General features: G+C 51.4%; 1 protein-coding gene across 1 annotated transcript; it reads left to right on the top strand.

Annotated features, from left to right (window-relative positions):
• The first annotated feature begins 16,962 nt into the window (after nt 1–16,962).
• LOC144955611 (uncharacterized) lies at nt 16,963–46,163 on the top strand. The gene is made up of 5 exons (XM_078885787.1): nt 16,963–17,299; nt 36,988–37,110; nt 38,336–38,387; nt 40,391–40,794; nt 42,027–46,163. The coding sequence occupies exons 1-5, from the start codon at nt 17,264–17,266 to the stop codon at nt 42,102–42,104; spliced, it is 693 nt and encodes a 230-aa protein (XP_078741913.1). The 5' UTR covers nt 16,963–17,263; the 3' UTR covers nt 42,105–46,163.
• The last annotated feature ends 4,549 nt before the right edge of the window (nt 46,164–50,712 follow it).

Raw genomic sequence — 50,712 nt, 5'->3', positions numbered from 1 at the left:
AGCCAGCCACCCACCCACCCACCCACCCACCCACTCACCCACCCACCCACTCAGCCACCCACTCACCCACCCACCCACTCAGCCACCGACCCACTCACCCACCCACTCACCCACCCACTCACCCACCCACCCACCCACTCACCCACCCACTCACCCACCCACTCACTCACCCACCCACTCACTCACCCACCCACTCACTCAAGTACTCACTCGGTCACCTACTCACCCACTAATTCAATGATTCACCGACTCATTCACTCGCTCACCCACCCACTCACCCATCCACTCACCCATCCATTCACCCACCTACTAACTTACCCACCTACTAACTCACCCACCCGCGTATCCACCCACTTACCCACCCAATCGCCCACTTACTAACTCACCCATCCACTCACCCACCCGCCCACGCACGCACCCACTCACCCACCCACCCAATCACCTCCCCATTCACCCACCACTCATTCACCCACTCATTTACCCACTCACCCATCCAACCACTCACTCAAATAACCACTAATTTACCCATTCACTCATCCAACCACTCAATTATCCCCTCACACACAGACTCACGAACTCACCCAATCACTCATTCAAAAATCCACTCACCCACGTTCTCATTCCCCGCTCGCTCAATTCCCCACTGACCCACCCAAGCACCAAATCATGTATCCACCTCCCCATTCATTTAATTACCCATTCAACCACTCATTCATTTAAACTAACTCACTGACCCGCCCACGCACTCATCCACCCACCCACTCAGCCACCCACTCACCCACCCACTCACCCACCCACTCACCCACCCACTCACCCACCCACTCACCCACCCACTCACCCACCCACTCACCCACCCACCCACTCAGCCACCCACTCACCCACCCACTCACCCACCCACTCAGCCACCCACTCAGCCACCCACTCAGCCACCCACTCACCCACCCACCCACTCAGCCACCGACCCACTCACCCACTCACCCACCCACTCACTCACCCACCCACTCACCCACCCACTCACTCACCCACCCACCCACCCAGCCACCCACTCACTCACCCACTCAGCCACCCACTCGAAACTCCGCTGTTTTGCTGCCCCTCCGCTATGTGGGGTATACTCGCGCCCCCGTCATAGAAATGTGGAATGGCCACTACGATTGGGTCGCGTCACGCTCATTTGCCTCTGCGACGCTCACTTGAGTGGGGGGAAATCACTTTCATTTTGCATGATGCTGTGATGATGATGATGAGTGCATTGTGATGATGATGACGAGTGCATTGTGACGATGATGGTTAGTGTGATGCTGATGATGATGAGTTAATTGTGATGATGATGTGATGATGATGATGTGCTTGTGATGATGATGATGATGTGCTTGTGATGATGATGATGATGTGCTTGTGATGATGATGAGTTAATTGTGATGATGATGATGCTGTGATGATGATGATGATGTGCTTGTGATGATGAGGAGTTAATTGTGATGATGATGATGATGCTGTGATGATGAGTGCATTGATGATGATGATGTGCTTGTGATGATGAGTTAATTGCGATGATGATGCTAAAATGTTAATTGTCATGGTGATGCTGATATGTTAGTTGTCATGGTGATGCTGATATGTTAGTTGTCATGGTGATGCTGATATGTTAGTTGTCATGGTGATGCTGATATGTTAGTTGTCATGGTGATGCTGATATGTTAGTTGTCATGGTGATGCTGAAATGTTGGAGTGCCCGGCCGTCTTTGTATCTCTCCCGCACCCTCCCTCCCCCTTATTAAAGTGCCTCCTGCTTTTGGGTCATGTGTTCAGCTGTGGGTGGGTGAGTGGGTGGGTGTATGTGTGAGTGGGTGGGTGGATGTGTGAGTGGGTGGGTGAGTGGGTGGATATGTGAGTGAGTGAGTGGGTGGATGCGTGAGTGGGTGGGTGGGTGGATGTGTGAGTGGGTGGGAGGGAGGTGAGTGGGTGGGTGGATGTGTGAGTGGGTGGGTGGATGTGTGAGTGGGTGGGTGGATGAGTGAGTGGGTGGGTGGGTGGATGTGTGAGTGGGTGGGTGGATGTGTGAGTGGGTGGGTGGATAGATGTGTGAGTGGGTGGGTGGATGTGTGAGTGGGTGGGTGGGTGGATGTGTGAGTGGGTGGGAGGGAGGTGAGTGGGTGGGTGGATGTGTGAGTGGGTGGGTGGATGTGTGAGTGGGTGGGTGGATGTGTGAGTGGGTGGGAGGGAGGTGAGTGGGTGGGTGGATGTGTGAGTGGGTGGGTGGATGTGTGAGTGGGTGGGTGGATGTGTGAGTGGGTGGGTGGATGTGTGAGTGAGTGGGTGGATGTGTGAGTGGGTGGGTGTATGTGTGAGTGGGTGGATGGATGTGTGAGTGGGTGGGTGAGTGGGTGGATATGTGAGTGAGTGGGTGCGTGCGTGCGTGCGTGCGTGGGTGAGTGGATATGTGGGTGGGTGAGTGGGTGGATGTGTGAGTGGGTGGATGTGTGAGTGGGTGGATATGTGAGTGAGTGGGTGGGTATGTGAGTGAGTGGGTGCGTGGGTGGGTGGGTAAAAGAGTGAGTGGAAGGGTGGGTAGATGTGGGTGGGTGGTTGTATGTGTGAGTGGGTGGGTGGATGTGAGTGGGTGGGTGGATGGATGTGTGAGTGGGTGGGTGGATGCGTGAGTGGGTGGGTGGGTGGATGTGTGAGTGGGTGGGAGGGAGGTGAGTGGGTGGGTGGATGTGTGAGTGGGTGGGTGGATGCGTGAGTGGGTGAGTGGGTGGGAGGGAGGTGAGTGGGTGGGTGGATGTGTGAGTGGGTGGGTGGATGTGTGAGTGGGTGGGTGGATGTGTGAGTGGGTGGGTGGATGTGTGAGTGGGTGGGTGGGTGGATGTGTGAGTGGGTGGGTGGATGTGTGGGTGGGTGGATGTGTGGGTGGGTGGATGTGTGAGTGGGTGGGAGGGAGGTGAGTGGATGTGTGAGTGGGTGAGTGTGTGAGTGGTGAGTGGGTGGATATGAGTGAGTGGAAGGGTGGGCGGATGTGTGAGTGGGTAGGTGGATGTGTGAGTGGGTAGGTGGATGTGTGAGTGGGTGGGTGGATGTGTGAGTGGGTGGGTGGGTAGATGTGTGAGTGGGTGGGTGAGTGGATGTGTGAGTGGGTGGGAGGGAGGTGAGTGGGTGGGTGGATGTGTGAGTGGGTGGGTGGATGTGTGAGTGGGTGGGTGGATGTGTGAGTGGGTGGGTGGATGTGTGAGTGGGTGGGTGGATGTGTGAGTGAGTGGGTAGATGTGTGAGTGGGTGGGTGGATGTGTGAGTGGGTGGGTGGGTGGATGTGTGAGTGGGTGGGTGGATGTGTGAGTGGGTGGGTGGATGTGTGAGTGGGTGGGTGTATGTGTGAGTGGGTGGGTGGATGTGTGAGTGGGTGGGTGGATGTGTGAGTGGGTGGGTGGATGTGTGAGTGGGTGGGTGGGTGGATGTGTGAGTGGGTGGGAGGGAGGTGAGTGGGTGGGTGGATGTGTGAGTGGGTGGGTGGATGTGTGAGTGGGTGGGTGGATGTGTGAGTGGGTGGGTGGATGTGTGAGTGGGTGGGTGGATGTGTGAGTGAGTGGGTGGATGTGTGAGTGGGTGGGTGAGTGGGTGGATATGTGAGTGAGTGAGTGGGTGCGTGCGTGCGTGGGTGGGTGAGTGGGTGGGTGGATATGTGGGTGGGTGGGTGGGTGAGTGGGTGGATGTGTGAGTGGGTGGGTATGTGAGTGAGTGGGTGGGTGCGTGGGTGGGTGGGTAAAAGAGTGAGTGGAAGGGTGGGTAGATGTGGGTGGGTGGTTGTATGTGTGAGTGGGTGGGTGGATGTGAGTGGGTGGGTGGATGGATGTGTGAGTGGGTGGGTGGATGCGTGAGTGGGTGGGTGGGTGGATGTGTGAGTGGGTGGGAGGGAGGTGAGTGGGTGGGTGGATGTGTGAGTGGGTGGGTGGATGCGTGAGTGGGTGAGTGGGTGGGAGGGAGGTGAGTGGGTGGGTGGATGTGTGAGTGGGTGGGTGGGTGGATGTGTGAGTGGGTGGGTGGATGTGTGGGTGGGTGGATGCGTGAGTGGGTGGGTGGATGTGTGAGTGGGTGGGAGGGAGGTGAGTGGATGTGTGAGTGGGTGAGTGTGTGAGTGGTGAGTGGGTGGATAAGAGTGAGTGGAAGGGTGGGCGGATGTGTGAGTGGGTAGGTGGATGTGTGAGTGGGTAGGTGGATGTGTGAGTGGGTGGGTGGATGCGTGAGTGGGTGGGTGGGTGGATGTTTGAGTGAGTGGGTGGGTGGATGTGTGAGTGGGTAGGTGGATGTGTGAGTGGGTGGGTGGATGTGTGAGTGGGTGGGTGGATGTGTGAGTGAGTGGGTGGGTGGATGTGTGAGTGGGTGGGTGGATGTGTGAGTGGGTAGGTGGATGTGTGAGTGAGTGGGTGGATGTGTGAGTGGGTGGGTGGATGTGTGAGTGGGTGGGTGGGTGGATGTGTGAGTGGGTGGGTGGGTGGATGTGTGAGTGGGTGGGTGGGTGGATGTGTGAGTGGGTGGGTGGATGTGTGAGTGGGTGGGTGGATGTGTGAGTGAGTGGGTGGGTGGATGTGTGAGTGAGTGGGTGGGTGGATGTGTGAGTGAGTGGGTGGGTGGATGTGTGAGTGAGTGGGTGGATGTGTGAGTGGGTGGGTGGGCGGATGTGTGAGTGGGTGGGTGGGTGGATGTGTGAGTGGATGTGTGAGTGGGTGGGTGGGCGGATGTGTGAGTGGGTGGGTGGGCGGATGTGTGAGTGGGTGGGTGGGTGGATGTGTGAGTGGGTGGGTGGGTGGATGGATGTGTGAGTGGGTGGATGTGTGAGTGGGTGGGTGGGTGGGCGGATGTGTGAGTGGTTGGGTGGGTGGATGTGTGAGTGGGTGGGTGGGTGGATGTGTGAGTGGATGTGTGAGTGGGTGGATGGGTGGATGTGTGAGTGGGTGGGTGGATGTGTGAGTGGGTGGGTGGGTGGATGTGTGAGTGGGTGGGTGGGTGGATGTGTGAGTGGGTGGGTGAGTGGGTGGATGTGTGAGTGAGTGGATGTGTGAGTGGGTGAGTGGGTGGATGTGTGAGTGGGTGGGTAGGCGGGTGGGTGGATGTGTGAGTGGGTGGGTAAAGAGTGAGTGGGTGGGTGGGTGGATGTGTGGGTGGGTGGGTGGATATGTGAGTGGGTGGGTGGGTGGGTGGATGTGTGAGTGGGTGGGTGGATATGTGAGTGGGTGGGTGGGTGGATGTGTGAGTGGGTGGGTGGATGTGTGGGTGGGTGGATGTGTGAGTGGGTGGGTGGGTGGGTGGATGTGTGAGTGGGTGGGTGGGAGGGAGGTGAGTGGGTGGTTGGATGTGTGAGTGAGTGTGTGGGTGGATGGGTGGATGTGTGGGTGGGTGTGTGAGTGGGTGGGTGGGTGTGTGAGTGGGTGGGTGGATATGTGAGTGGATGGGTGGATGTGTGAGTGGGTGAGTGTGTGAGTGGATAAGAGTGAGTGGAAGGGTGGGCGGATGTGTGAGTGGGTTGGTGGGTGGTTGGATGTGTGAGTGAGTGTGTGGGTGGATGGGTGGATGTGTGGGTGGATGTGTGAGTGGGTGGGTGGGTGGATGTGTGAGTGGGTGGGTGGATGTGTGAGTGGGTGGATGTGTGGGTGGGTGGATGTGTGGGTGGGTGGGTGGATGTGTGAGTGGGTGGGTGGGTGTGTGAGTGGGTGGGTGGGTGTGTGTGAGTGAGTGGGTGGGCGAATGAGTGGGAGGGAGGGTGAGAGGGAGGGTGGGTGGAAGGGTGAACGAGTGAGTGGATGTGTGAGTGGGTGGGTGGGAGGGAGGTGAGTGGGTGGGCGAACGAGTGAGTGGGTGGGTGGGTTGGTGAGTGGGAGGGAGGTGAGTGGGTGGGCGAATGAGTGAGTGGGTGGGAGGGTGAACGAGTGAGTGGGTGGATAAGTGAGTGGATGAGTGGGTGGATGAGTGGATGGGTGAGTGAGTGAGTGGGTGGATGAGTGGATGGGTGAGTGGTGTGAACGAGTGAGTGGGTGGATAAGTGAGTGGATGAGTGGGTGGATGAGTGGATGGGTGAGTGGGTGAACGAGTGAGTGGGTGGATAAGTGAGTGGATGAGTGGGTGGATGAGTGGATGGGTGAGTGAGTGGATGGGTGAGTGAGTGGATGAGTGTGTGAGTGGATGGGTGACTGGGTGAACGAGTGAGTGGGTGGATAAGTGGGTGGATGAGTGGATGGGTGAGTGAGTGAGTGAGTGGATGAGTGGGTGGGTGGGTGAGTGGGTGGATGGGTGAGTGGGTGGATGAGTGGATGGGTGAGTGAGTGAGTGGATGAGTGGGTGGGTGGGTGGGTGGATGAGTGGTTGGGCGAGTATGTGGGTGAGTGGGCGAATGAGTGAGCATGACTGAGCGAGTGAATGATTTAATGAATTATTGTGTGAATGAGTGAACGAACGATTTTTGGATCGATAGAGACGAGTTATGGATCGAAATTGATGGAAGTGGATCGATAGAGACAATTTTGGATCGATGGCGTGCGATATACGGATCGAAAAGACGATTTGTGGATCGATAGACACGATTTGTGGAACGAAAGTGACAATTTGTGGATCGTAATCGATGATTTGTGGATCTATGTAGACGATTTATGGATCGAAAAATACTTTGTGAAATCGAAAGACTATTTTTGGGTGGATGTGTGGGTGGGTGGGTGGATGTGTGAGTGGGTGGGTGGGTGTGTGAGTGGGTGGGTGGGTGTGTGAGTGGGTGTGTGTGTGTGAGTGAGTGGGTGGGCGAATGAGTGGGAGGGAGGGTGAGAGGGAGGGTGGGTGGAAGGGTGAACGAGTGAGTGGATGTGTGAGTGGGTGGGTGGGAGGGAGGTGAGTGGGTGGGCGAATGAGTGAGTGGGTGGGAGGGTGAACGAGTGAGTGGGTGGATAAGTGAGTGGATGAGTGGGTGGATGAGTGGATGGGTGAGTGAGTGAGTGGGTGGATGAGTGGATGGGTGAGTGGGTGAACGAGTGAGTGGGTGGATAAGTGAGTGGATGAGTGGGTGGATGAGTGGATGGGTGAGTGAGTGAGTGGGTGGATGAGTGGATGGGTGAGTGGGTGAACGAGTGAGTGGGTGGATAAGTGAGTGGATGAGTGGGTGGATGAGTGGATGGGTGAGTGAGTGGATGGGTGAGTGAGTGGATGAGTGTGTGAGTGGATGGGTGACTGGGTGAACGAGTGAGTGGGTGGATAAGTGGGTGGATGAGTGGATGGGTGAGTGAGTGAGTGAGTGGATGAGTGGGTGGGTGGGTGAGTGGGTGGATGGGTGAGTGGGTGGATGAGTGGATGGGTGAGTGAGTGAGTGGATGAGTGGGTGGGTGGGTGGTGGATGAGTGGTTGGGCGAGTATGTGGGTGAGTGGGCGAATGAGTGAGCATGACTGAGCGAGTGAATGATTTAATGAATTATTGTGTGAATGAGTGAACGAACGATTTTTGGATCGATAGAGACGAGTTATGGATCGAAATTGATGGAAGTGGATCGATAGAGACAATTTTGGATCGATGGCGTGCGATATACGGATCGAAAAGACGATTTGTGGATCGATAGACACGATTTGTGGAACGAAAGTGACAATTTGTGGATCGTAATCGATGATTTGTGGATCTATGTAGACGATTTATGGATCGAAAAATACTTTGTGAAATCGAAAGACTATTTTTGGGTGGATGTGTGGGTGGGTGGGTGGATGTGTGAGTGGGTGGGTGGGTGTGTGAGTGGGTGGGTGGGTGTGTGAGTGGGTGTGTGTGTGTGAGTGAGTGGGTGGGCGAATGAGTGGGAGGGAGGGTGAGAGGGAGGGTGGGTGGAAGGGTGAACGAGTGAGTGGATGTGTGAGTGGGTGGGTGGGAGGGAGGTGAGTGGGTGGGCGAATGAGTGAGTGGGTGGGAGGGTGAACGAGTGAGTGGGTGGATAAGTGAGTGGATGAGTGGGTGGATGAGTGGATGGGTGAGTGAGTGAGTGGGTGGATGAGTGGATGGGTGAGTGGGTGAACGAGTGAGTGGGTGGATAAGTGAGTGGATGAGTGGGTGGATGAGTGGATGGGTGAGTGAGTGAGTGGGTGGATGAGTGGATGGGTGAGTGGGTGAACGAGTGAGTGGGTGGATAAGTGAGTGGATGAGTGGGTGGATGAGTGGATGGGTGAGTGAGTGGATGGGTGAGTGAGTGGATGAGTGTGTGAGTGGATGGGTGACTGGGTGAACGAGTGAGTGGGTGGATAAGTGGGTGGATGAGTGGATGGGTGAGTGAGTGGGTGAGTGCGTGAGTGAGTGGATGAGTGGGTGGGTGGGTGAGTGGGTGGATGGGTGAGTGAGTGGATGAGTGGGTGGGTGGGTGAGTGGGTGGATGGGTGGTTGGGCGAGTATGTGGGTGAGTGGGCGAATGAGTGAGCATGACTGAGCGAGTGAATGATTTAGGGAATTATTGTGTGAATGAGTGAACGAACGATTTTTGGATCGATAGAGACGAGTTATGGATCGAAATTGATGGAAGTGGATCGATAGAGACAATTTTGGATCGATGGCGTGCGATATACGGATCGAAAAGACGATTTGTGGATCGATAGACACGATTTGTGGAACGAAAGTGACAATTTGTGGATCTATGTAGACGATTTATGGATCGAAAAATACTTTGTGAAATCGAAAGAGACTATTTTTGGATCGATGGAGTCGATTTCTGGATCGATCGAGACGATTTGTGGATCGAATTAATTTTTTACTTAAATTCATATATTCCGTGGTTTGTGTTGCGATCGAAACGTCGTGATATTTTGTTATTTTTTAATCACTTTATTTTTTGAATTTTATTATTTTAATATTTTGCAATCACTTTATTATTTATTATTTAATATTTTATGATTTTAAAAATAACTTTATTTTTATTACTTTATTATTATTTACTTATATTTTTCTATCTCCGTGACTTTACCGGAAGAACCACAGAATCCAGATCGAAAAATGTTATTTCTGACCCCATTGTTAGGCCACCCCTCAACGCTGATTGGCTACTCGAGTAATTAACATAATTTATGCTTTCACGATTTTCATTGTTAGGCAACTCATTAACATAATTTATTCTTACCCGGACAGCATTATCAGGACGTCCGTGACGTCATTTATGGACGGCACCCCCCCCCCCCCCCCAAGGCAAATCTGAAACACGGTAGGATCAATACCTCGGCCGTGGCTGATTATTGACTCGTAATCGTCTTAGAGGCAACACGGTGTGTATTGTCTTTTCTCGACGAGAACAAATTATGTTAATGTTGAGGCGGTAAGCCAATCAGCGTCGAGGGACGGACGGATAATGATGTCTACGACAGAATAAATTATGTTAATGATTAGGGCAGCCAATCAGCGTCAAGGGGCGGATGGATAATGATGTCTACGACAGAATAAATTATGTTAATGAGGCGGTAAGCCAATCAGCGTCAAGGGACGGACTGATGCCGTCCGGGACAGAATAAATTATGTTAATGAGGCGGTAAGCCAATCAGCGTCAAGGGGCGGATGGATAATGATGTCTACGACAGAATAAATTATGTTAATGAGGCGGTAAGCCAATCAGCATCAAGGGGCGGCCTGATGCCGTCCGGGACAGAATAAATTATGTTAATGAGGCGGTAAGCCAATCAGCGTCAAGGGGCGGATGGATAATGATGTCTACGACAGAATAAATTATGTTAATGAGGCGGTAAGCCAATCAGCGTCAAGGGGCGGCCTGATGCCGTCCGGGACAGAATAAATTATGTTAATGAGGCGGTAAGCCAATCAGCGTCAAGGGGCGGATAGATAATGATGTCCGGGACAGAATAAATTATGTTAATGAGGCGGTAAGCCAATCAACGTCGTATAAATGCATCGTCTTTGAAACTGATTGGTCCACACCAGAGACAGCTTTCTTTTGAGCCTCGTCTCGAACAGCGTTAGACCCCAGAGGACACCAAAAGGCGTTACACAGCCCAGAGACAACGCCACCATCGGAGGAATCAGAGCGCGGAGCGGGCAGATACGTCATGGATCTCTGTTCGATGTAAAGCTTTCGTGACTGCAGGGATTCATCTTCTTGGTTCTTTCGGTAAAGTCATCACGTAGAAGGGAAATAATAAAATAATAAAATAAAACATAATAAAAAAATATAATGAAATAATATTATGTAATGAAATAAAATAATATTATCGTATTAAATATTTAACTAATGTTGTTTTTCGATTTAAAGCTTTCGTGACTGCAGGGATTCATCTTCTTGGTGCTTTCGGTAAAGTCATCGCGTAGAAGGGAAATAATAAAATAATAAAATAAAACATAATAAAAAAATATAATAAAATAATATTATGTAATAAAATAATCGTATTAAATAATAAAATAATATTGCCTTTTCGATTTAAAGCTTTCGTGACTGCAGGGATTCATCTTCTTGGTTCTTTCGGTAAAGTCGTCACGTAGAATGGAAATAATAAAATAATAAAAATAAAACATAATAAAATACAATTCTCACGACGTTTCGGCCACAACGCAAGCAGCCGTCCTCAGGTGGAGAACAGGTGTGTCGGAAAGACAGCGTCATTCACATCAACATCATCATCATCAACATCATCATTAACATCATCAACATCATCATCATTAACATCATCAACATAAAACATCATCATCTACTTCATCAACATCATCATCTACATCATCATCTTTTATTTTTCGATTTAAAGCTTTCGTGACTGCAGGGATTCATCTTCTTGGTTCTTTCAGTAAAGTCACGTAGAAGGAAAATAATCAAATAAAAAATATATAAAATAATGAAATAATTCTCACGACGTTTCGGCCACAACGCAAGCAGCCGTCTTCAGGTGAAGAACAGGTCTGAAGAGTCTGCCTTCCCGACAGACCTGTTCTCCACCTGAAGACGGCTGCTTGCGTTGTGGCCGAAACGTCGTGAGAATTGTATTTTATTATGTTTTATTTTTATTATTTTATCATTCTTCTTCTACGTGACTTTACCGAAAGAACCAAGAAGATCATGGATCTCCTTTGCCAGTTCAAGTTTCAAGCTTCATTGATTAGGTGTAGCCCTGTGAGCCATTCGGCTCTTGAATCGGGTGCAACCGCAACAAACAAAAAAAACTAAAACATGAACAAGAAAACCTCTCTTAAAGTGAATATGTGACTTTGTGCAAACAGAAAATCCAATTAAACACGGCTAAATATTGCAGAAAAATCACCGTACACCAACGCTGTGTGCAAAAATCCCAGTGGGATGCAAGTCAAACAACAACAACAACCACAACCACAAGACAACTTGGATTAAGGCCACCAGTCTATGTACTACAACAACACAAACATGGCCAAACCAAAAAAACTTTTGAAAATCACCAAAATAAAGCCATAAAAGTCAAACAACAACACCAACAACCACAAGACAACTTAAATTAAGGCCATCAGTCTCTGTACTACAACAACACAAACATGGCCAAACCAAAAAAACTTTTGAAAATCACCAAAATAAAGCCATAAAAGTCAAACAACAACACCAACCACAAGACAACTTAGATTAAGGCCATCAGTCTCTGTACTACAACAACACAAACATGGCCAAACCAAAAAAACTTTTGAAAATCACCAAAATAAAGCCATAAAAGTCAAACAACACCAACCACAAGACAACTTAGATTAAGGCCATCAGTCTATGTACTACAACAACACAAACATGGCCAAATCAAAAAAACTTTTGAAAATCACCAAAATAAAGCCATAAAAGTCAAACAACAACACCAACAACCACAAGACAACTTAGATTAAGGCCATCAGTCTCTGTACTACAACAACACAAACATGGCCAAACCAAAAAAACTTTTGAAAATCACCAAAATAAAGCCATAAAAGTCAAACAACAACACCAACCACAAGACAACTTAGATTAAGGCCATCAGTCTATGTACTACAACAACACAAACATGGCCAAATCAAAAAAACTTTTGAAAATCACCAAAATAAAGCCATAAAAGTCAAACAACAACACCAACAACCACAAGACAACTTAGATTAAGGCCATCAGTCTCTGTACTACAACAACACAAACATGGCCAAACCAAAAAAACTTTTGAAAATCACCAAAATAAAGCCATAAAAGTCAAACAACAACACCAACCACAAGACAACTTAGATTAAGGCCATCAGTCTATGTACTACAACAACACAAACATGGCCAAATCAAAAAAACTTTTGAAAATCACCAAAATAAAGCCATAAAAGTCAAACAACAACAACCACAAGACAACTTGGATTAATGCCACCAGTCTAACTCTGTACTACAACAACACAAACATGGCCAAACCAATACACTTTTCGAAAATCACCAAAATAAAGCCATGAAAGCAATGAAACAGTGATCATAGGAACTGTGACGGAATTTTCACAATAACGACGTGAACAACATGTACCACCAAAACTCTGCAGCCATAGCTGGCCGCATGAGTCACTCCACAGCAGCAGGAGCATCGGTCGGAGTATTATAATTTTAGAAATGCACCTTTAAGATCAGCACACCAAATCAAAACGCAGCTCATACTTTTACAGCGATCATCCCGATCATTTTGGAGCTTTCGTGACTGCAGGAATGACTCTTTGCTTCTTTCGGTAAAGTCACGTATAAAGATAAAATAATAAATTAAATACTAGCATACTACGACGTTTCGATTGCAACACAAGCAATCGTCATCAGGTATAAAAGAAATAGCAACACAAATCTCACCAGAAAACTACAGACAGACATACAAGCAGACAGATATCACAAAGATACACAGAGAGAGAGTAACACACATCAGCACACAGAGAGAGAGAGAACGTCTCTGTGAAGAGGCCTTAAATAGAGAGAGGGGGGGTGGGGGCAGAGAGAGGGAGGGCTTAGGGCCACGCCACTGGCTTGCCCTGGTCGGTCCTTAGAAGGACGGCAATCCAGGGGAGTCCCAGAGCCTATCTAGCCGGTCTTCACTCTTCGCTGGTTAAGCTGAACACTGAACCCTGAGCCCACCGGCTCACCGCCTTATATAGCAACTCCACCCCCCGAGGGGTGGGGCGTGGGGGATCAGAGCGCCCACCCCCAGCCCCCCAGGGCTAACGGATGCGGACCTGGATGTGAGCACCCTTACGTGTTGCGGGCGTAAACACCCCTTGTGTTTCGATGTAAAGCTTTCGTGACTGCAGCAGGGATTCATCTTCTTGGTTCTTTCGGTAAAGTCACGTAGAAGGGAATAAAAGAATAAAAATAAAACATAATAAAATAATATTACAATACAAGAAAATAATATTATGAAATAAAATAATATTATCGTATTCTATATTTAACTAATGTTGTTTTTCGATTTAAAGCTTCTTTCGTGACTGCAGGGATTCATCTTCTTGGTTCTTTCGGTAAAGTCATCACGTAGAAGGGAAATGATAAAAAATAAAAAAAATAAAACATAATAAAATAATAATTTGCCCTCCTGTGACACCCCCTACATAGGTATGTCAAGCAGATGACGACACGATATTCTATCATAACGAAAATGTGCTGTACCTGACAGCATAAATTATGTTGATGTTGAGGAGGGGCTGGGTGGGGAGGGTGGGGCTGGGTAGGGCTGGGTGGGGAGGGTGGGGCTGGGTGGGGGGTGGGAGGGGTGGGAAGGGGAGGGTGGGGAGGGGCTGGGTGGGGAGGGGCTGTGTGGGGAGGGTGGGGCTGGGTGGGGAGTGGGAGGGGTGGGGAGGGTGGGGAAGGTGGGGAGGGGCTGGGTGGGGAGGGGCTGGGTGGGGAGGGTGGGGCTGGGTGGGGAGTGGGAGGGGTGGGGAGGGTGGGGAAGGTGGGGAGGGGCTGGGTGGGGAGGTGCGGTGGGGCTGGGTGGGGAGGGGCTGGGTGGGGCTGGGTGGGGAGGGTGGGGAGGGGCTGGGTGGGGAGGGGGGTGGGGCTGGGTGGGGAGGGTTGGGCTGGATGGGGAGGGTGGGGAGGGGCTGGGTGGGGCTGGGTGGGGAGGGGTGGGGCTGGGTGGGGAGGGGAGGGTGGGGCTGGATGGAAAGGGTGGGGAGGGGCTGGGTGGGGAGGAGGGTGGGGCTGGGTGGGGAGGGGAGGGTGGGGCTGGGTGGGGAGGGGAGGGTGTGGAGGGGCTGGGTGGGGAGGGTGGGGCTCGATGGGGAGGGTGGGGAGGGGCTGGGTGGGGCTGGGTGGGGAGGGTGGGGAGGGGCTGGGTGGGGAGGGGGGGTGGGGCTGGGTGGGGAGGGTTGGGCTGGATGGGGAGGGTGGGGAGGGGCTGGGTGGGGCTGGGTGGGGAGGGGTGGGGCTGGGTGGGGAGGGGAGGGTGGGGCTGGATGGAAAGGGTGGGGAGGGGCTGGGTGGGGAGGAGGGTGGGGCTGGGTGGGGAGGGGAGGGTGGGGCTGGGTGGGGAGGGGAGGGTGTGGAGGGGCTGGGTGGGGAGGGTGGTGAGGGGCTGGGTGGGGAGGGGAGGGTGTGGAGGGGCTGGGTGGGGAGGGTGGGGCTCGATGGGGAGGGTGGGGAGGGGCTGGGTGGGGCTGGGTGGGGAGGGGCTGGTCACCCCGTGGTGCCCTTATAAAACTCAACGTTTAACCTACTCACGCCGGCTTGTGCCCGCCCTCACAGTCGGCCATATTTGCGGAATACACCACGCCGCCGTTGTTGACCCTGCAGGCCATTGACCGAGCAACCCAACGTGTTCCTACCAGCTCCCTCCGCAGGACAATGTGTTTATAAAGTAAACAATTATTTCAAGTAAGCGTTGATGTGTTGGTAGCAGGAGCCGCTAGTTAAACCGAAGTTGTGAATAAATCCGTTGTTTAAAAAAAAAAACTTTTTTAAAGGAGTTTTTTTTGTTCATTTTATTTTCTTCCGACTCATTTACGCGACTTTAGCGAAAGATTCAAGTCGAGATTTAATTTATTCCGTTGCTACAAATTATGTTAATGTTTCATCATTAACATAATTTATTCTGTTGTGACAGGCTTATCAGGCCATCCCTGGACGCTGATTGGCTTACCTCAGCATTAACATAATTTATTCTGTCCCAGACAGCATCAGACAGCCCCTCGACGCTGATTGGCTGCCCTCATCATTAACATAATTTATTCTCTCCCAGACAGCATCAGACAGCCCCTCGACGCTGATTGGCTTACCTCATCATTAACATAATTTATTCTCTCCCAGACAGCATCAGACAGCCCCTCGACGCTGATTGGCTTACCTCAGCATTAACATAATTTATTCTGTCCCAGACAACATTATCAGGTCGCCCCTCGATGCTGATTGGCTGCCCCTCAACATTAACATAATTCTAGATTTGAAGCTTTCGTGACTGCAAGGATTCATATTCTAAGGTTTTTTCGGTAAAGTCACGTAGGTAAAAAAGAAAAATTAATTAAAGTAAAATAAAATAAAAATCACGACGTAATTTAAATTTTTTACCTACGTGATTTTACCGAAAAAAACCTAAGAATAGCATTAACATAATTTATTCTTTCGCAGACCACATTCTTTGGCCGCCACTCGACGCTGATTGGCTCCACTCAACATTAACATCATTTATTTTGGCGCGAACGCCATTGTTAAACCGCCACTCCACGCTGATTGGCTCCACTCATTCAACATTAACATAATTTATTCTGGCGCGAACGCCATTGTTAAACCGCCACTCCACGCTGATTGGCTCCACTGACTCAACATTAACATAATTTATTCTCGCGCGAACGCCATTGTTAAACCGCCACTCCACGCTGATTGGCTCCACTCATTCAACATTAACATAATTTATTCTGGCGCGAACGCCATTGTTAAACCGCCACTCGACGCTGATTGGCTCCACTCATTCAACATTAACATAATTTATTCTGGCGCGAACGCCATTGTTAAACCGCCACTCGACGCTGATTGGCTCCACTGACTCAACATTAACATAATTTATTTTGGCGCGAACGCCATTGTTAAACCGCCACTCGACGCTCATTGGCTTCACTCACTCAACATTAACATAATTTATTCTGCTGCGGACTCATTGTTAGTCCGCTTCTCGACGCTGATTGGCTTCTCTAAAATTAACATAATTTATTCCGCCGGCGCGCGCGCTATCCAAATGAGGGGGATGGGGGTTTGTGAGAGCATAGGATGTGAGTGGGGGGGGGAGATTGTCATAGAAGGGGGCGGGGGGGATTAGTCAGAAGTGGGCGGGGCTTGAGCGTGAGCGAGTGCGGTGATTGGTTGTTGAGGGGGAGCGGAGATTCGCCAGAAGTGGGGGGGGGGTTAGTCAGAAGTGGGCGGGGCTTGAGCGTGAGCGAGCGCGGTGATTGGCTGCGAGGGTCCGTTGGGAAGGGGCCTGGGTGTGAATGAGGGGGGGCAGCTTAGAAGCGAACAAGGGTGGGGGGTGGAGATTATCCGAAAGAAGGCGGGGCTTAACCGAAAGAAGGCGGGGCTTACGCGTAAGTAGGCGGGGACTGAGCTTGAGCGAGTGCGGTGATTGGCTGCGAGGGTCCGTTGGGCGGAGCCTGTTGGTGTGAGGGGGGGGCAGCGCGGGAAAACGCATCGAAGCGAACAAGGGTGGGGGGTAGAGATTACCCGAAAGAAGGCGGGGTTAACCAAAAAAGGCGGAGCTTACGCGTAAGTAGGCGGGGCTTGAGCGTGAGCGAGCGCGGTGATTGGCTGCGAGGGCCCGTTGGGCGGAGCCTGGGTGTGAATGGGGGGGGGCAGCTTAGAAGCGAACAAGGGGGCGGGAGGGTGGAGATTACCCGAAAGAAGGCGGTGCTTAACCAAAAGAAGGCGGGGCTTACGCGTAAGTAGGCGGGGATTGAGCTTGAGCGAGTGCGGTGATTGGCTGCGAGGGTCCGTTGGGCGGAGCCTGTTGGTGTAGGCTCCTCCCCTTCCCCTGGGGTTTGGTTTGCTTCCCGCTCGCCCATTCGCTTCTCTTTACAAAGGAAGACGCCGCGTGTTTCTGTGGCCGCATCTCATCTCGCCTCCTTCATTCTTCGTAGAAGATTTAAAAACTTAACAAACTTAAACAATAAATTCAGCAGCAGCAGCAACCAGCAGTCGAGGCAAAAACGCGTTAATTTCGTAGGGTCGATAGCGAAGCGATCAGATTTGCGAACACTTAACAACACAGAGAAAGAGACAGAAATCGTCGTCTTTTCTTAAGACTTTATTAAAATAAAAGCGCCACACACCCACGCGTCGACTAACACTTACTTAGGTGAACCATGGCAGACACGGTTGTTGACGCGAGCCCAAAGAAGGTGAGGATTGTATTGTTTTAATAAGTTGTGGTTTGTTTGTTGGTAACAAACCCTCGTGGTTTGTTTGTGTGTGTGCTTGCTATTGTTTGTGTTTTGTCTTTTTTTAATGAGGGAGTTTTTGGCGCGTATTGTTGTCTCGGAATAGCCGCAATAAAAAGCACAATGGGTTAAGGGCAGAAAGAAAATTAATCTTATAAAAATAAAATTTATATTGATGTTATTGTGGTTGTTGGTAAGTGGTTGTTGTGTTCGTGAGGAGAATTTGTCGCTCATTGTTGAGTCTCCACCAATCAACGCTACGGCTGAGGTAAAACATTCTTTATTAAACACAATTAGTCTTTAAAGATGTTGATTTTTTTATTGTTTTAATTGTTTCGTTGTAACATCGCCCACGTGGTGGTGGTGGCGCTAATTGTTGCGTTGTGCGTGAGGAGAATTCACGCGTTCTTTTCTCTTACCTCGGTTACTGCTGAGGTAAAAAAAACCTAAATAATCTTATAAATATAATGTTTCTTTTAATAATAGTTGGTGATTTTTAATTGTTGATACATTGGCCACGTGGTGGTGGTGCTAATTGTTGCGTTGTGAGGGGAATTCGCGCGCGTTCTTTTATCTTACCTCGGTAAAAAAAACCTAAATAATCTTTAAAATATTATGTTTATTTTAATAATTGCTTATTTTAATTGTTGATACAACCCACGTGGTGGTGGCTGCGTTAATTGTTGCGTTGTGAGGGGAATTTCCGCGTTCTTTTCTCTTACCTCGGTAAAAAAATCCTAAATAATCTTTAAAATATTTTGTTTATTTTAATAATTGCTTATTTTAATTGTTGCTGATACAACCCGCGTGTTGGTGATGATAATTTTTCGTTGCGTGAGGGATAATTTGACAGCTCCATTGTTCTGTAATCGTTCGACCACCGAGAAAAAACAGAAAATAATCAACAAAATAAAATCTTTAAATCGTTTAATTATTTAAATGTTGTTGTAGAAAAAACCTCGCTTTGTTGTAGTTGCGGTTTGTTAATTGCGTCGTGAACGTGAGGGAGAAAAATTGGCGCGCATTGTTCGATTTTCGATACGTCTGAGGTAAAATAAAAAAACAAAAACCCCCTTTTTAAATCATCTTCAATAGATTTTGTTGTTGATTTGGATGCCCATGTTGTAACAAAAACCCCGCGTGATGATTGCGGGTTGCCTGATTTGTCGTGAGCGAGAGAAATTGGCGCGTTTTGTTATCGAGACCACCCCCACACACACAGCCACTTGAATCGTCTGAGGTAAAAAGAAAAAAAAACTACAAAAATTAATTAAATTTATTTGTGTTGGTGGGCCACCCTTTAACCGGGGGGGGGGGGGCTGTGTGTGTATCGTTAAAATGTTTAATTCGTTAATTTAACGATTTTAAACGTTTCGAAACCACCACATTTAGTTGCAAAGCGCGGGAGAAATGAGAAAGGGGTGAGAGAAAAAAAGACTTGAGCAGTCAAAATGGCGAGGCGCCAGCGACACAACAACAACAGAGAGAAAAAACGCCGCTTTTAAAACAACCATCGCAATAAAACGACGACGATTTACACGAAAACCACACGCGCGCTAAGCCGAACATGCAAAATAGAGGGGGGGCAGGGACGACGCTTGCTGCTGCTGCGTTTAATTAATCGTCGAGTTTTTGTTGAATGATGGGGGGGGGGCAGTGTTGGTGTTTAAAATAAAATAATGAATGGAAAGGGGAGAGGGGGGGTGGTCTTTGTGACCACGCGGTTAGTGGTGGTGGAGGTGCGCGTGCGTGCGGCTTTCGATAATTGGCGAAAAAAGAATCGATAAATTAACGACGAACTGAGGTAAATGTTTTGTAAAATGGTTAAGTTTACCTCAAAACTGTCGATTATTTTAGTGAATTTAGTTCAATAGCCTCGATAATGACGTTCGCGCGCTGTGTACGCGCTGAATTAGCTGCTGCTGATGTTGGACGCGTTCTCAAACGTCGAACGTTAGTAGGAATAGCGTGGCACGCGCTTTAGATCTATTTATAAAATGCGTAACTTTATTTGTATAGAATAAGTTTGTCGATAATGTTGCAAGGTGGGTGTGTGGGGAGGGGCTTTGGCCAACCAGTGGAATACATTAAAGCTGTTAACTTTGTGTGTGGGGGGGTTGTTTTTGGGGTCGAATTTAAAGTTTTAAAATCGTCTACTTTTAACAACGACGATCACACAAAGTAGGTGGTTGGAGGAGGAGGGGAGGGAGAATGGAGTTAATGAATTAGTTTATTTTAAAATAATATTCTCAACTTTGTTTTGTTTGAGGTGGTGGGGTGAAAAACGTGGTGGGCAAATAAACAAAAGATGAGCGGAGAAGAACTTTAAAAATAAACAAAAAAACATTCCCATTGTAATGAATTACCACCGCTAAATATATTAATGAAGGTGTTAATTAGTTGGATGTTTTAAGAAAGAAAACCAAAAATAACGCGGATTGTTTAAGAAGTGCTCACCCAAAAATGTCATTCTCTGCCCACCCATTGTCCTGAACAAAAGAACCCCTTAAGAATGAATTTACATTTAACTTTTTATTTAAACCCGGGGGGGGGTGGGGAGATTCACCAGAGAATTATAATCTAAAACTAAATCTAGTTAATTAACATTTAACTTATTATTATTGAAATCCAGAGGGGGGGGGGGGGAGGGGGCTTTTAAGAATTAATCTCAAACAAATTTAGTTTTGTAACATTTTACTTATTTAAACCCAGAGGGAAAGCCCCCTAAGAATTGATAATCTCAAACTTAATCTAGTTTATTAACATTAAACTTGTTATTTAAACCCAAGAGAGAGCCCCCCCTAAGATTTATAATCTAAAATTAATATAATTTATGAAAATATAACTTAATTAAACCCAAGAGACAGAGCAGTACTCTTAAGCCATTAAAATCTAAACCATATCTACTTTATTAACATTATTTAAACCCAAGGGAGAAACTCCCCCTAAGAATTCTAATCTCAAACTAAATCTTAATTTATTAAAATCTAACTTCTTAATTAAACCCAGGGGAGAGATGCCCCCTAAGATTTCTAATCTCAAACTAAATGTAGTTTATTAAAATCTAACTTCTTAATTAAACCCAGGGGAGAGATGCCCCCTAAGAATTCTAATCTCAAACTAAATCTAATTTATTAAAATCTAACTTCTTAAACCCAAGGGAGAAACTCCCCACTAAGATTTCTAATCTCAAACTAAATGTAAATTATTAAAATCTAACTTCTTAAACCCAAGGGAGAAACTCCCCACTAAGAATTCTAATCTCAAACTAAATCTAATTTATTAAAATCTAACTTCCTAATTAAACCCAAGGGAGAGATGCCCCCTAAGAATTCTAATCAAACTAAATGTAATTTATTAAAATCTAACTTCTTAAACCCAAGGGAGAGATGCCCCCTAAGAATTCTAATCTCAAACTAAATCTAATTTATTAAAATCTAACTTCTTAAACCCAAGGGAGAAACTACCCACTAAGAATTCTAATCTCAAACTGAATCTAATTTATTAAAATCTAACTTCTTAATTAAACCCAGGGGAGAAACTCCCCACTAAGAATTCTTATCTCAAACTAAATGCAATTTATGAAAATCTAACTTCTTAAACCCAAGGGAGAGATGCCCCCTAAGATTTCTAAATCTAATTTATGAAAATCTAACTTCTTAAACCCAAGGGAGAGATGCCCCCTAAGATTTCTAAATCTAATTTATTAAAATCTAACTTCTTAAACCCAAGGGAGAGATGCCCCCTAAGATTTCTAAATCTAATTTATTAAAATCTAACTTCTTAAACCCAAGGGAGAAACTCCCCCTAAGAGTTCTAATCTCAAACTAAATCTAATTTATTAAAATCTAACTTCTTAAACCCAAGGGAGAGGAGAGCGATTATAATCTCAAACCAAATCTTATTCCGTTCGGAAGTAATCGAGTTGCAAGGATGACCTATGATGCAACTTAAACTCTTAAGATTTCTAATCTTTAATTCGATAAGGGGGGGAAACAATCTTGGCCACGATGTGAAATAATGTTGAAATGTTGTTATCACCTCGCTATAATTTTCTTAAATCAAATAAATAAATGTTAAAAGTTACTAAATAGTCGAATGCACTACCCCAAGCACACTGCTCCAGGGTTTATTCCACTAAATTTATTTTGGATTGTCGATAAATCTATCGATTATGGCGATGGGACCTTCGGTTATAATAGTAATCGATTAATGAAGTCTAAACGTGCGTTTAATGTAATCCAGCATGTTCCATTTGTATGGTATGTATTGTACAATACACACTGTACCACACAATGTATTATTTTCTATACATTGTATGCTACACTGCATTGTATATTTTACATTGTAAACTGCACAATGTATTGTATACAATCTAATTTACATTGTAAGCTACACAATGTATTAAAGATTGTATCCTACACGATGCAGTCGATGCAATACTTTGCAGACTATGCAATGGATGATTTACATAATACATTACACACTTTAGCATTCTGTTATAATTGTAAGGTTCTATCACGAGTTAGAACAATAGTGGAGTGATGGCCAAGATACCTTAAATCGTGTTGGTGGGCTAAAGAATGGATAACCACCCCCCCTAAAAAAACAATCTTTTACAGTCTTCTTGGTTCTTTCGGTAAAGTCACGTAGAAGGGAAGTAATAAAATAATAACAATAAAATAATTCCCTGCAGTCACGAAAGCTTTAAATCGAAATTTGTGAGAATTATTTTATTATGTTTCATTTTTATTATTTTATTATTTCCCTTCTACGTGATGACTTTACCGAAAGAACCAAGAAGATGAATCCCTGCAGTCACGAAAGCTTTAAATCGAAAAACAACATTAGTTAAATATTTAATACGATAATATTATTTCATTACATTATATTATATTCTTGTATTATAATATTATTTCATTATATTATTTTCTTGTATTATAATATTATTTTATTATGTTTTATTTTTATTCTTTTATTAGTTCCCTTCTACGTGATGACTTTACCGAAAGAACCAAGAAGATGAATCCCTGCAGTCACGAAAGAAGCTTTACATCGAAAAATCTTTTAGAGAGTGGTTAGCGGTGGATGAGTAGGCCAAATATTCGCTGCTGTCGCGGCCTGTAGTGGCGAGGTCTGAGACGGACAGAGGCCACTAGCTCTATTGTTGTTTGGCATGGCGGGAAAACGATAGTGGGAACCACGTGGCCGACCACGTGGTTGATGGTGGTGGTGGTGGTGATCGGTGGTGATGGTTGTGGGGTGGATAAAGTTGGTACTAAATAGTTTGTAATGTAGTAGTGGTGGTGGTGATGGAGTGGTGATTATGATTTTAGAAACACTCATTTATAATTGTAGTTCTTGTTAACTAGACTGCCTCAGAGGAGTAGTGGTGGTTGTGGGGTGGATAAAGTTGGTACTAAATAGTTTGTAATGTACCACAGTAGTGGTGATGGGGTTGGTGATTGTGATTTTAGAAACACTAATTTATAATTGTAGTTCGTGTTAACTAGACTGCCTCAGAGGAGTAGTGGTGGTTGTGGGGTGGATAAAGTTGGTACTAAATAGTTTGTAATGTACCACAGTAGTGGTGATGGGGTTGGTGATTGTGATTTTAGAAACACTAATTTATAATTGTAGTTCGTGTTAACTAGACTGTTTCAAAGGAGTCGTGGTTAGGTGGTGGTGGTTGTGGGGTGGATAAAGTTGGTACTAAATAGTTTGAAAATGTACCACAGTAGTGGTGGTGGTGATGGGGTTGGTGATTATGATTTTAGAAACACTAATTTATAATTGTAATTCTTGTTAACTAGACTGCCTCAGAGGGGTGGTGGTGTTTGTGGGGTGGATAAAGTTGGTACTAAATAGTTTGTAATGTACCACAGTAGTGGTGATGGTGATGGAGTGGTGATTATGATTTTCGAAACACTAATTTATAATTGTAATTCTTGTTAACTAGACTGTTTCAAAGGAGTAGTGGTTAGGTGGTGGTGCTTGTGGGGTGGATAAAGTTGGTACTAAATAGTTTGTAATGTACCACAGGAGTATTGGCAGTGGTGGTGATGGTTATTATGATTTTGGAAACTTAATTTAGAAGTATAACTATGGGTAAGAAATAGATTACTGTTGTGAGGAGTGGTGCCACAATGCTGTGGTGATGGTGTGGTGGATAAACTAGGTACTACATAGTTTGTAATGCACCTAACATACAATAGTAGTGACAGTGATGATGATGGTCATGGAGTAGTTATTATTTATGCTTTTGAAAATGCTCATTAATAATTGTAATGATCTTTAACTACACTGCTTCAGAGTAGCAGTGGTGGTCGATAAACGTGGTACTACATAGTTTGTAATATACCACAGTAGTGATGGTCATTGGGGGGTGGTTATGATTTTGAAAACTAATTTAAAATCATAAGCTGTATACAGCAGTGGGGCAGTGTTTTGGTGGTGGTTGTTTGATGGATGAAACGCCAACCCTTAAATCAACTACTTAGTTTGTAATATACCTACATCGATGGGAGTGGTGCAATGGGATGTGGAAATCCTGAATCCATCCAGCAGTGGATTGACCACGGTTCTTAAGCTGAACTGTTTAATTTGTTTTACTTTACCAGGTTTAAGACTCAGCCAGCCAGCCACCGCGACTGAGCTTGTGTGAGTCTTTTTCAGAAGTGACCTGGACATCACACGATAGCATCCTAACAACGACGTAGCTGATATCAACATCGTCGTCTGTGTGGGAGTCTATGGGTTTGTGTGGTGAGTGTGTGGTGTCTGTCTGGTGAGTGTGTGTGGTGTCTGTGTGAGAGTCTATGGGTCTCTGTGGTGAGTGTGTGGGTCTCTGTGGTGAGTGTGTGGTGTCTGTGGGGAGTGGTTGTGTGGTGAGTGTGTGGGTCTGTGAGAGTCTATGGGTCTCTGTGGTGAGTGTGTGGGTCTGTGTGGGAGTCTATGGGTCTCTGGTGATTGTGTGGGTCTGTGTGGGAGTCTATGGGTCTTTGTGGTGAGTGTGGGTCTGTGGTGAGTGTGTGGTGTCTGTGGGGAGTGTGTGGGTCTGTGTGAGAGTTTATGGGTCTCTGTGGTGAGTGTGTAGTGTATGTGTGGGGAGTGGTTATGTGTGGTTGGTGTGTGTGTGTGTGGGTCTGTGTGAGAGTCTATAGGTCTGTGTGGTGAGTGTGTGTCTGTGTGAGAGTCTATGGGTCTCTGTGGTGAGTGTGGGAGTCTATGGTTCTCTGTGCTGAGTGTGTGGTGTTTGTGTGGGGAGTGGTTATGTGTGGTGAGTGTGTGTGGGTCTGTGTGGGAGTCTATGGGTCTCTGTGGTGAGTGTGTGGTGAATGTGTGGGTCTGTGTGAGAGTGTGTGGTGAGTGTGGGTTTGTGTGGTGAGGTCTATGTGAGGAGTCTATGGCTCTGTCTGGGTATCTGTGTGAGGTGGGTCTGTGGGGGTCTCTGTGGTCAGTCCGTGGCTGTGTGATGAGTCTATGACCGTCATGAGTCTGACTGTGTGTGGTCAGTCCGTGGCCCTGTGTGATGAGTCTGAACGTCATGAGTCTATGGCTCTGTGCATGTGGTCAGTCGATGTCTCTGTTGAGTCTGTTTCTGTGTGTGGTGTGTCGATGTCTCTGTGTTGAGTCTGTCTCTGTGTGTGGTGTGTCGATGTCTCTGTGTTGAGTCTGTCTCTGTGTGTGGTGAGTCGATGTCTCTGTGTTGAGTCTGTCTCTGTGTGTGGTGAGTCGATGTCTCTGTTGAGTCTGTCTCTGTGTGTGGCGAGTCGATGTCTCTGTGTTGAGTCTGTCTCTGTGTGTGGTGAGTCGATGTCTCTGTGTTGAGTCTGTCTCTGTGTGTGGTGTGTCGATGTCTCTGTGTTGAGTCTGTCTCTGTGTGTGGTGAGTCTATGGCTCTGTGTTGAGTCTGTCTCTGTGTGTGGTGTGTCGATGTCTCTGTTGAGTCTGTCTCTGTGTGTGATGAGTCTATGGCTCTGTGTTGAGTCTGTCTCTCTGTGTGTGGTGAGTCGATGTCTCTGTGTTGAGTCTGTCTCTCTGTGTGTGGTGAGTCGATGTCTCTGTGTTGAGTCTGTCTCTGTGTGTTGAGTCTGTCTCTGTGTGTTGAGTCTGTCTCTGTGTGTGATCAGTCGATGTCTCTGTGAGTCTATCTGTGTGTGTGGTGAGTCGATGTCTCTGTGAGTCTGTCTCTGTGTGTGATCAGTCGATGTCTCCGTGAGTCTGTCTCTGTGTGTGGGTGAGTCTATGGCTCTCAAATGAATGGGCTACTACTGCCTGCAGTGCCCATATCCGACCGCTAGTGGGTCTCGCTGTTCACCACGTGTGCCGTTGCTACCACGCTGTTCGCCACACAAAGAACGGGGAGGCTTGCACGCTCTCTGTGACTCCCTTTGTTCCTGCACCGGTGATGATGAGGGGGGAGGGGTTCGCGCCGCAGTTCGCGCTAAGAACCAGACTAAGGCTCCCATAGGGTTCAGTGTTGGAGACTCACAGTGCCAGACTAAGGCTCCCATAGGGTTCTGTGTGAGAGACTCAGAGCCAGACTAAGGCTCCCATAGGGTTCTGTGTGAGAGACTCACAGAGCCAGACTAAGGCTCCCATAGGGTTCAGTGTTTGAGGCTCACAGAGCCAGACTAAGGCTCCCATAGCGTTCAGTGTTTGAGACTCACAGAGCCAGACTAAGGCTCCCATAGGGCTCAGTGTTAGAGGCTCATAGAGCCAGACTAAGGCTCCCATTGGGCTCAATGTTTAAGGCTCACAGAGCCAGACTAAGGCTCCCATTGGGTTCAGTGTTAGAGGCTCATAGAGCCAGACTAAGGCTCCCATTGGGTTCAGTGTTGGAGGCTCACAGAGCCAGACTAAGGCTCCCATAGGGTTCAGTGTTGGAGGCTCACAGAGCCAGGCTAAGGCTCCCATAGGGTTCAGTGTTGGAGGCTCATAGAGCCAGGCTAAGGCTCCCATAGGGTTCAGTGTTGGAGGCTCACAGAGCCAGGCTAAGGCTCCCATAGGGTTCAGTGTTAGAGGTTCACAGAGCCAGACTAAGGCTCCCATAGGGTTCTGTGTGAGAGACTCACAGAGCCAGACTAAGGCTCCCATAGGGTTCAGTGTTTAAGGCTCACAGAGCCAGACTAAGGCTCCCATAGGGTTCAGTGTTGGAGACTCACAGAACCAGACTAAGGCTCCCATAGGGTTAAGTGTTAGAGACTCACAGAGCCAGACTAATGCTCCCATAGGGTTCAGTGTTGGAGACTCACAGAGCCAGACTAAGGCTCCCATAGGGTTCAGTGTTAGATACTCACAGAGCCAGACTAAGGCTCCCATAGCGTTCGGTGTTAGAGACTCACAGAGCCAGACTAAGGCTCCCATTGGGCTCAGTGCTGTATGTGGAGTCTGCATGTCTCTTTCCCTGTGGAGATGTTAACTACCTCGCGCGGTATACAGGCGGTGATGGGTTCCATCTCGACCCTGACGATGCCTGCTGTATATGTGGAGTCTGCATGTCTCTCTCCCTGTGGAGATATACAGGAGGTCGTGGGTTCTACCCTGAAGATGGTTGGCTGGGTGAGTCTGGACAAATAGTTGGGTTAGTCTTGGATGCAAAGCGGAGGTTTGGAACAACTTTTGGTAGGGTTCTGTGTATGCATTGGTTGACTACCAGCGTGCATCACCAGGTGTTATAGGTTGTGGCGAGTGCAGCTGCAGTCATCGTACTGCTCTCACATCTGTGCTGGTCGGCCTTTAACTCAGACCGACTGGTGTGGGGAAGTAAAATAGCGCTCATCCAGCAGTGGATTGACACGGAGAGACCCGTAGACTCACCACACAGAGACCCACAGACTCACCACACAGACTCACCACACAGAGACCCACAGAATCACCACACAGACCCACAGACTCACCACACAGAGACCCACAGAATCACCACACAGACCCACAGACTCACCACACAGAGACCCACAGACTCACCACGCAGAGACCCACAGACTCACCACGCAGAGACCCACAGAATCACCACACAGACCCACAGACTCACCACGCAGAGACCCACAGAATCACCACGCAGACCCACAGACTCACCACGCAGAGACCCACAGAATCACCACGCAGACCCACAGACTCACCACACAGAGACCCACAGACTCACCACACAGAGACCCACAGACTCACCATGCAGAGACCCATAGACTCACCACACAGAGACCCACAGACTCACCACACAGAGACCCACAGACTCACCACGCAGAGACCCACAGAATCACCACACAGACCCACAGACTCACCACACAGAGACCCACAGACTCACCACACAGAGACCCACAGACTCACCACACAGAGACCCACAGACTCACCACACAGAGACCCACAGACTCACCACACAGAGACCCACAGACTCATCACACAGACTCACCACACAGAGACCAACAGACTCACCACACAGACTCACCACACAGAGACCCATAGACTCATCACACAGACTCACCACACAGAGACCCACAGACTCACCACACAGACTCACCACACAGAGACCCACAGACTCACCACACAGAGACCCACAGACTCACCACACAGAGACCCACAGACTCCCCACACAGAGACCCACAGACTCACCACACAGAGACCCACAGACTCACCACACAGAGACCCACAGACTCACCACACAGAGACCCACAGACTCACCACACAGAGACCCATAGACTCACCACACAGAGACCCATAGACTCGTCACACAGAGACCCACAGACTCCCCACACAGAGACCTACAGACTCACCACACACCCACAGACTCACCACACACACCCACAGACTCACCACACACACCCACAGACTCACCACACACACCCACAGACTCACAACACAGAGACCTACAGACTCATCACACAGACTCATCACACAGACTCACCACACAGACTCACCACACAGACTCACTACACAGACCCACATCGTGGCTGTAACTGGATGCGTGCAGGACAAAGGGAATCGAAAATTCAACGACAAAATCGACCCCCTATAATCGCCACGTGTAGAGGAATCGCCAGCTGCCCTGCCGAGTCTAGGGCACCCCCCCCCCGATTCGATTTAATCGATCCGCGTATATCTATCGACTACCACGCGGGCAGGAATCGATTTGGTGTGTCCCGATGTGGAATTCTAGATTTGAAGCTTTGGTGACTGCAGGGATTCATATTCTTAGGTTGTTTCGGTAAAGTCACCAGGTAGGTAAAAAATTAAAATTAATAAAATAAGATAAAAATAACAATCACGACGTTTCGATTGCAACACAAGCAATCATCATCATCAGGCATAAATGAAATGGCAACAAAAAATTCTAACCAAAAAACTATAGACAGACATATAAGCAGACAGATATCACCAAGATGCACAGAGAGAGTGACACAGGTACAGAGAAGGGAGATCTTCTATGTGGAGTGGCCTTAAATAGGCAGAGGGGGCGGGGGCAGAGAGATGGAGGGGGTTAGAGAAAAAATAAACATGTCAATGAGTGCGGAAAACGCGTAGTAAAGTAAGCAAATTTGAACATTAGGAGAGAGGGAGAAAGAACACACTCAATTAAGTAACCTAGCAAAATATCGAAACGTTATGTAATACAACACAGAGAGTCAGTCAACACACAATTAACGCATAGCCTGGTCGATTACGTATTTCAAAGATTGCTAAGTTAGAATTTAAGTGTGAAAATTCCAAAGAAAGACAGCGCCCTCTGGCGGCTTTGCGCGAGTACTGATTAGATGGAATCGGTATCGATGCGAATCTTAGCCGGGGGTCAGTCCACCCCAAAGGTCGCAAACGGGTTTTGATTCCTTACCCGTACCCGGCCACACCAGGGTCGCAAACGGGTACCCGTACCCGGCCGGGTACTCACCCAGCCACTCACCCAGTCACTCACCCAGCCACTCACCCAGCCACCCAGTCACCCAGCCACTCACCCAGCCACTCACCCAGCCACTCACCCAGCCACTCACCCAGCCACTCACCCAGCCACTCACCCAGCCACTCACCCAACCACTCACCCGGGTACCCGATTGCGACCTCTGGGATGAAGCCATGTTGCAGGCGCGGGTGAGTAGATTCGAATTGTGAGAAGAGACAAGACGTTGGGAAATGACTCAGGGCTTACCCGTACCCGGCCGCATCAGGGTCGCAAACGGCTACCCGTACCTGTATGGGTAGCCGGGTATCGGGTAGGGTACGGGTATCGGGTACCCGGTTGCGACCTCTGGTTCACCCTGCAGCTTGTGAGGGCATTGTTTTAGTGGCTGTGTGAGGTCATGTTAGTTGGCTGTGTCAGATCATGTTAGTGGCCGTGTGAGGTCATCACTGACGGTGATTATCAGAACTCGTCATGGGACCCTCCCCTAGGTAGACTCGGCCTCAAAATGAGTGCCTGGTGTAGTGAACATCGCCACTGGGGGAGAGACAAAGGCGGCCGGGCGTGGTGCTGGCCGCCCCCCCCCCCCCCCCAATGTGTGCATGGCGCTGCTACTCGCTCACAGCACTTGCCCCCCCGGCAATCTGTTGAGGCTCCACTGCGTGAGGTGGAGGGGGGGAGGGTTTCTTGGATTCGTGATGGTGTTGTAGGGGAGTGGTGGTGTTGTAGGGGAGTGGTGGTGGTGTTGTAGGGGAGTGGTGGTGGTGTTGTAGGGGAGTGGTGGTGTTGTAGGGGAGTGGTGGTGGTGGTGTTGTAGGGGAGTGGTGTTGTAGGGTGGTGGTGTTGTAGGGGAGTGGTGTTGTAGAGTGGTGGTGTTGTAGGGTGGTGGTGGTGTTGTAGGGGGGAGTGGCGGTGGTGTTGTAGGGGAGTGGTGGTGGTGTTGTAGGGGAGTGGTGGTGGTGGTGTTGTAGGGGAGTGGTGGTGGTGGTGTTGTAGGGGAGTGGTGGTGGTGGTGTTGTAGGGGAGTGGTGGTGGTGGTGTTGTAGGGGAGTGGTGGTGTTGTAGGGGAGTCGTGGTGGTGTTGTAGGGGAGTCGTGGTGGTGTTGTAGGGGAGTGGTGGTGGTGTTGTAGGGGAGTGGTGGTGGTGTTGTAGGGGAGTGGTGGTGGTGTTGTAGGGGAGTGGTGGTGGTGTTGTAGGGGGGTGGTGGTGGTGTTGTAGGGGGGTGGTGGTGGTGTTGTAGGGGAGTGGTGGTGGTGTTGTAGGGGAGTGGTGTTGTAGGGGAGTGGTGTTGTAGGGGAGTGGTGGTGGTGTTGTAGGGGAGTGGTGGTGGTGTTGTAGGGGAGTGGTGGTGGTGTTGTAGGAGGGTGGTGGTGTTGTAGGGGAGTGGTGGTGGTGTTGTAGGAGGGTGGTGGTGTTGTAGGGGGGTGGTGGTGGTGTTGTAGGGGAGTGGTGGTGGTGTAGGAGGGTGGTGTTGTAGGGGAGTGGTGGTAGTGTTGTAGGGGGGAGTGGTGGTGGTGTTGTAGGGGAGTGGTGGTGGTGTTGTAGGGGAGTGGTGGTGGTGTTGTAGGGGAGTGGTGGTGGTGTTGTAGGGGAGTGGTGGTGGTGTTGTAGGGTGGTGTTGTTGTAGGGGAGTGGTGGTGGTGTTGTAGGGGAGTGGTGGTGGTGTTGTAGGGGAGTGGTGGTGGTGTTGTAGGGGAGTGGTGGTGTTGTAGGGGAGTGGTGGTGGTGTTGTAGGGGAGTGGTGGTGGTGTTGTAGGGGAGTGGTGGTGGTGTTGTAGAGTGGTGGTGTTGTAGGGTGGTGGTTGTGTGTGGTGGTGGTGGTGTTGTGGGGAGAGTGGTGGTGGTGTTGTAGGAGGGTGGTGGTGTTGTAGGGGAGTGGTGGTGGTGTTGTAGGGGAGTGGTGGTGGTGGTGGTGTTGTAGGGGAGTGGTGTTGTAGGGTGGTGGTGTTGTAGGGGAGTGGTGTTGTAGAGTGGTGGTGTTGTAGGGTGGTGGTGGTGTTGTAGGGGGGAGTGGCGGTGGTGTTGTAGGGGAGTGGTGGTGGTGTTGTAGGGGAGTGGTGGTGGTGTTGTAGGGGAGTGGTGGTGGTGTTGTAGGGGAGTGGTGGTGGTGTTGTAGGGGAGTGGTGGTGGTGTTGTAGGGGAGTGGTGTTGTAGAGTGGTGGTGTTGTAGGGTGGTGGTTGTGTGTGGTGGTGGTGGTGTTGTGGGGGGAGTGGTGGTGGTGTTGTTGTCGGGGAGTGGTGGTGATGTTCTAGGGGGAGTGGTTGTGGTTGTTGCTTGCTTGGTGTTGGGGTCAACAGTAAACCATAAAACCCAAACTCACCCACCCAGCCCCTTTGCAGCTCAGCCGTGGAGGGTTTGAAGGGTGGGTGGGTGGGGGAGTGGTGATTGTGGTGGTTGTTGGGTCAGCAGTAAACCATAAAACCGAAACTCACCAATCCCCCGCCTTGCATCTCAAGAGCCGTGGAGGGGCGTGTAGGAGTTTCTGGGAAAACGTTCGCGTGAGATGGTGTTTATAGTTTGAAGGCAGAAAAAAAAACCAACCTTAGCAGGGCTGCTGCCTAGCCAAGTAAGGAATAACGCGTTAGTCGACTGTCGTGGCCAATATCATCCGTCACGGAGGTTTTCTTGGGTTGAGGTCGCTTAAATACAAATGCATCGATTAACTAACCTGCCCACACCCTCACCACCCGACATTGTGGGGAGGTTCAGGACAGTCCTAATGCCAACAAAAAACACAACTCTGATGATGTATGCACTGTCCTTGAAGTTGATTGGTCCACACCCTCGAGACAGCTTTCCCTAGAGCCTAGTCTCACTCTGGTGCTGGACCAGATGACGCCAAAAGGCGCACAACTCAAAGACAATGCACCATCAGAGTGTATGAGAGCTCGGGGTTAAGCATTTACACCATTGGAACCTCATTTGCCAGAAGAAAAAATACGATAATTGTTTTTTTACCCTTTTTATCTGGCAACAAAACTGACACCTTTTTTACGAGGAGTCATGTTTGCATTGACCACAATACCTGCAGTCGTAATGCAAACAAAACACACAACTCTGATAATGTATGTGCACTGTCCTTGAAGTTGATTGGTCCACACCCGAGACAGCTTTCCCTAGAGCCTAGTCTCACATGGTCCTTGAAGTTGATTGGTCCACACCCGAGACAGCTTTCCCTAGAGCCTAGTCTCACCCTGGTGTTGGACCAGATGACGCCAAAAGGCGCGCAACTCAAATACAATGCACCACCAGAGTTTATGAGAGCTCTGGGGTGAAGCATTTACACCATTGGAACCTCCATTATCATATTTTTTACTGGCAAATCAGCGATTTTGGTCACCAAGCGAGTCAAGGGAGGGATGTACGTTTGAAAGGCCTCCTGTTTGCGGATAGCATCGACGGTTTTAACCCCCCCCTCCCATTCTCAACCCAAAATAAACCTTGATAATGTTTTTAATCAATAGATGTTAATGCACACAGATGTTGACGACGGTATGAACGCGTAATATTAAAACAAACGCGGATAATCGATGCATCGATTAGTAATTCTAGTTACTGTACCTGCAGCAGCCGTTCAACAAGGGGGGGAATAATCAGTAAGCGAACAACATTGGGCCCTATGGAGGCACCACAATGCACTGCACCACCATGCACCACACTGCACCACAATGCACTGCACCACCGTGCACTGCACCACAATGCACTGCACCACACTGCACTGTACCACAATGCACCGCCATGCACTGCACCACCATGCACTGCACCACAGTGCACTGCACGACACTGAACCACAATGCACTGCACCACAATGCACTGCACCACAATGCACACTTCACCACTGCACCACAATGCACTGCACCACACCGCACCGCACCATGGGTCCTACTGTGTAGGCAGTCGTGGTTATTTAGCACTCTTCCGACATTTGTACGTAGTCCGTCCCGTGCATGTGTGTGTGTGGACGTTGAGCATTTTTTTGTACCGCGCATAGCCGACCATGCTAATCTCGATGCGGGCGAAGAACGCAAAGCAGCCATGAACCCGGTGACCCGCGTCCTCGATTACCCTCCCTCCACTCGCAGACGACAATCGTAGCTTTGTACTGTGCGAAAGAAGTTCAGCTTGCGTACGTGTGTGCAATGTGTATCTGTGCCAGTTGGAAACATTGAGGCTGGCCTGCCTACGATCCATCCTGGGTTTAATCTGCAGGCTGGATATGTGAGGAGCTCTCAAATCCTTGAAAGATCTGGGCAAAGTCCTATCGGTGAGCTCCTCCGTCAGGCAAGGCTGCGTTGGCTGGGTCATGTAGCCCGCATGCCCAGCCACCGCATGCCTAAACAGCTTTTGTTCGGCCGGATCGAGGGGGCTAAACGGGCGCGGCACGGGCTAGAGAAGAGATGGAGTGGTGTGGTACAGGAGGACGTGGAGCTGAGTGGACTTGCCGATGACTGGTACCAGCGGTGTCAAGATCGGCCTCAGTGGAGGAGGCTCGTGAAGGACGCTACTGGGCAGTTGGAGGCAGTCGCCCTCCAACAATAACGGAGGGCGGAGGAGCGATGCTCACAACAACGAGCGGAGCGCCGGGTGGCTAAAGCACAGCAAGTTGGCACAGTAGGGGGCACAGGTGGTGCTTCAGCCAGTCATCTTGGTCAGTCGACCCGTGGCACCTGGGTCTGCCCCGTAACCTCCTGCCAGCAGGCGTTCGACACTTCACGTGGTAGCCTCAAGGTGCACATGGCCTGGCACTAGCGTCGTGGTGACGTCACCGTCACTTAGTGGCGAATGGCGGTTGTTGTTGTTGTGTCGTGGTAGGTGTGTGATGTGTGTGTAACTACTAGCTTACTGTGTGTGTGTGTAACTGCTGTGTGTGTGTGATGTGGTGTAACTGCTAGCTGTGTGTGCCCGGTTCCGTGGGTGGGGAGTGGTGGTGCAGCGGTGAGCTGCGAACCCAGAGACCTCGAGTTCGATTCCCGCTCACGGCCAACATCAGTGACGATTATTTGAAACCTTCCTGAGGGGCCTTCTCCTAGGTTAACTCGGCCTTAGATGAACTACCCCTTGAGGCCTGCTTGTATTTTTGGAGTTTGCAAATCCCCCCCCCTCTCATACTCGTGTGTATTTAGAGGATTAAACATCAGCGCTGGGGAGAGACAAAGACTGTCGTGGTTCTGTCCACACACCACCCCTTTGTGTGTGCCCACAGTGCCGGCTTTTGTAGGTGCTGCTACTCGCTACCTACAGCCTGCTAGAGGCTACACGTGGGATCTTTGTCTGTGTGTAGGTGCTACTAACAGCACTTGCCCCTACAGCCTGCTAGAGGCTACACGGGGGATCTTTGTCTGTGTGTAGGTGCTACTCACAGCACTTGCCCCTACAGCCTGCTGGAGGCTACGCGGGGGATCTTTGTCTGTGTGTAGGTGCTACTGACAGCACTTGCCCCTACAGCCTGCTGGAGGCTACGCGGGGGATCTTTGTCTGTGTGTAGGTGCTACTGACAGCACTTGCCCCTACAGCCTGCTGGAGGCTACACGGGGGATCTTTGTCTGTGTGTAGGTGCTACTGACAGCACTTGCCCCTACAGCCTGCTGGAGGCTACGCGGGGTGTGGGGGAGGATATTCATCACTTGGGTGTCAAAGTGTAACGCTTCTCAAAAGAGATGATCCAGAAAGACCGGAACCCCGGGGAAAATGCAGACCACTGTTTGCTCGGGGGGGGTGGGAGAGCGATTGACGACCTCGCCTGGTATGCAGGAGGAGGTCTGTTGGGGGAGTTCGATCCCGACCCCGATCGCGTTTGCAATCTAAGTTCGCAGGATAAATTTTGGCCGGGGTCGGGGGGGCTTTGAATGGTAAGAAAAATTAACCCGTAAAGACAAAGTTTCTCACTATAAATCCTTTATATGCGTGGCGGCTAGAGTCCTCTCGTCCTCTGGCTTGAGATGGCTGCCACCTACGGGTCAGATGATTGCCTGCCACCATTAAGCAATTGGTAATTAAATATAATTTATTTTTTCCTAAAAAGTGTAAAATTTTGGAAAAAAATTGTTCACGAAAATTAATTGTCACGCACAACGAGTCTGTGTGCAAAATGTCAGCTCGATTGGATCACGGGAAGTGGGTTAAAAAAAACGACCGAAAGATTTGCACGGTCGTAAGCGCGCAAGCAAGTGAACTTAATATAAAGGATTTAAAAATGAAAGAAGTTACAAGTATTTATTTAAACCGGTACCAGCGAGAAATGCCCTCGCGCCAAGCAGAAGTAGATTGTGGGGCGAGCGGGGAAAGTATTTATTTGGATTTCCGCGAAACTTGACACTCAAATGAGCTGTGGGGGGAGGGGAGTGTGGGGTAGGACTGTGGGGGGAGGTGAGGGAGGGAGGGTGGGGTAGGGGTGGTGAGGAAGGGTGGATGGGGTAGGGGTGGTGAGGGAGAGTAGTGGTGGTGAGGGAGGGAGGGGTAGGGGTGGTGAGGGAGGGTGGGGTATGGGTGGTGAGTGTAGGTGAGGGAGGGTGGGTGAGGTAGGGGTGGTGAGGGAGGGTTGGTGGGGTAGGTGAGTGTAGGTGAGGAAGGGTGGGTGGAGTAGGGGTGGTGAGGGAGGGTAGGGGAGGGTGGGGTAGGTGAGGGTGGGGTAGGTGAGGGTGGGGTAGGGGAGGTGTGGGGTCGAGGCGGTGAGGGAGGGTGGGTGGGGCAGGGGAGGTGAGGAAGGGTGGGTGGGGTAGGGGTGGTGTGGGGTCGAGGCGGTGAGGGAGGGGGGTGGGTGGTGAGGGAGGGAGTGTGGGGTAGGTGAGTGTGGGGGAGGGTGGGGTAGGGTAGGTGAGGGAGGGGTAGGGGTGGTGAGGGAGGGTGGGTGGGGCAGGGGAGGTGAGGAAGGGTGGGTGGGGTAGGGGTGGTGTGGGGTCGAGGCGGTGAGGGAGGGGGGTGGGTGGTGAGGGAGGGAGTGTGGGGTAGGTGAGTGTGGGGGAGGGTGGGGTAGGGGAGGTGAGGGAGGGGTAGGGGAGGTGAGGGAGGGTGGGGTAGGTGAGTGTGGGGGAGGGTGGGGTAGGGGAGGTGAGGGAGGGGTAGGGGAGGTGAAGGAGGGTGGGGTAGGGGAGGTGAGGGAGGGTGGGGTAGGTGAGTGTGGGGGAGGGTGGGGTAGGGGTGGTGAGGGAGGGAGGGTAGGGGAGGTGAGGGTGGGTAGGGGTAGGGGGGGATGGAGAGTGCTGGGTCTAAGTGATCTGTGCAAGGGAGTGAAGTTGGGTTTATGTGCTCCGGATGTTCTGCTTCGGCTGAAATGTGTGGGTGGGTGGTGACGTCACCACGGCTCAGGCGCCGTAGTGACGTCACCGTCACTTAGTGGCGAATGGCGGGAATTGGTATGGGCAGTAGTAGTGTGGATGTGATGTGTGTGAGTGTCTGGGTAGTGCAGTGGGTAGTGCAGTGGGTAGCGCTACGCTGCGCTATGAACCCGGCGACCCGAGTTCGATTCCCGCTCACGGCCAACACCAACAGTGACGATTATCTGAACCGGTCCCGGGCCCTCCCCTAGGTCGACTCAGCCTCAAATGAGTACCTGGTGCGGTGTGTAGTAAACATTGCCACTGGGGAGACAAAGGCGGCCGGGCGTGGTGCTGGCCACCCACCCCCTCGTGTGCCGTGCCGGCCTTCATCGGTGCTACTCGCTAACAGCACTTGCCCCTACAGCCTGCTAGAGGCTACACGGGGGATCTTTGTCTGTGTGTAGGTGCCGCTAACTCCGCTCTCTCCCTGTGGCGCTGCAGGATCTGAAGGAAGCCAAAGATCTGAAGGAGCTGAGCAAGGAGGAGGTGACGGTGGACGGGGACACGAAGCCAGCAGCCGAGAACGGAGCCGGAGACAACAAGACCCCCGCCAACGGCACCACTGTGAGTGGGGGGTGGGGGTGGTGGGGGGTGAGGGGGTGGTGGTGTTGGGGGGGTGAGGGGGGAGGGTGAGGGGCAGTGGTGGTGAGGGGGTGGGGGTGGGGCAGGGGGGTGGGGCGGGTGGTGGTGGGGGTGAGAGGTGGTGGTGGGGGGGGGTGGTGGGGGGGGTGAGGGGCAGTGCTGGTGGTGGGGGGGTGAGGGGGTGGTGGTGGGGGGGTGAGGGGGTGGTGGTGGGGGGGTGAGGGGGTGGTGGTGGGGGGGTGAGGGGGTGGTGGTGGGGGGGTGAGGGGTGGTGGTGGGGGGGTGAGGGGGTGGTGGTGGGGGGGGGGTGAGGGGGGAGTGAGGGGTGGTGGTGGAGAGGGGGAGGGTGAGGGGCAGTGGGGGTGGGGATGGTGTTGGTGGGGAGGGTGGGGGTGAGGGGGTGGTGGTGGGGGGTGAGGGGCAGTGGTGGGAGGGGTGGTGGGGGGGTGAGGCGTCGCGCTCACCGTGCTCACCTCACTCACTCGCTTCACTCACTCGTCATGCTCCTGTTATGATCGTGTCAAAGGCCGACTGTATAGGTGCTGCTACTCGCTACTACTAACAGCATTTGCCTGCTAGAGGCTACATGGGGGACCTTTGTCTGTGTGTAGGTGCTACTGACAGCACTTGCCCCTACAGCCTGCCAGAGGCTACACGGGGGATCTTTGTCTGTGTGTAGGTGCTACTGACAGCACTTGCCCCTACAGCCTGCCAGAGGCTACACGGGGGATCTTTGTCTGTGTGTAGGTGCTACTGACAGCACTTGCCCCTACAGCCTGCCAGAGGCTACACGGGGGATCTTTGTCTGTGTATAGGTGCTGCTAACAGCACTTGCCCCTACAGCCTGCCAGAGGCTACACGGGGGATCTTTGTCTGTGTGTAGGTGCTGCTAACAGCACTTGCCCCTACAGCCTGCCAGAGGCTACACGGGGGATCTTTGTCTGTGTGTAGGTGCTGCTAACAGCACTTGCCCCTACAGCCTGCCAGAGGCTACACGGGGGATCTTTGTCTGTGTGTAGGTGCTACTAACAACACTTGCCCCTACAGCCTGCTAGAGGCTACACGGGGGATCTTTGTCTGTGTGTAGGTGCTACTGACAGCACTTGCCCCTACAGCCTGCCAGAGGCTACACGGGGGATCTTTGTCTGTGTGCGGGTACCTCAGTTGGCTGTAGTTTCAGATGTTCGTCGTTTTTGTTTTGCTGCAGGAGTCTGCGAGTGGCGAGAAAGAGAATGGCGATAGCAAGGCTGCCGATAAGGGTGAGGACACACCCAGTGGGTGGTGGTGGTGAGGGTTGTGGAGGTGGTGGTGGTGAGGGATGTGGAGGTGGTGGTGGTTAGGGTTGTGGAGGTGGTGGTGGTGAGGGATGTGTGGTGGTGGTGAGGGATGTGTGGTGGTGGTGGTGGTGAGGGTTGTGTGGTGGTGGTGGTGGTGAGGGTTGTGGAGGTGGTGGTGGTTAGGGTTGTGGAGGTGGTGGTGGTGAGGGATGTGTGGTGGTGGTGGTGAGGGATGTGTGGTGGTGGTGGTGAGGGATGTGTGGTGGTGGTGGTGAGGGATGTGTGGTGGTGGTGGTGGTGAGGGATGTGTGGTGGTGGTGGTGAGGGATGTGTGGTGGTGGTGGTGAGGGTTGTGGAGGTGGTGGTGGTGAGGGATGTGTGGTGGTGGTGAGGGTTGTGGAGGTGGTGGTGGTGAGGGATGTGTGGTGGTGGTGGTGAGGGATGTGTGGTGGTGGTGAGGGATGTGTGGTGGTGGTGGTGAGGGTTGTGGAGGTGGTGGTGGTTAGGGTTGTGGAGGTGGTGGTGGTGAGGGATGTGTGGTGGTGGTGGTGAGGGATGTGTGGTGGTGGTGGTGAGGGATGTGTGGTGGTGGTGGTGAGGGATGTGTGGTGGTGAGGGATGTGTGGTGGTGGTGAGGGTTGTGGAGGTGGTGGTGGTGAGGGATGTGTGGTGGTGGTGGTGAGGGATGTGTGGTGGTGGTGAGGGTTGTGGTGGTGGTGGTGAGGGTTGTGGAGGTGATGGTGGTGGTGGTGAGGGATGTGTGGTGGTGGTGAGGGATGTGTGGTGGTGGTGGTGAGGGATGTGTGGTGGTGGTGGTGAGGGATGTGTGGTGGTGGTGAGGAATGTGTGGTGTTGATGGTTGTGTGTGGGGTGTTGATTGTTGTGGTGGGTGGTGATGGTTGACATTGGTTGAGTGGTGTTGATGGTTGTGTGTGGAGTGTGGTGATGGTTGTGGGAAGTGGTGTTGATGGTTGTGTGATGATGTTTAACATTGGTTGAGTGGTGGTGGTGTTGTGATGGTTGTGTGTGGAGTGTGGTGATTGTTGTTGGTGGGTGGTGATGGTTAACATTGGTTGAGTGATGGTTGTGTGTGGGGTATGTTAATGGTTGTGGTGGGTGGTGATGGTTGAGTGATGGTGATGGTTGTGTTGATGGTGGTGATGGTTGAGTGATGGTGATGGTTGTGTGTGGGGGGTCTGGTGGTTGTGTGTGGGGTGTGTTGATGGTTGTGGTGGGTGGTGGTGGTTGAGTGGTGGTGATGGTTGTGTGTTGGTGGTGGTGATGGTTGTGTGGGATGTGGTGGTGATGGTTGTGTGTTGGTGATGGTTGTGTTGATGGTGGTGATGGTTGTGTGTTGGTGATGGTGATGGTTGTGTGGGATGTGGTGGTGATGGTTGTGTGTTGGTGATGGTTGTGTTGATGGTGGTGATGGTTGTGTGTTGGTGATGGTTGTGTTGATGGTGGTGATGGTTGTGTTGAGTGGTGGTGATGGTTGTGTGGGATGTGGTGGTGATGGTTGTGTGTTGGTGATGGTTGTGTTGATGGTGGTGATGGTTGTGTGTTGGTGGTGGTGATGGTTGTGTGGGATGTGGTGGTGATGGTTGTGTGTTGGTGATGGTTGTGTTGATGGTGGTGATGGTTGTGTGTTGGTGATGGTTGTGTTGATGGTGGTGATGGTTGTGTTGAGTGGTGGTGATGGTTGTGTGGGATGTGGTGGTGATGGTTGTGTGTTGGTGATGGTTGTGTTGATGGTGGTGATGGTTGTGTGTTGGTGATGGTTGTGTTGAGTGGTGGTGATGGTTGTGTGGGATGTGGTGGTGATGGTTGTGTGTTGGTGATGGTTGTGTTGATGGTGGTGATGGTTGTGTGTTGGCAATATTTGTGAAGGTTGATGAGCGACTGGTGTGCGACCTAGAAAGCGGTTGACCTCACCCCCCGCTCACCCCCCCGCTCACCCCACCCCACCCTGCTCACCCCTCCCGCAGTTGACGGTGACGTCAAGCCGGTGGACTCTGCGGAGAAGAAAGAGTCGTCCCCCGTAGACGCAGCGTCGCCCACGACGGAGGGCGACTCTGCTGCTCCCACGACAGAAGCCGACAAGGCCGACAAGACGGCCGTCGACAAAACTGCTGAGGCCACCAAAGAAGTCGAAGCCGCCACGGCGGACGAGAAGGCCGATGCAGGAGACGACAAGACGGACGGAGACGTGAAGGTGGAGCAGAAGAAGGATGAGGCGGCTGAGGTGGAGAAGGTGGAGGAGAAGGTGGAGGAGAAGGAGGTGGTGAAGGAGGCGGTGAAGGAGGTGGTGAAGGAGGCGGTGAAGGAGGTGGTGAAGGAGGCGGCGGGGGGCGATGTTGGCATCAAACGCCCGGCTGATGCTCCAGCGCAGGTGAGGGGGAGGGTGGGTGAGGAGGGGTGAGGAGCGGTGAGGAGGGGTCAGGGTGGGTGAGGAGTGAGGGTGGGTGTAGGATGGATGGGTGAGTGAGTGGTGAGGGTGGGTGGGTGTAGGATGGGTGAGTGGTGAGGGTGGGTGGAGGATGGGTGAGTGGTGAGGGTGGGTATAGGATGGGTGAGTGGTGAGGGTGGGTGTAGGATGGGTGAGTGGTGAGGGTGGGTGTAGGATGGGTGAGTGGTGAGGGTGGGTGTAGGATGGGTGAGTGGTGAGGGTGGGTGGAGGATGGGTGAGTGGTGAGGGTGGGTGTAGGATGGGTGAGTGGTGAGGGTGGGTATAGGATGGGTGAGTGGTGAGGGTGGGTGTAGGATGGGTGAGTGGTGAGGGTGGGTGGAGGATGGGTGAGTGGTGAGGGTGGGTGGAGGATGGGTGAGTGGTGAGGGTGGGTGGAGGATGGGTGAGTGGTGAGGGTGGGTGGAGGATGGGTGAGTGGTGAGGGTGGGTGGAGGATGGGTGAGTGGTGAGGGTGGGTGGAGGATGGGTGAGTGGTGAGGGTGGGTGGAGGATGGGTGAGTGGTGAGGGTGGGTGTAGGAGGGGTGAGTGGTGAGGGTGGGTGGGTGGGTGGGTGGAGGATGGGTGAGTGGTGAGGGTGGGTGTAGGATGGGTACTGTGTGTGTACTGTGTGTGTGTACTGTGTGTGTACTCGGCATGTCCTGTGTGTGTGTGTGTACTGTGTGTGTACTGTGTGTGTGTGTGTACTGTGTGTACTCAGCATGTCCTCTGTGTGTGTACTGTGTGTACTCAGCATGTCCTTTCTGTGTGTGTACTCGGCATGTCCTCTGTGTGTGTGTGTGTACTGTGTGTACTCAGCGTGTACTCTCTGTGTGTGTACTCGGCATGTCCTCTGTGTGTGTGTGTACTGTGTGTACTCAGCATGTCCTTTCTGTGTGTGTACTCGGCATGTCCTCTGTGTGTGTGTACTGTGTGTACTCTGTGTGTGTGTACTGTGTGTACTCTGTGTGTGTGTACTGTGTGTACTCTGTGTGTGTGTACTGTGTGTACTCAGCATGTCCTCTGTGTGTGTGTACTGTGTGTACTGTGTGTACTCTGTGTGTGTGTACTGTGTGTACTCTGTGTGTGTACTGTGTGTGCTCTGTGTGTGTACTGTGTGTACTGTGTGTACTCAGCGTGTACTCTCTCTCTGTGCGTGTACTCGGTGTGTGTCCAGGAGGAGTCTGGCGAGAATGACGCCAAGAAGCAGAAATCCGAGAATGGCGACGCTGCCGCTGCTGAGTCAACCGCCTAGAGTCTTCACCACCACGCTCACCACCACGCTCACCACCACACTCATCACCACGCTCACCACCACGCTCACCACCACGCTCACCACCACGCTCACCACCACACTCGCCACGCTCACCACTAATACTCACCACTACTCACAACTACTCATCACCACGCTCATCGCCACTACGCTCAACACCACTACTCACCACTACTCAACACCACGCTCACCATCACTCACTACTTACTACTCACCGCCACCACTACACGCTGAACAAACACTAAAGGCACATCCCCCGCTGCTCTACTCCTAACGCACTACACGCACACGCGCTACACACACACACACGCTACGTGAAGGACACACACAGTACACACACACACACGCTACGTGAAGGACACAGACACTACACACACACGCTACACACACGCGCTACACACACACGCTACGTGAAGGACACACACAGTACACACACGCTACGTGAAGGACACAGACACTACACACACACGCTACACACACACGCTACACACACACGCTACGTGAAGGACACACTACACACACTACACGCACACGCTATGCGAAGGACACACACATTACACACACACAAACTACACACATGCCACACACGCAACACACACCCGCAACACACACCCGCAACACACACAGACACGCTACACACACCCCCTTCACACTACACAGCGCCACACGATTCGACACATTCCAACCCACACAACTCCCCCACCCCCATTCCGTCCACCCCTCCCTCTCCCCCCTCCCCTCTCCACCTCTTAAGCTGCTGTGGTGGTTGTGGTGGTGGTGGTTGTGGTTGTTTGTTGTGCTATCTCTGGGCCCTCTAGGATGTGGTTGAAACCGCGCTGCATGACCCACCCCCCCTCTCCCCTCAGGTAGACAGCGCCACGCTGGTCTTGGCCCAAATTAAATATTTTTCCGTCCGACAGTCGCCTCCGGCTACTCTCCACATCGCTCGCTCGCTCGCTGCCTCTCTCACGCTCACTCACTCACTCGCTCGCTTGCTACCGCTGGCTCTCTCGCGCTCGCTCCCTCCGTCACTCGCTCGCTCTCTCGCTCACTCTCTCTCACGGTCACTCACTCGCTCCCTCACACTCACTCTCTCTCACGCTCACTCGCTCGCTTAGCTACTGCTGCCTCTCTCACGCTCACTCACTTGCTCCCTCACTCACTCACTCACTCGCTCCCTCACTCGCTTAGCTACCGCTGGCTCTCTCTCGCTCACATCGCTCGCTCTCTTGCTACTGCTCTCTCGCTCGCTCACTCGCTCCCTCACTCGCTTGCTACTGCTGGCTCGCTCTCTACCGCTCGCTCTCTCACTCGCTCACTCGCTCTCTCACGCTCCCTCACGCTCTCGCTTGCTACTGCTGGCTCGCTCTCTACCGCTCGCTCTCTCACTCGCTCACTCGCTCTCTCACGCTCCCTCACGCTCTCGCTTGCTACTGCTGGCTCGCTCTCTACCGCTCGCTCTCTCACTCGCTCACTCGCTCTCTCACGCTCCCTCACGCTCTCGCTTGCTACTGCTGGCTCGCTCTCTCACGCTCACTCTCTCACGCTCCCTCACTCGCTCGCTTGCTACTGCTGGCTCGCTCTCTCTCCCCGCTCACTCGCTCTACTGTCTCTGCCTCGCGCTCTCTCTCTCTCCCTAGCGGGGAGACGGTGGGTGGCGGTGGCTGCTGCCCCCACCGCACCCAACCCGGTCCGTCCACCCGCCCCTCCGTCCGTCCGTCCTTCGTAGAGAGGGGGGGGGGAGAGAGAGCGACGCTGCCGGGGTGATGACATGAAGGGGGGGGGGGTACTTGTACAGCTCCCAGTGGCGGCGGTGATGGCTGCTGCTGCTGTTACCTCTGTTGCCTTGAGGTGGTGGTGGTGGTGCACACCACAACCGCCACAACCACCGCCACAACCACCGCCACAACAACCACCACAACCACTGACCAGCTCGCCACATCCAGTAGACCTCATCGCTTCGCCAATCCCACCCTCTCAAGCCGACACACGAGTCTGCCGTGCGGTACACTGGGCTGGGCGGTACGCTGGGCTAGCTGGTACACTGGGCTGGGTGGTGCGGTACGCTGGGCTGGTAGACGCGGTACGCTGGGCTGGGTGGTGCGCTGGGCTGGGCGGTACACTGGGCTAGTAGACGCGGTACGCTGGGCTGGGTGGTGCAGTACACTGGGCTGGGTGGTACACTGGGCTAGTAGACGCGGTACGCTGGGCTGGGCGGTCTCCTGGAGTAGGCGGTACGCTGGGCTGGCGTGCGGTACACTAGAGATTGGTACTGCAGACTGGGCGGCGAAAACCACGAATCTTTGTGTCCACCACCACCACCATTACCCCTTGAACAGCCGTCGTCATCGTCGTCGTCTTTGTATCGTCACCATCAGCGCGGTTGTCGCCTTTGAATCGTGGTGGTGGGTATCTTAGCGTCACCATCACCATGGCTCCGTCCATTCAGCTCCAGGTGGTGGTGGTGAGCTCTGTTGAGGTGTTTCTCACCGTGGTGGTGGTGGTGGTGGGGAGGGTGGTTGTGGTGGGGAGGGTGGTGGTGGTTGTGGTGTGAGGGGGGTGATTGATGGTGAGGGGGGTGGAGGTGGTGATGGGGTTTTTTTTTATACATAATGGAGGGTTCCTATATTCTTTAGGTCGTTCCAAGGCTGTAATATGATTTTAGTTTGTTTTTACACGTTTTTGTATTTGCCTCGAGTGACACAACGAGAGTGACGCACACGCAGAGAGTGACACAGACACGCAGAGAGTGACACAACGAGAGTGACACAGTGAGTGACAGTGACACACGCAGCGAGTGACAGACACAACGAGAGTGACAGTGACACGCAGCGAGAGTGACACAGCGAGTGACAGTGACACAGCGAGGTTACACAGACACAGCGAGTGACAGACACAGCGAGTGAGAGACACAGCGAGTGAGGCAATGTCAGCGAGAATACACGGACACAGCGAGAGTGACACAGTGAGTGAGAGACGGCGAGTGTGACAGTGAGAGAGAGACACAGTGAGTGTGACACAGTGAGAGACAGACAGTGACAGACACAGCGAGAGTGACACACACAGCGAGATTAACAGTGACAGACACAGCGAGATTGACGGACAGTGACAGACACAGCGAGATTGACAGACACAGCGAGATTGACAGACAGTGACAGACAGCGAGATTGACACACACAGCGAGATTAACAGTGACAGACACAGCGAGATTGACGGACAGTGACAGACACAGCGAGATTGACAGACACAGCGAGATTGACAGACAGTGACAGACAGCGAGATTGACACAGCGAGATTGACACAGCGACACACACAGCGAGATTGACACAGCGAGATTGACACAGCGAGATTGACAGACAGTGACAGACAGCGAGATTGACAGACAGCGAGATTGACAGACAGTGACAGACAGCGAGATTGACAGTGACAGACAGCGAGATTGACACACACAGCGAGATTGACAGACAGCGACAGACACAGTGAGATTGACAGACACAGCGAGATTGACACACACACAGGGACACAGCGAGATTGACACACAGCGAGATTGACAGACACACAGGGACACACTGCCGATGTGTGAATCTCTGTCTCTTGAGGGATTTGTTGGTTTTCATTTCTAAGGAAAGATAAAAAAAAATTGTAAAGGGATTTGTGGGAGGGGTGGTGGGGTGTTGGTTGTGCGGGTTGGGGCGTGTTAAGGTCAATTGTGTTAAGGTTTAAAGGAGGGAGAGTTTGGGTGTAAAGTTTAACGACGAAACTTGTAACATTCCGTTAAAGAGTTGGTTGGTGGGTGCAATTGATGTGTGGGTGGGTCCCATCCTGACCCACCCTCTCCCCTCCCCACTAACCACCACCCACCCACACGACCCACCCGCCCACGGGGTTGACGTTTGCTGTTTTAATTTGTTACCAGCCGACTCGTGTGAGTGGCCGATTTCTTGTTGATGTTTTTTGACGCGGGAGGAGGGAGGGGAGGGAGGGAGGCGAGAAAAATGAAAATAGACGAACCAGTTTGCTGGGGGAAGTTTTTTTCCACTTCTTCTCGTGTCAAGCAGTCTTCTCTGTGTGTGGTGGTGGTGGATGATGAGTGAGTAGTGTGGATGGTGGAGTGGATGTGGGAGGGTGGTGGTGGATGGTGAGTGAGTAGAGAGTTGTGTGGGGTGGGTGGATGTGGGTGGTGGTGGTGGATGATGAGTGAGTAGTGTGGATGGTGGAGTGGATGTGGGAGGGTGGTGGTGGATGGTGAGTGAGTAGAGTGTTGTGTGGGGTGGTGGAGGGTGGGTGGATGTGGGTGGTGGTGGTGGATGATGATGAGTAGAGAGTTGTGTGGGGTGGGTGGTGTGGTGGATGGTGGATGATGAGTGAGTAGTGTGGATGGTGGAGTGGATGTGGGAGGGTGGTGGTGGATGGTGAGTGAGTAGAGTGTTGTGTGGGGTGGGTGGTGTGGTGGATGGTGGATGATGAGTGAGTAGTGTGGATGGTGGAGTGGATGTGGGAGGGTGGTGGTGGATGGTGAGTGAGTAGAGAGTTGTGTGGGGTGGGTGGTGTGGTGGTGGTGGATGATGAGTGAGTAGTGTGGATGGTGGAGTGGATGTGGGAGGGTGGTGGTGGATGGTGAGTGAGTAGAGAGTTGTGTGGGGTGGGTGGTGTGGTGGATGGTGGATGATGAGTAGAGAGTTGTGTGGATGTGGGTGGTGGTGGATGGTGGAGTGTGGGTGGAGTGGATGTGTGTGTGTGGCGAGTGGTGGATGAGGGAGTAGAGAGTTGTGTGGGTGGAGTGGATGGTGGAGTGTGAGTTGGTGGAGTGGATGTGTGAGTGGCGAGTGGTGGTGGGTAAGTAGAGAGTTGTGTGGGTGGAGTGGTGGAGTGGGAGTAGAGAGTTGTGTGGGTGGAGTGGATGGTGGAGTGTGAGTTGGTGGAGTGGATGGTGGAGTGTGAGTTGGAGTGGATGGTGGAGTGTGAGTTGGAGTGGATGGTGGAGTGTGAGTTGGAGTGGATGGTGGAGTGTGAGTTGGAGTGGATGGTGGAGTGTGAGTTGGAGGTGTGGATGGTGGAGTGGATGTGTGAGTGGTGGTGGTGGGTGAGTAAGTAGAGATGTGGGTGGAGTGGAGGGAGGTGTGGGTGGAGTGGAGGGAGGTGTGGGTGGAGTGGATGGTGGGTGGAGTGGGTGTGGGGAGGGGTGGATGGTGGAGTGGACGTCGGTGGTGTGGGTGGAGTGTGAGTGGATGGTGTGGGTGGAGTGGATGGTGGAGTGCAAGTCGAGGGTGGAGTCGAGGTGTGGATGGTGGAGTGAGTCGAGGGTGGATGTGGACGAGTGATCATCCCACACAAACTCCCCACAAAGTGCACCTAGCCTGGCACAGGCGCCTGGGGTGAAGTCTCCTCCCTCAGTTGTTTAGACAAACACCACACACCATACAGACACACCACACACAGAGACACCACACCACGGACACACCACACAGAGACACAGTACACACAGACACCCCACACAGACACCACACAGTACACACCACACACACACCACACAGATACACACCACACAGACACACCACACACACAGAGACCACACCACAGACACACCACACAGACACACCACACAGATACACACCACACACAGACACCACACCACAGACACCACACAGAGACACAGTACACACAGACACCACACAGTACACACAGACACCACACAGTACACACAGAGACACCACACAGAGACACCGCAGTACACAGACACACCACACACACGGACACCACACAGCCATACACCAGACAGACACACCCCACACACACAGACCACACACACCACACAGAGATCACACACAACACACACCCACCCCACACAGACACACACAAGAGACACAGACAGACACAGACATATACAGAGACACACCCAGAGACACACACCCATAGAGACAGACACACAAGTGAGTGGTGTAGGCATACACGCTTGTGGCTGTGTGATTGTGTTATTAAAGTACACAGACACACACACAGACACACACCCAGACAGACACACACACACCCAGACAGACACACACACTACACAAACACACTGACACACCAAGACACACACAGACACACACAGAGCCACTAACAAGTGAGTGGTCTAGGCGTACACGCTTGTGTCTGTGTGATTGTGTTATTCTATTTAAACGCACACACAGACACACACAGACACACACAGGACACACACAGTACACACACAGTACACACAGACACACACAGTACACACTCTGACACAAGTGAGTGGTCTAGGCGTACACGCTTGTATCTGTGTGATTGTGTTATTCTATTTAAACGCACACACACACAGACACAGTACACACACACACAGACACACACACAGTACACACACACAGTACACACACACACACAGTACACACTCTGACACAAGTGAGTGGTCTAGGCGTACACGCTTGTGTCTGTGTGATTGTGTTATTCTATTTAAACGCACACACAGACACACACAGACACACAGACACACACAGTACACACACAGACACACACAGTACACACACAGTACACACTCTGACACAAGTGAGTGGTCTAGGCGTACACGCTTGTATCTGTGTGATTGTGTTATTCTATTTAAACGCACACACACACACAGACACAGTACACACACACAGACACACACACAGTACACACACACACACACAGTACACACTCTGACACAAGTGAGTGGTCTAGGTGTACACGCTTGTATCTGTGTGATTGTGTTATTCTATTTAAACGCACACACACAGACACACACAGACACAGTACACACACACAGTACACACACAGACACAGTACACACACACAGTACACACACAGACACAGTACACACACACAGTACACACACACACACAGTACACACACAGTACACACACAGTACACACAGACACACACAGTACACACTCTGACACACACAGTACACACTGACACAAGTGAGTGGTCTAGGCGTACACGCTTGTGGCTGTGTGATTGTGTTATTCTATTTAAACGCACACACACAGACACACACACAGACACACACAGACACACACACAGACACACACAGACACACACACAGTACACACACAGTACACACAGTACACACTCTGACACAAGTGAGTGGTGGAGGCGTACACGCTTGTGGCCGTGTGATTGCGTTATTTTATTTAAACGCACACACACAGACACACACAGACACACACACACACAGACACACAGACACAGTACACAGACACACACAGTACACACTGACACAAGTGAGTGGTGGAGGTGTACACGCTTGTGGCCGTGTGATTGTGTTATTTTATTTAAACTACAACAAGTTGCACACTTCCTGCACCAGTCACCATTCCTACAGTATCCCGTCGGGGTCAGAGGTCACGGTCAAGGTTCGGGGTCAGAGTTCGCTGTCAAACTGGGGGTCAGAGGTCATGGTCAAGACTCGGGGTCAGAGGTCAGGTACAAGACTCCGAGGGGGGTCAAAGTTAAACCTAAACGTTCAGGTTGGCGGCTGCGTGTGATTTGTCGGGGGTCGGGGTGGGGGGTCAAGGTGGGGGGGGGGGGGGGTCAAGGGTGAGGGGTCAGGGGGGGGTGGGGTCAAGGTGGGGGGGTCGGGGGTCAGGGTGAGGGGTCAAGGGGGGTGGGTGTGGGGTCAAGGTGGGGGGGTCGGGGTGAGGGGTCAAGGGGGGTGTGTGTGGGGTCACTGCACCCCCCAGACCTCCTCACATGCGCTGCACAGCTTGGTGCAGGTGAGGGCGGCTGACAGCGGGTAGCTCGAGATGGAGACGGTGCGCTCCGTGTAGTCCACACTCACCTGGTGACACACACACAGAGACACACACAGAGACACACACAGGTAGCTCGAGATGGAGACGGTGCGCTCCGTGTAGTCCACACTCACCTGGTGACACACACACAGAGACAGAGTAAGCACAGAGACACACACAGATACACATAGACACACAGACACGGAGAGACACACACAGATACACACAGAGAGTCACACACAGAGAGTTACACACACAGAGACACACACAGGTAGCTCGAGATGGAGACTGTGCGCTCCGTGTAGTCCACAATCACCTGGTGGTGAGACACACAGAGTTAGCACAGAGACACACACAGAGAGTTAGCAGAGACACACACAGAGACACACACACAGAGACACACAGACACACACACAGACACACACACAGATACACAGAGACACACACACAGATACACAGAGACACACACACACAGATACACAGAGACACACACAGATACACAGAGACACACACACAGATACACAGAGACACACAGAGACACACACAGACACACACACAGATACACACAGAGAGTTACACACACACAGAGACCCATAGACTCACCCACCCTGTCACCCACCCACTCCACCACCCCCCCCCACTACTGCCCCCCCCCCCCACCACTGCCCCCCCCCCCACCACTGCCCCCCCCCACTACTGCCCCCCCCCCCACTACTGCCCCCCCCCCACCACTGCCCCCCACTAGTAGACAGAGTCTCACCGCTCCGTGTGCAAAGGCTCCGATGGTCACGACGAGGGGTCCGTCACTGGGCACCAGCTCACGGGGGGGTGAGGTTCACCAC

Source organism: Lampetra fluviatilis, unplaced genomic scaffold, assembly GCF_964198595.1.
Source record: "Lampetra fluviatilis unplaced genomic scaffold, kcLamFluv1.1 SCAFFOLD_269, whole genome shotgun sequence".
NCBI lineage: Eukaryota > Metazoa > Chordata > Hyperoartia > Petromyzontiformes > Petromyzontidae > Lampetra > Lampetra fluviatilis.
This window is presented reverse-complemented; position numbering and strand designations above follow the sequence as displayed.

What these genes read in the sequence shown, in the direction of transcription:
- LOC144955611 (XM_078885787.1), top strand. Translation starts at nt 17,264, where the DNA reads ATGGCAGACACGGTTGTTGACGCGAGCCCAAAGAAG. An exon ending in TTGACGCGAGCCCAAAGAAG is followed by an intron (nt 17,300 to 36,987) that starts GTGAGGATTGTA and finishes GTGGCGCTGCAG; the next exon opens with GATCTGAAGGAAGCCAAAGA. An exon ending in TAGCAAGGCTGCCGATAAGG is followed by an intron (nt 38,388 to 40,390) that starts GTGAGGACACAC and finishes CCCCTCCCGCAG; the next exon opens with TTGACGGTGACGTCAAGCCG.